This window comes from Ranitomeya variabilis, chromosome 8 (genome assembly GCF_051348905.1).
Source record: "Ranitomeya variabilis isolate aRanVar5 chromosome 8, aRanVar5.hap1, whole genome shotgun sequence".
In the NCBI taxonomy this organism is placed as follows: Eukaryota; Metazoa; Chordata; class Amphibia; order Anura; family Dendrobatidae; genus Ranitomeya; species Ranitomeya variabilis.
The window spans coordinates 176,542,444-176,603,391 of record NC_135239.1 but is presented as its reverse complement, the minus strand read 5'-3'; the positions used below and the strand labels follow the sequence as shown (position 1 = coordinate 176,603,391).

The 60,948-nt window shown below is 45.5% G+C and overlaps 2 protein-coding genes across 2 annotated transcripts; one reads left to right on the top strand and one right to left on the bottom strand.

Annotated features, from left to right (window-relative positions):
* Positions 1-2,069: 2,069 nt before the first annotated feature.
* LOC143787325 (haloacid dehalogenase-like hydrolase domain-containing 5) lies at positions 2,070-18,212 on the top strand. Its single transcript, XM_077275954.1, has 8 exons — positions 2,070-2,371; positions 9,639-9,848; positions 10,091-10,203; positions 12,260-12,353; positions 12,671-12,704; positions 14,804-14,978; positions 15,990-16,178; positions 16,816-18,212. Exons 1-8 carry the CDS (start codon positions 2,261-2,263, stop codon positions 17,216-17,218), a joined length of 1,329 nt encoding a protein of 442 aa, XP_077132069.1. The 5' UTR covers positions 2,070-2,260; the 3' UTR covers positions 17,219-18,212.
* A 12,737-nt stretch (positions 18,213-30,949) lies between these two features.
* Positions 30,950-40,143, bottom strand: RAB43 (RAB43, member RAS oncogene family). Its single transcript, XM_077275941.1, has 3 exons — positions 39,864-40,143; positions 34,996-35,179; positions 30,950-32,031 (listed from the first exon to the last, which is right to left on the bottom strand). Exons 1-3 carry the CDS (start codon positions 40,053-40,055, stop codon positions 31,778-31,780), a joined length of 630 nt encoding a protein of 209 aa, XP_077132056.1. The 5' UTR covers positions 40,056-40,143; the 3' UTR covers positions 30,950-31,777.
* Between the last annotated feature and the right edge of the window lie 20,805 nt (positions 40,144-60,948).

The following is a 60,948-nucleotide window of genomic DNA, read 5'->3' as shown; positions in this document are numbered from 1 at the left end:
AACATCTGGATGTGGAGTCTTTACAGTGAACCTTTCTTTTGGATTATATCATGGTAATTTCACTGGTTGGGGAATTACATCTCTGTCCTACAATGTAGAGTTTAGATCTGAAGGATCGCTTTCCAAAAACACGTACTAAAGTGATGATCAGATCACTCTTAAAGGTACAGGCTTGCCCTGCTGTAAAAGTAACCAGCCGACAACTTACTTTGAAAGCTGTTGTTGGAAGGCTCAATAAAGAGCTTGTAAGGCTTCTTTCACACTTCAGTTTTTTGGCGTCAGTCACTTCCGACATAATGACGGATCCGTCACAATAGTTGAAAAAACGGATGTAACGGATCCGTTTTTTTGACGGATCCGTTACTCGGGGGTTGTATATACTTTTTGGAGCATGCGCAATTGAAAAAAATTGAAAAAACGGATTGGGGCGACAGATCCGCCGAAATGACGGTCGCGACGGATCCGTCGCCCATAGGTGGCCATTCTATGAAATGACGGACGCGACGGATCTGTCGCGGACCGTTAATTAGGCGGCGACAAAAAACGTTACAAAGTCCGTCGATGTCTAGACAACATCCGCCAAATTTCGACGGATCCGTCGCATGACGGATAGAACGGATGGCCATCCGTCACATTCCGTCGCTAATGCAAGTCTATGGGGAAAAAAAAGGATCCGTTGAAAAAAAGGATCCGTTTTTTTTGAGGAAAATGGCGGTTTTAGACTGACGCCAAACAACTGAAGTGTGAAAGAGGCCTAAGAAGTTGACGTTTGTCTTAACAGGACACGGGCAGGATTAGGAAGGGTTCTATCATATCGGCCTCTCGGTAGACCTGGTGTGTGGGAAGTGCGTCCCCTAATCTGTATAGGAGGCTCAGATCTTCCACCTCTGAGCTGAAACTTGGGCTTTGTTCCCATGAGCAGCTTTTGGTGACTTTTTGAGGCTTCAGAATTTCTGCACCTATTATTTAAAGGGAACCTGTCACATGAAAAAACGCTATTAACTAGTGATGAGCGAGTGTACTCGTTGCTCGGATGACCTCCGAGTATTTGTGAGTGCTCAGAGATTTAGTTTTCATCACCGCAGCTGAATGATTTACAGCTACTAGCCAGGCTGAATACATGTGGGGGTTGCCTGGTTGCTAGGGAATCCCCACATGTAACCAAGCTGGCTAGTAGCTGTAAATCATTCAGCTGCGGTGATGAAAACTAAATCTCCGAGCACTAAAAAATACTCGGAGGTCATCCGAGCAACGAGTGCACTCACTCATCACTACTATTAACCCGTATATAGATATAAGGTTAATCTGCAGGTTTGCGCCAGCACTTGGAGCCCCACTGCCAGGGGGAAATCTCATTCCTCCCTGCAGCATTCAGTGATGGAGGTGGCACCGGTTCAGTCACCGCTCTGTGTATAGACAGCCCCGACCCTGACTGACAGCAGCTGAGCTTTAGGGCCGGCTGTCAGTCAGTGCCGGGGACGGTCACTGAAAGGTGACAAAACCTGACCCCGCACCACTGCCATGGGGAATAAAGTTATTTTCTCCCATTAGTGGGGTCTAAGTGCGGACGCCGCTCAGATTCAGAACACTATTAACCTGCTCATAACCCCATATCTGTAGGTCAATAGTGGTTTTTTCACGCGACGGGTTCCCTTTAAAAAAAAAAAAAAAAATTCCCTTGGGTGTCTGTGCGTTTTTTTGTCTGTTTGGTGTGTAATAAAGCTGCTGTGATTTTGCAACTTCCTTGTTTTGGTATGTCATGCGCTTTTGATGCGTTAACGCACTGAAAATGCATTTGTATATAATGTATTGGATTGTGTGAGGGTACATACATGTAGTGTGTATATATATATTGATATTTGTTGCATTTCGCCTCCATTGTCCTCCCGTGGAGGTGCACAGAGCCGTGACTCCGGGGCCGCTGCTGCCCGTCACCTCCTCCCGCCGCCGCTGTTATTGTCTCTGGCGGAAGTGTCCCCTGTCAGGGGCTGGTTCTGGGCGGGACCCGTGTGCGTTCTCTGATTGGTTGGTTGTAATCGTGCAGTTGTCGCTGATTGGCTGGTGTCGGCGCACAGCTGAGCTATATCCCGGGAGTCGCTACACATCAGCCCCAGTCCAGAGACCCCGATCACACCGGGACCCCGCTCCCTCCCTGGTGACGGCGGGCACCGCAGAGCGGCGCTGATAACGGAGGCTCCCGGGGTCACCTGCTCAGACACGGAGCGATACAGAGCCCGGAGGTGAAGGCTTCCCGCACAGGATGAAGGGGCTGTGGCCGTTCTGTCGGGGGCTGCGGCTTCTCAGTACACGTGGAGCCATTAGGGGGCAGCCCCGGGCCGGGATCTGTCTGGCCACCGACGAGCCGCCGCAGGTAACGCCGACGGGTATAGCTCCATTCACCGTCCTTATAGCTCAGATGTACGAGGTGTGGGGGGTCGGGGGCTTCCGGCTATCGCGATAGTGAGATCGGGGCAAGATTGTTACTGATCTGCAGGAAATGAGGAGTCCACATTGCTGTGAATGGTTGTAGTATGGGGGCTATAGAGCAGTGTGATGTCAGTGCACAGTTAGAGCTGGTCCTGTATGGACAGAGCTCATTATCCATAGAAGTGACCCAGGTAATGGGGTATAGGCAGCAGGAGAGGGGCAACGTGCCGTGCCTGGGACCACCACAATACCCCCTGATCAGTGGTGCCGTGCCTGGGACCACCATAATACCCCCGATCAGTGGTGCTGTGCCCGGGACCACCATAATACCCCCTGATCAGTGGTGCCGTGCGTGGGACCACCGCAATACTCCCGTCCAGTGGTACCGTACCTGGGACCACCGCAATACCATCGTCCAGTGGTACCGTACCTGGGACCACCGCAATACCACCGTCCAGTGGTACCGTACCTGGGACCACCGCAATACCACCGTCCAGTGGTACCGTACCTGGGACCACCGCAATACTCCCGTCCAGTGGTACCGTACCTGGGGCCACCACAATACCACTGTCCAGTGGTGCCGTGCTCGGGACCACCACAATACCCCCGGCCAGTGGTGCTGTGCTTGTGACCACTGCAGTGCCGCCGTCCAGTGGTACCGGGACCACCACATTATCTCCTGCTAGTCATGTCGTGCCTGGGACAACCACAGTTCTTCTGTCATACTGGGACCACCATGGTACCCCTGGCCTGTTATGATGCTTCCTCTACTGCCCATAGAAAGGTGGTCTGTCTTGGTGCCCTTATACACATTACAGGGATCATTAGGGATCAGCCAATAAGTCCTTGTGACCCCCATCCTTCCCCCGTCTCTGATGCCCCCAGTCCGCCTGCTGATATCTCGTCCACACTGCACTGGCTGCAGTCAGTAAACCCGGAGCGGCTGGGAACTTCTGAAACCAATTTGTGACCGACGCGGTGTTATCCGGCCAGAGGTGATGTGTGGGTTTGGTGGATGCTGGACCCCTATGATGTGACCTGTAGGATGACCTACCCTGAGGATAAATCATCAGTATTGTGAGGCTGAGACAACGCCTCTAAGCCCCCAATAACTTTCACAATGTAAGGGGGGAGTCTGCTGATAATCTAATGCTCATGGGGGCGGACATACCATTGGTGCAACCTGTGCAGCAGCTCTGGGGCCCAAGAGGTAAAGGGGCCCCTACCCCCCTCAAAGCAGCGGGAATTGCACAATATGATGAGTTGTTGGACTGCAAAGGCCCCGTATACTGTTCTTGCACAGGAGCCCTCTCTGTCCGTGGCCGCTCCTGGGCCATCACAGTTGTCAGATGTGTCAGCGGGTCTTCCTGCTGCAGCTGAGCCGGTCCTGCCTTGTTAAAGGGGTTGGGGCAAGAGAGCCACTGATGGGTGATCAGCTAGTGGCCATATCTGCGTTACTGATCGTAGTAAATGCCCTTTGTAATGGCGCAGTCAGACGGCCATGTAAATCTGACCGTGATGGGAGCGCAGTGCTCGGACTGGCCGGCGGCTCTACCTACCCGAGCTTCATAGATTTCTGTACAGCTGTCTATCAGGCCGGGAGAGCCGCCGGGCATTGCGGTCTGATTTATATGGCCGTCTGACTGCTTCCTAAACGGTTAGTAATGAAATGATTGACGGTTGTTTTGTAGGTTGTGACTTTCCATTTCATGTACACGGTGTAGGCGGCTTTTATGTTTCTGTGATGTTTCCGGCTCTGACATCTCTTCCTCCGTCTCCCTCCGGACAGTAATTATGTAATCAGTGACTGTGACATCAGCAGGTTGTAAGGACGCCGAGCATCTCCCGCTCTGACAGCCCTCGCCTCCCATCAGCGTCATAGTCTGCACATTACAGAATTGTTTAGTGAACAAACGAGCGTCATCCAGATCTTCACTTCTATCCAAAGAACACACATTTATCCAAAATAGATCTTTCCCCCCCCCCCTCAGATCATTCATGGGACTGTTTTCTCGCTGAGACTGAAATAAAAAATATATTCAGCACATCTCATTCTCAGTCCTCTGTTCACTTTTTGTGCACTGAGGACCCCCCACCACCAGTAAGTGATTCACAGCTGCCTCTATATATGTGCCCTCAACAGTTCCATACCCTACATGAAGTATGATGCCCGTCAACTCCCCACATACAGTAAGATGTTCCTACAATTGTACAATATTTGTGGTATGTCCTGATGAAGGGGTCACCTGAACCCTGAAACGCGTAGAATAAACCACGTTGAAACCTCTACAATTTTTGGAATTCTTCTTGTGGCAGCGCGGGGATAATCCTTTTTTCTCCTACCTAAGTGTGTGTGTGTGTGTACACACACACACACACACACACACACACACACACACACACACACACACACACACTCTCACACTCCCAGAAGGATCCTAGCTCCACCTTTCTATTCAACTGTATCCTAAGGACATAAATGCATTTGAAGAGGGTACATGTGCCCTTCACAATGACCTTTGCACACGCTCATTAGATGCTTCAATGTAAAACATTTAACGATACTTTGAAACCATTTCCTTTCTGTGTATGTCATGATGATTTCCTCCTGTCCATTCCTTATCTGGGGCTTATACTTTATAGCCGTCTGATCTTCTCATGTAATTGGATTACCGTAATCTGTTTCATTGCCTTTATGATCTTTCCTGCAGTGATCAAGAGATTACTAAAGACGGGATTATTGTAACAATCTCAAAGCAAACACCCCCCTGTAATGAGACACAAGTGTGTGTCAAATTTTAGAAATCTTGCAAGTTTTAGATTGGGACTTTTTAGATTGATTCTTGTGTCAGGAAACAACACATGTACATGACAAGGAAGAGACTCTTGCCCTGTCTTTTGCATTGAAGTATCTAATGAACTTATGCAAATGCCATTGTGAAGGGAGGAGCTGTGATGTCCTGTGTTATCAGTCATTGTAATCCTGCCTCTGCTGATAATGAGCCTGTTGAAAACTCTTCCTGAAATAGCAGAGGAAATTTGCCAAAGTTTATGAAAAATACACGTAACACAAAAACCTGCTTTAACCTTCTGATCTCTTCCTTTAATGGTCATTTATACTGGATGACCCCTGCCATTAAACAGCTGACTATCTCCTATAGATGGACAGAACATTCCTTAGTATGATCATTATCGCCTGCTTACATGGGACATAATGCTGGCGATAACCATTTTAATATTGGCGTGAATGATCCAATCGCCGAGCGTTTTGTTCCTTCATTGGGTGACTGCTGACATGTTTTATCCAAGCGTTCCTGATTATTGGCTCTTCTAATTAGGCCTTTAATTTATTCCATCACTAAATTATTATTTTTTTTATCTTTATGTAATTTGAGGCTTTTATTTTCCCAAGAAGCAGACCATCTTTTGTAAAGGCTGTTTCCGTTCTCAAATATTCATATTTCTTCTAGAAATATCCGTGTCTATATACCGGGCTGGCCACAGGTGGTGAGAGATGATGGACACGGCTTGGTGCGTTGCGCTGTGCTGCTTCCGTCTCCCAGTCCACTTGTGGCCGGCATACAGACACTGATATTCCTTTTCAGCCATGAATCACATTTTTACAGTGGAAACCACAAGGCATTGCCAGATCCATGTACGATGGGTCCAGATAATTTCTGAAATAATAAGTATATATGCTTTGTGATCCTCCACTGGACTCGGATCCTTACATGAGTGCAGAACCAGAACAACTGTCAGTACAAGAATGCAGCGCCAGAAACACCTTTAGTACATGTCTCATAGAAAACCTAGCGATGGATTGAAGTCACACATCCCATCTATTTATATCCTCCGCCCCTATATATACACTCTCCAGGACTGTGACCTCCTCACATTACGGGACCTTTGCTCCAGGGCTGGTTTATGACCTGGGGGCTGCTGCCATAAAGGATTTATGTAACTTTGAGGCCACAAGCTTGTTTATAGCACCCAAGGTAATGGTTCACAGGTGGAAATGCTGGGAGGATGCAGCCTACAAATTGTGTGATCAGTTCAGTGCACTAGTTTCCTAACACGTTTCCTTTCCATAGAACAAAAGAACATTGTATGCCGGGTCCGGAGCTCTGTGTATATACATACATATAGTGAAAGCCCTTCAATCCAGAAAGTCTGGTAGTTATCGATTACTTCCTTTTTAAAGGAAGTCAGAAAATATCTGCTTTTTTTTTGTTTTCCACCCTTTTTTTGAAACAGCGCCACTCTCTTTCATGGGCTGAGTCTGGTATTGCATTTCCATTTTATTTACTTAAATTGGGGCTGAACAGTGATGCCAGGCACAGCCTGTGTAGAAGAGTAGAGCTGCTTCTGAAAAAGGGCATATTTGTTCTTGAAATCCTGTACTATCCCTTTTAAAGGGATTTCTACGTTTTTGTGTTTTGTTTTTTTTTTTATTTAGCAAACCTCATCAAATGGGTTTACAAAAAAACAAATGCACACTTAATGTTCCAGCAACTGCTCGTCTCTGCTTCCTATCATGTGCCTTGCATCAGATGACTGTTGAGGCAGTGATTAGCTGCAGCGGTCACATGGCTGATGTATGGAAACTGATGGCTCTCTTTGTATTTGTTTTTACTTTAAACCCATTTTCTGATCTTGACTACACTTTTCCAAATCCTAGAAAACCCCTTTTAGGGTCATGACCTAATACATTAGCAGACCCATGCCAGTGTTTAACCGTAAGGTCAGCACGGCTCAGTGGTTAAAACTGTATGGTGGCTTGGTGCTTTTTTTTTAAAAAATTTTTGTTGACAAACATCAAGTTTATAATGTATAAATATTTCCAATATTGGCCCTTATTTTTCAAGACTTCTGCCCTTCGCCCTGATACCTGGATATCATCGTCTGGGCAAAATCCTGACTGATGACCGACCGCCCATTCTTACCTAATCAGTGCTTGGAGTTTGACATAATGTTGGCACAAGGTAATGTATCCATACCAGGAACACTATGTATCCCTCCCTAAACTATCATAACATATAATATAATTTACACCAATTAGTACAAGTCAAACGGTTCAAATAATGCAATGCTTGGCTTTACAGGTTTCCTTATAATTACATAGTAAAACCACTTTACCCTGGAGTCTCGTACATGATCGTTGCCAAATTAGGATTTATCAAGGCCAAGTGCACTCGAATCACCCCAGAAGACACGATCATGTAGAGTCATGACCAAAAGGTTAGAGACTGAGTTTGCTGCTTCTGTGATTTTTTTTTTTTTTTTTTAAACCTTCTAGTCGGATGTTTCTTTGGTAATTGAAGTACAATTATCAGAATTTCATAAGATTTTACACATTTTATTTACAAATCCATCAAGTTTTATGTAAAGACTGAATAATTACTGGGTTGACCCTCATTTTTCACGACTTTTGCCCTTCGCCCTGACAGTGGGATTATCCTCTTCTGGGTTAAATCCTGACACGGAGTTTATCACCATTTCAGTATTTTTGTTTGTCCGTGGTCATTCTTCCAGATGTCCCAAACAGTCTGAAGGGGGCTTCCTCAGAGAAAATAACTACTTTATTCCAACCTCTGTACTTCTGAAAAGTTATTGTCTCTCCTATAGTCCCCTTCAGACTGTTTGGGACATCTAGAGGAATGATTGTTCGGAGAAGAAAAGAAGGGCGCTACCATGAGTCCTGTGTCATTCTAACAGTGAAGCCCCCTGAGAACATTCATGTGTAGGGGCTTTTCTTCCATGGAAGGGGGTTCACTCACAATTTTGCCAAAGATCACTGCCGTGAATAAAGAATGGGATCTAAGCCTCCTCCAAGAGCAACTTCTCCCAATGATCCAGGAGCAATTTGGTGATGAACGATGCTTTTTCCAGCACGATGGAGACCACGTCACAAGGCAAAGGTCATAACGGAGTGGCTCGGTAAACAAAACATTGACATTTTAATTCAAACCAGAAAGGTCCCATTGAGAACCCGTAGTCAATTCTCAAAAAGTGGGTGGACAAACTAAAACACCGAAATTGTGGTAAACTCCAAGCAATGATGAGACAAGAAAGAACGGTCATCAGTCAGGATTTGGCCCAGAAGATGATATCCAACTTCCAGGGCGAAGGGCACAAGACTTGAAAAATAAGGGGAAAGACTGTAAATATTGGGGCTTTGCATTGTTAAAGGTTTAAATGCTTATGAAATGCTGATAATTGTACTTCAGTAACCGTAAAAACATCGGAGTAAAAGATCTAAGAGCATCGAAGAAGCAAACTTTGAAAACCAAAACTTTGTCCGTCTCTCCTTTTGGCCATGACTGTACATGATCGTGTCTTCTGGGTGATTCGAGTGCACTTGGCTTAGGAGCCTTGAGAAATCCTAATTTGGCAGCAATTGTGTACCAGGCTCCTGCGTAAAGTGGTTTAGTCTGGTTTACTATGTAATTATAAGGAAAACCAATCATTATATATTGCATTATTTGAGCCCTTTGTCTTGTACAGATTGGCGTAAATTACGTAATTCTGTACGGATACATGGTGTTCCTAGGATGTGAACATTAGATCACATAAGAGTCCAAAAAACGTATCCTTAGGGATGAATAGACTTTTTCTTGTTAATGAAGGATGTAGGCAGGTCAGTACTGCAGGTAATAAGGCGCACAGGGCTATTGATCAGAAATGTGAAAAATGGCATCAAACATTGCCTCCCTGATGACCCATTATGGCATATGTATGTCAGAGACCCTCCCCTGTCTTGTAGGCTAGCCATACACCTAAGATTAATGTTGGCTAAGCCCATTAATTTTGCCTTGACCAGCCACACATTGAAGTGTACAAGGGCTTCCTAACTGTACCGTAATGGCCGATATTGGGGGAGAAGACAATTCACCTGTTGCGGTTCAACCTGCTCCCCCTCTCTTAGGAGAGGTAGGCCGTCTTTTTACATACATACACTTTTGGCCACTATGGGCAAGAGGGAGATATGGTTGCCAGCTGAAGTAGCCAACAGGTATCTAATGTGCATGGTTGGACTTTAAGGTGAAGAACCCCAAACAAAGAGATGATCTGAAATCTGGTGACTCCCACCTGTCCATAGACCTATGTAATGCTGGATTTTAATGGCTGGCATGTAATTCTACATTGTAGAAGGACCAACCGTAGTTTTCCCCGGCTACGACCGTTGACCCAAGGCATTTGTTTATTTTCAGTCAAGTTTCCAGCCAACGTTTGGACTGTTATTTGACATTGATGGAGTACTGGTCCGAGGAAAGACCCCGATTCCTGCCGCAAAAAAAGCCTTTCAGAAGTTGGTGAACAGCCAAGGACAATTCTTGGTGCCGGTCGTCTTTGTCACTAATGCTGGAAACTGCCTTCGTCAAACCAAAGCCGATCAGCTGTCGGACATACTTGGTGTGCCGGTGAGTCGATCTTCTCGCCTTCATTGTGTAGAAGAGGAGATATGTAATATGAGTTGCTTTGTTCATAGGCCCACAGCCTAAAAATACAGGTGACTTTTTCTTTTTTTTTTTCAATGTGCCCAACTACATGGCCTATACAGTATTTTTTTTTTTTTAAGTTTTACATTAGTTTGCACTATTTATAAATGGTTGTGTGATATCGCTGCTTATTATTGTTTCTTTTACCACCTCCATTTTTCCAGATTTCCCAGGATCAGGTGATGATGTCTCACAGTCCTCTGCGCATCTTCAGACAGTATCACGATAAATGTGTACTGGTGTCGGGACAAGGACCCGTTCTGGATATTGCAAAGTAGTATCCTTTCTACTGTGGGATCACATGAGAAAATTAGATTTAGTTGGTTTTACTGGTTGGCCACCATACCTTGTAAATGGGGGGGTAGTTTCCTGCTAGTTCCGGAGACAGATATTCATTTGGAGAATTTGTCATCCCTACGGACAAATACAGTATTCTGTGACTTTAAGATCTACTATGTGCATGCACAAGACGTCCTGTTCTGTTACAAGGTTGTTTTCAAGATCCATGAATCTTCAGGAGCAAACCGCTCCCCTGCCTCCTGGCTCCCTGCTGGCCTGGGGGAAATGTGCTTCTGAAGAATGACTGGCTAATAACATGGCTGAGCTGCTGGCCTGTATTGTGTCCTCTCCAGTGCTGCTAGTAGGGCAGTCATCGGAGACCAGATCCAGCCAGTTTCAGAGCTGCTCTTGCATGCTGTATAGCAAGTGCTGTGCTCGTTGCCGGCCACCTCTGATGGGCTGCACAGGAGGCCAGTAACCTGTGTAACAAGTAGTAAATAGTGATGAGCGTGCTCAGATGAAGTGTTATCCAAGCATGCCCAAGTGCTCTATCCCTTTTTAATATTACCCCCCCCCCACATTCAGCAGAAAGCTAGACATATCCGAGAATCTGACTTCTGTTCCCCATACTTCCGCAGCGTTGCCGTCATGGTCGGCCTTCTAAAAGAGAATTTGCATATAGTTTCTCACATCACTTATGGCAATTAAACTCTGTAGTCATTGTTTGACCCTGACCTTGGGGGACTACTTAGGGACATTTGGGGTCCGTAATGCTTTAAAACCTTTGGCGCCCACAGGTTATGCCAAGATTCTCCCATTGGGACCTGCATTTTATCTGGAGAGCAGGGCCTTATCGCGCACCACCAGGATTGGAGAGTAGGTGGCCACCAATTTGCGTGTGTCTGTCTTCATTCACTTGTATGGGAATTTTGAAAATCATCCAGCAAGTGCGCTCAGAAATTTTCTGATTAATGGAGAGAGCTGCGCATGTGTGGACACCTCTTCACTGACAACTGAGCATGATGGGGCCCTAGTCTTCAAAAGACGTAGGACCTTCAAGTTTTGTTTGGATTCAGGCCACCACCACTTCTGCACACTGGTTATAGACCACCTTGCCTACTTTATTAAGAAGTGTTCTTTATACCCAAACTGATTTTTGGCCTGTAGATGTTTTAAGATTGACCTAAAATGATCCTAACCTCCAATAATAGAAGCAGTGTGTTTGGGAGATGACCTGTAGACCCATGAGTGATGTCCTCTTCCAATCTCACATTACTCCTCCTATGGATCTCCAGACATGGCGATGTAGACTACTGAGCAGGTATTGACATGGAGACCATCACTGGTCAGTCGCTGATCTAGATTTCCCGGGTAATAATCTCTCTAAGTCCTAAACAAATGAGGATAATCTTTTTTTCTAGTGAACATTTACAAGAAGTGGTAAATTCCAGCTGTAATGGTCCTTGTGTCTCCAAACTTTAAAGTTCAAGCAGCTGGGAGAGGACAAGGTTCAAGATTTTCTAAGCTAATTCTTGGTGGACTGTACCACGCTTGTGGTCGAGCTGTAGGTGGCCACTAGGCAATCGTTGCATGGGTGGCAGCTGACGAACAGCTGCGGGGACTCGAACAAATTATTCGAGCCTGGAGCAGACCCTCGGTTAGCACCCGAGCATGCTCAGATCTCACCTTATCCCAGCACGTTCGCTCATCAGTAGTCGCCACTAATTGCCACATTCCACCTTCCCTTGTTTTCCTACAGAAACAAGTGATGAAACTCTGGTAAAAAGTGACTCTCTGATCAAAAAACACTGACACTCAACTTATTCTTAATTTTTTTTTTTTTTTTGCATGCGAGAAAAATCATTGACATGAATGAGTCAATAATCATCACTGCCATCATCTGTACTCCACAAGAGTATGTTCTGATGTCAATGTAGCTAAAGGAAGGCAAATAGACTGGGGAAAGTCAGGGTTTGGAGGCCACTTGCATCTGTGTATGTTTTTTTTTTTTTTTTTTTTTTGCCTGCATTCATTTTCCTTAATCTATCATTCAGTTTAGGATTTTCGAATCCTATCACAATAGACTCTGTGCGGGAGTCTTACCCCTTCCTGGACATGGTGGACCATAGAAGACGACCTAAGATTCTGGTGAATGTTGAGCATTTCTATTTTTCACCTTTTGGATGACGAATCGTTCATACCGTGCCCCACATGTGTGTTTGTGTCTACCTTCTTACACTGCCGTTTCTAGTTTTCCGTGTCGCTGTGACCTGGTGCCAGCCGGATTCTCAGCCTTGGACATAATTTCCGTTACCCTCAGGCTGTGACCTTTACTTTAGCCATAAAACCTGTTCTGTTTTGTGTGTTTAAAAAAAAAAAAAAAAACAGAAAAAAAAACCCAAACTTTTTGAACATGTTATGAGAAGTAACTTGCCATGATGTCTCTTGTGTTTTGTCTTTGAAAGCCATCTACAGCGGTGGAACTTCCCAAAATAGAAGGTATGCTATTGCGTTTTTCTTGTGTTTTTTTTTTTTTTTTGTGTTAGTTTATTAAAAATAATTAAAAAAAAAACAATTGTTCTTAATCCATAAATTTTATTCATTTTTTGTTTGTGCTGTTGCATTTTGTGTCGAAATGAGCGCACAATGTTGGATGCAGTGGTACAAGTTCAAACGTTTTTTTTTTTTGTTGTTTTTTTTTTCTTCTAATAGGTTTTTTTAAAGCTTAAAAAGTTGCACAATCCTTCAATAATTTCATAAAATAGGGGGAAAAAAGTAGATCACTAGGGAACCGGAATAGAATTATGCACAAATTTAGCTGCATTTTGAAATGTTGCACATGATGAAAAACCTCAGGGTAAGCAAAACCCAGGCACTGCAGAACAAGCAACAAAAGTAAAAAACAACAACTTTGTTTTGTTTGTTTAACTTAAAAAAAAAAAAAAAAAAAAAAAAAAAAGTGAATTAAGAAAAATAAAGCACAAAGTCAATATTGGAACAAATTTTACTCCACAAAATAAAGTTGGAAATGCAATGAAGAATGGGCCCCGTGGTACTAAAGTGTGTTGTCCACCTACGGGGACTCCTTTTTGTTTTTCTGGGGGGGGGGGGGGTAATTTTTTTGCAATTGGGTGTTGTTAACTTTTGCACTGTTTGGCTTTTCTAGGCTCGTTGTTTCGCTTTGCTGTGGTTATAAATGAGCTGAGAGAACATCTGGAAAAGACAGATATAAAAGGGTGTTTCTCTCATTGGAAAGTCAGAAAGTGCTTACTGAGGGATTCTCCGTTAATTCATTCTGCAGCCAGCAATAGACAATGCAGCACAGAGGCCATAAAAGGCAAACGGGGCAAAATTTGCACCTGAACCCAATTACAAAAAACTTAATTTTAGCCCAAAACTTATCCACAAGCTCCTGATATCAGGCACATATTAACCATAGGGATGATGACAATCTTGCTAATATCTGGTGGGAATGACAGAGCTACACAAGGTGCTGTGTTATTTTAGGCTTTTAAAACCTTATTATTCTGAGTTTGGTCTATTACCAGTATCATTACTTCTGTTGTCCTCAGCAAGACGGAAAATATGTGGAATTATGTAAATCATAGGATGGATAGATATGGTAATGATGGGCAATTGAAACCACGGAAACAAAATAATAAAAAAAAAAAAATGTATGGAGTATGAGAGTAACGTGTAGAAATCCCCGCACTTACAGCCTTGGCTGCTATCAGTGAGGATATTAATGGAAGGTTCTGCCACACTGAATCATCAAGATCTGCTGCTGGCAGCTCCTTTTGCAATTACTGACCAAGGATGTCCCAGATGTGTTTGATAGGAGACAAGTCCCGGAGACTCTGAAGACCATGGTAGCATGATCAGTGGACACAGGATGCTCATAGCAGCACCAGCAACATGCAGCCTGTGGCGGTAATGTTGAACAATGGCTCCTTGGACACTTTCATGTTACCTCGTGGAGGCCTGTTTATGGCCTTGCTCACGTGGTCTGCTATCATCACATCCAAGACAACAGTAGGACAACTTGTTGGAGTACAGACCTGCCACTTCAGCCTCCATTGCTGTCTGGCTCTCCACCATGATGGCATCTGAGATCGGTGGTGGGAAGTCAATGGAGAACCTGTAGTTGGACGTCTGGCTCGTAGCCTAATGTCATGTAAACTGCTTCTGATGGTTTGTGTGAACACTGTTTGATACCCCATGATTGGTATGTGACATCCAATTTCAATTGCAGTTCAGAATGGATAAGTCGTAAACCAGTAGTACTTCCTCTTCTCCAAAGTGTCCCAGGAGCCTTTTTTATTTCCTTATTTTTTTTCAACACGACAACTTCTTGTCGCATATCGTTGGTGCTACTGTGAGCAACCTGCATGGCTTAAACATGCTACCATCCCCTGCAGCGATTCCAGACTTGTCTCCCATTCGTCTGCAATTGCAAAGGCAGCTGCCAGCAGTGGATCTTGACTATTCAGTTCCTTGTGTTACAGTTTTCAATTTTTAGGCATATATAATTTATTTATTTTTTTTACCATACAATCGTGCCTAGTTATTAATTCTGGTGATCTGTTTTCTTCTTTCAGCGGTGATTCTTTTTGGAGAGCCTATTAGATGGGAAACTAACCTTCAGATAATCATTGATGCTTTACTGACTGGTGGTCACCCCGCCAACCCCCATCAACCTGATACTAATCCACACATCCCTCTACTGGCTTGTAATATGGATCTGATGTGGATGGCTGAGGCCCGATCACCCAGGCAAGAGTTTTACCAATTATAGTTAGTTACTTTCTGTGACTATTTTATCAAACTCTTCTTTTTAAAAGGGGTTGTCTCGCTATACTCAAGCAGTGAAAACCTCCTGGGCCGTCCATCACAAGGAGTCTGTTTTACAACTCGTGTTTCTCACCCCAGGCACTGCTGTAGGACATCCCATGATTTCTAAGTCCCCCAATGAGGTTTCCAGGAAAAGAATTTTTCCTGTCACCCATGACAGCACCAATGAATATAAGGGTGCTGTCATGGGTTCCGTAAAAACACATTACCGGTAAGTAATATGCGTGTTTTCCTGTCTCCCATGACAGCACCCTTATATTCGTTGGTGCTGTCATGGGTTCCGAAAAAACACATTACCGGTAAGTAATATGCGTGATTTCCTGTCACCCATGACAGCAACCTTATTTGTTGGTGCTGTCATGGGTTCCGTAAAAACACATTACCGGTAAGTAATATGCATGTTTTGGTACTCTCCCATAAAAATCTTCCTTGTAGCATTCATTGGGGGACAAAGCACTCTCCTTTGTTTGCCCTTTTTTTTTTTTTCGCGTGCATTTTTCTCCTCTGGGTGGTTGTCTTCTTCTTTCGTTCTCTTGCTTCTTCTACTACTTTCTTTCTAATGTAGTAGCCAGTAGGCCAGATGTAGCTGGGCAGGAGCTGACTTTTTTTTTTTTTTTTTTTATTTTTTTTTTATGTATGTGCTTAGTGTTAGCCTTTTGGTGGTAGCAACCCTTACCCATGGCTCTTGTAGGCCCCAAAGAATGCCATGAAACAACATTTATAGCGAGTACCAAAAATGCTCTTTCTCTTATGGCTATGCAGACAGGAAAAAAAAATATCTCTTGGAAGAAGGGAGGTGGGGATGAATGGGCAAAAATTAAAATTGGTTGCAGTGGAAAGGGGTTAAAATATTTTAAGTTTCCAATATACTTCGCATCAAATCATAGCGAACAACATATGAAGAAAGTCTCAAACTGCTAATTTTGCTTGCAGGTTTGGCCATGGGATCTTCATGGTTTGTTTAGAGAACATCTATAAGAAGATAACAGGGAAGGAGCTGAAATATGAGGCCTTAATGGGAAAACCCAGCGAGGTGACTTATCAGTATGCAGAATACCTCATCCGGACCAAAGCCGCGGAGATGCAGTGGGATAAGCCTGTCCAGACCCTTTATGCTATAGGGTAATTAGCTATGTAAATGCTAATCTGCTTCACAATGTCACTATTCCATCTAGATCCGTAGGGGTCATTTATCATTTACTGGCCCAAGACAAAGCAATGGCCTTGTCATGAGGCTTTTTAATTTCTTGAAGTGAATGGAACTGCTACTGAAAGAAACCAAATAGCGCCTGGCTGCCTGGTGACACCATTTAGTAGTGCTTCGGACACTTTGTGGTTGGCTGGCTTGCAGGTTTTGGTTGCCCCCCCTTCCTATCTGTGGTTGTCAGGCATGCAGCTTTATATTGCCCCTTTCCCCCTGTGGTTGTCAGGCATGCAGCTTTTTGTTGCCCCTTTTCCCTAGTGGTTGTCAGGCATGCAGCCTTTTATTGCCCATTTCCTCTAGTGGTTGGCTGGCTTGCAGTTTTTTGCTGCCCCTTTCCCCCAGTGGTTGGCTGGCTTGCAGCTTTTGGTTGCCCCTTTCCCCCAGTGGTTGTCAGGCATGCAGCTTTTTGTTGCCCCTTTCCCCCAGTGGCGGTTACAAGATGGGGAGACCCTTTGCCCGCCAGCATGCTTTTTTGGTAGCCCATGTTGTGCGCATATTGTTACGGGGGTATGAATGTTAGATTATAAACTTTCTTTCCTTGTTTCTATCCTGCAGGGACAATCTAATGACTGATATCTATGGTGCTAACCTCTACAACCGCTACCTTCAGAGCAGGAACTCTAGACAAGGCTCCAAGACGTTGGTACAAGCCGGTTCCGGAGGCCGAGTAGCCACAGTGCCTCAGGAGACGGAGGCAGCTTGGGAGAGTGAGCTGGATTTTCCCAGTGCTACTCGATGTAAGTCTGTCCTTGTCTGCACCGGGATCTACAATCCTCATGCCGAAGTGCCTGCAGATCCGTCACAATCCGTTACTGAAACAGTATTTCACGGTCATCGGGATTTCAGGATTGATCCAGCCTTGGTGGAGCCGGATCACCTCGTCCCTGATGTCAATGCTGCCGTCGACCTGATCTTCGAGTTAGAAATCTTTGTGCCAACCAGTAATAAGAGGACATGATAGAGATTTCTTTATACTTCTATATACCAGGATATAACCCAGTAAACCTCAGTTTTGTTTTTATTATTTTTCCGCACTTTACCAGCTCCCAACTCCTATCTTTTTTTTTTTTTTTTCTTTGCCTTTTTGAAATCCTTTTTTTTTTCTACTCCTTTTAATAACCATTTTTGGGCAAGTTTTTAAGACTTTTTTTTAAAAATTTTTTATTTTTATTTATATCGTTACATGCAATAGGAAGACTGTACAATATAAGTTACCAGAACACTGCACACAAGGGTGAGGGTCTATGCATAGGACTATATACTTTATTCCGTTAGTATATAGATGATATACTGAGGGCGGCTTACAGGATACGTCATCCACTTGGACTATTGACTGTGTAGTCTCCGCACCTGTATTCGCCACACACTGATTTTTATTTTTTTTTAATTTGCTAGTAGTCGGGATCAAATATTGGGCAATTGCATTATTTTTTTATTGATTCCCTACTCTTGCCATATTGGAAACATCCTAGATTAGTGCCTCTAACCTGTTAACAAGCTAAAGGAAGACAATAATGAATTGATTTCCTCGCATCTTTCCTGCTGTAGCTGTAAATCGCACTCTTTGAGAAGGTATTGGGGCATTTCAGAAGAACTCTTAAATATTTTATAGACATATAAAGGTTGTTTTTTTTCTTTCTTTTGCTCCAATACATTAACAGGAATCTGTCAGCAGATTTTTGGTGTCTTATCTGAGAGCTGCATGATGTAGGGGCAAAGTCCCTAATTCGAGCGGTGTCACTTGGCTGCTTGGTGCAGTTTTGATACAGTCAGTTTTCTCTGCTGCAGAGCTCGGAATACTATGCTGTGTATAACCCCGCCCATACCACTGATTGGCTGCATCCTGTGTACATTTTCAGTCAGCTGCCAATCGCAGATGGGGGCGTGGTTACACAATTGCCTGGACTGTCTGGCACGTGACACCTAGTCCTGCAGTGACAATCTCCGGCTATGCTATAAAACACTGATTGTATTGAAATTACAGCAAGCAGCATAATAAGTGACACATCCCTGGAATCGGGCTCTCAGCCCCTATATCATACTGCTCTCAAATAGGAAAAACTGCTGATGGATTCCCTTTAAAATCCTCTACTTTGTGTACCGAAGTCTCCCGGGCTATAGACTGTAAGCTTTGTATAGTCTCATCCTGAAAAGTTTTACTCCCTTCTATCTGTCCTATGATGGTCGAAAAGGGGCAGATGGAAGGAAATAACATTACTGCATGGTGGACTACATCAATCTCGTGCAAATGAGACACACAGGAAAACATGGAGAGTCTGTGGCCAGAGGCCTGCGAACTCTGTCCTACCTGTAGGCATCTCCTATAGCTCTTCTGATAATTAGGATTGGTGCAATAACACGTGGCATGGTGCCACCATGATGACCAAGATGCTGATGCCAGCAGGTAGGAGGAGGTTGGCGGAGCCTTGGGCCAATAAGGCCACTTGATCAGGGCCCAGTATATCTTAATTACAAATATCCTAGAACGTTTGTTTGCTGCAGAGTTGGGCATAAAGATTCTTCTAGTTACTGTATCTTTTTAGGTGCATTTGGACCCTAGCAGACATGTTCACAATGATGACCTTGCCCAATGATGGGTGCAATAGTGGATGTGCCAAACGCTGGGTATGGATACGACGTAGCTATACTGCATGGCCAATCTTCCAGGTAGACAGTCGGCCAATGTAACCGAGCCCTAAGGTTATTTTATGCACAATCGCGCTGGCGGCCTATGGAAACTCTAGTCCATAGTCGCCGGTGTACAATATTCCAAGATGGTGCTGGATCTCTTTACTGTGTAGAAATCGAGCTGCTTCTGCTCCACAGCAGGATTTATGACGACGTCGTAAGATACGGAGACAAATGTTTCAGTGCAATATTTCACATATGCAACATTTTTCACTATTTTTAAAGGGCATTTTAAATGATACTGAAATATTGTCTTTTTTTTTTTACTGTATTTCTGGGCATGATAATGGGCAACACATGCCCGGGTTGTGACTTGAATTATTTGTGTTGCCTGCCTTTTTTTTGGTGCATGTTTATATTAACAAGCAAAATCCATGATGTGTATTATTCTTTTTCAGTCTGTTACAGAATATTCTCTCCATACGGTTGTAATACAGTAAATGTGTCTTCTACAAACACTGCGATTTTTAGTTTTTTCTTCTTTTCCACCACCTTCTGTCTCAACTCTTCGGAAATGATGCCTCTAAACGCCATCATACACATTAGACCAGTGTTCCCCAACTCCGGTCCTCAAGACCCACCAACAGGTCATGTTTTCAGCATTTCCTTAGTATTGCCCAAGTGATAATTGCATCACCTACACAGGCAGGAATTCCATCACCTGTGAAATTCTAAGGAAATCCTGAAAACATGACCTGTTGGTGGCTCTTGAGGACCGGAGTTGGGGAACACTGCATTAGACTAAAGTTGGATTATCTAATGTGCATGGATGGGCCTCCCCGCTCTCCCCTGACAGAAGATCTTGTGTAGAGAAGGATCGTGCTCCTTGAATTCAATCCATTTTCTCCAAGAGGAGATTAGTGTGGTCAGAAATGTGTAAAGAGAGCCTGTCCTCCTGTCCTTTTTGACTGAGCTGATTGTCCATGTGTATTGGGTGGGGGGAGATCGGAAGGGATTGTTGTTGGCAGTATGCCTATTCATCCGACGGTCAAGATAAATGATTTTCTTGGAATGAATTGTTACAAATGTCATATGATAAATTAAACCACAATGTTACAATTTATCATCACCTGTATTACACCTCTACTGAACAGGACGTGCATCAGTACATGATTCCACGTTGGCCAAAGTCCAGTTTTGTTGGGAGTGAAGGATGTCTGGTTGTTCTGGCTGCAAGAAAGATCATCAACTTATTTCCTATAAGGCATCATTCATACGTAATTTTTTTTTTTCACTATTGTATTCATCAGTGTACAATCTGCTAAGTATTGGGGTGCCAGTTAATAATAATTAACAAAAGTTATTAGATCTTTAAAGGGGATTTATTACAAATAAGGTATTTACAATGACATACATAAGGGAAGGTACAAGGAAGAGGGAAATGTAATAGGAGAGGGTGGTGGATGTTGGGAAGTGCCTAACTTTATATCACATATGCAAATTGTCTCCAGCCATAGAGGACTTGGTGCCACCGATTGGATGTGGCAATGTTAAAAGTCACTATTGAGCCTTGTCATGTGACTAAGGATAAAAGCCAAACTAAAATCTCAATTTGAAGATGGGTGTTTCAGGCTATTGCCCCTCGTCAGGAAAGGAGTCTGATTTGGCTCAATGAGGGGCCTCTGAGAAGCCTCCTTACCCTGGCTTGTCACTCTACTTTTAGAAGAAACATTACCTTTGTATTAGCCACACATGGTCCATCCCTGTAAGACATTTCCCTATAAAAAGTACCCAAAGCCAGTCTGACCAAGCCATCAACCTACATGGCCTGACAAAAGGTGAAATCCAGAAGATGATATCTGAGCATCTGGAGGAACGACATAAACAAATCCAAGAAACTGACGATATACCAGAACCTACAGAGGGAGTACAAACTGGCCCCATATCTAGAGAAACTAGAAAACCCCAAAGATCAACAGATCCTGAGAGTGCCCACAGCCTACTCATCGAATCCGGGTGGCACCGACAGAACTACAAGCCCCGAGAGAGCAGACTCTGCCAGCAGTGCCCCCAGGAGGCCGTGGAGGATGAGGCCCACTTCCTGCTGAGGTGCCCCAAATACTCCGCAGTAAGGGACACTCATTTCAAGAGACTGTCTGATCTCCTCCCAGACTTCACCTCCATGGAGGAGGAAGAGAAACTGCCGATAATACTGGGGGAAGAGGAAAGTGCAGCGGCCATAGCAGCGGAATGTCAGTGCCTGCCACAGACTAAGAGGAGCCTGATATGTCATGGACCCCTGTACCCCAACAATGGACATATCCCTATCCCCCGACTAAAGAGCCTGATATGTCATGGACTCCTATACCCCACCCTGGAAACATCCCCTATCCTCTAAAAGGAGTCTGATATATCCTGGACCTCTATATGCCTCCCTCCCCCACCCCCGTATTTTTACCATATTCTTTGGCAATGCTAACGTGTACTTAGTCCTGCCAATAAAGCTAATTTGAATTGAATTGTGTGGGCACAACTGCCCACGAGAGTTGATGTGCAAGGCCGGATTAGAGATGTGATGAATGAGATTGGAGAACCCATAGACAGTGTCCAGCAAGAGATTCCGCATTAAATGAAATGCAGGCAGGGTTTATATGCAACCCTGAACAGAAAGGGCTTTATGCCACAAAAGCAACCATTGTTTTTTGGAATTTCGAGAGATGCGTCTAGGTGTCTGGCTTGATTCAGTTTCTCAGGCACCTGGAATGTGTGGAGGTGCTACGTGATAGATTTAGACCATAAAATGGGGACTGAGAAGACAAAATTGATCCCGATTTCTGACAGCAGTATCATACGGTCAGCTCAGAGTCTTTCAAGTTCTCCAGGAACATGCACAAGGATGAAGGTGGTGGTCTTAAGGTACCTTCACACTAAGCGACTTTGCAGCGAGAACGTCCACGATCCGTGACGTTGCAGCGTCCTGGTTAGGCTACTTTCACACTAGCGTCGGGAAAGACCCGTCGCTGTGCGTCGGGCCGACGTTCCCGACGCTAGCGTGGTCTCCGCTGCACAACGGGGGCAGCGGATGTATTTTTCCAACGCATCCGCTGCCCCATTGTGAGGTGCGGGGAAGTGCGGGGAGGTGGGGGCGGAGTTCCGGCCGCGCATGCGCGGTCGGAAAAAGCGGACCGTCGGGAGCAAAAAACGTTACATGTAAGGTTTTTTTCTCCCGACGGTCCGCTAACACACGCCCAAGCGTCGCAAAACGGACGCGACGTTTGGCAATGCGTCGCAAATGCGTCGCTAATGTTAGTCTATGACGAAAAAACGTATCCAGCAAGAACTTTTGCTGGATGCGTATTTTCGGCAAAACGACGCATTTGCGACGTATTGCAGTTAACGCTAGTGTGAAAGTAGCCTTAGCGATCTCGTTGTGTTTGACACGCAGCAGCGATCTGGATCCCGCTGTGATATCGCTGGTCGGAGCTAGAAGTCCAGAACTTTATTTCGTCGCTTGATCACCCGCTGTCATCGCTGGATCGGCGTGTGTGACGCCGATCCAGCGATGTGTTCACTTGTAACCAGGGTAAACATCGGGTTACTAAGTGCAGGGCCGCGCTTAGTAACCCGATATTTACCCTGGTTACCATTGTAAAAGTAAAAAAAAACGTACATACTCACCTTCTGATGTCTGTCACGTCCCCCGGCGTCCACAGGGTTACGCGCTGCTGCTGAGAACTTCCTGCACTGAATGTGTCAGCGCCGGCAGTAAAGCAGAGCACAGCGGTGACGTCACCGCTGTGCTCTGCTTTACTGCCGGCGCTGACACATTCAGTGCAGGAAGCTCTGAGCAGCAGCGCATAACCCTGTGGACGCCGGGGGACGTGACAGACATCAGAAGGTGAGTATGTACGGTTTTTTTTACTTTTACAATGGTAACCAGGGTAAATATCGGGTTACTAAGCGCGGCCCTGCACTTAGTAACCCGATGTTTACCCTGGTTACCCGGGTGCTGCAGGGGGACTTCGGCATCGTTGAAGGCAGTTTCAACAATGCCGAAGTCGTTCCCCTGATCGTTGGTCGCTGGAGAGAGCTGTCTGTGTGACAGCTCCCCAGTGACCTAAACAGCGACGCTGCAGCGATCGGCTCGTTGTCTATATCGCTGCAGCGTCGCTGAGTGTGACAGTACCTTTAGGTTTCGAATGGGTTCCAGGGTTCTTACAAAAGTGGTTGCAGTGGTCTTCACATTACTATGGATGGAGTCCTTACATTGAGGCCATGTGCACACGTTCAGTATTTTTCGCGTTTTTTCGCTATAAAAACGTGATAAAAACGCGAAAAAAACGCTTACATATGCCTCCTATTATTTACAGTGTATTCTGCATTTTTTGTGCAAATGTTGCATTTTTTTCCGCAAAAAAAAATCGCATCGCGGGAAAAAAAAGCAACATGTTCATTAAATTTGCGGAATTGCGGGGTTCCGCACACCTAGGAATGCATAGATCTGCTTACTTCCCGCACGGGGCTGTGCACACCATGCGGGAAGTAAGCAGATTATGTGCGGTTGGTACCCAGGGTGGAGGAGAGGAGACTCTCCTCCACGGACTGGGCACCATATAATTGGTTAAAAAAAAAGAATTAAAATAAAAAATAGTGATATACTCACCTTCGATGGCCTCCGGAGTCTTCCCGCCTCTCCGGTGCATGCTGCCGCTTCGGTTCCTATAGCTGGTGTGCGGTGAAGGACCTGCGATGACATTGCGGTCTTGTGATTGGTCGCGAGACCGGTCATGTGACCGCTCACGTGACCGCGACGTCATGGAAGGTCCTGCGCACACACACCATCTATAGGAACGGACACCGCTGAGGAGATCGGTTGTCTGCAGGTGAGTATAAGCATTTTTTTTATTATTTTTAACATTCTATCTTTTACTATTGATGCTGCATAGGCTGCATCTATAGTATAAAGTTGGTCACACTTGTCAAACACTATGTTTGACAAGTGTGACCAACCTGTCAGTCAGTTTTCCAAGCAATGCTACAGATCGCTTGGAAAACTTTAGCATTCTGCAAGCTAATTTCGCTTGCAAAATGCTAAAAAAAAGCGAAAAAAATGGGGAAAAAACGCAAAAAAAAATAAATGCGGATTTCTTGCAGAAAATTTCCGGTTTTCTTCAGGAAATTTCTGCAAGAAATCCTGGTTAAACTTCTTTGTACCTGTCCCCAGGCCTTTTCATACAAACTCCATTTGGCCAGGAGATGTTCATCTCATGAACAATGGTTTATATTCCAAAGCCACAGGGTTTGTGTACCATACAGGAGGCCAGAGACAAGATGTATATCTCAGGTGGAATTGCACTCTTTATCATCAGAACAAAAGGCAATAAACCACAGGGCACCAATTATCTTTCTGCCTCACAGGTTTTACAACCCCCATGGCCTATCTCATGGATGTAGGCCTTTTGATGACCTTTAACGATCTCCAGATTTCGTGGATCTAAGGCCGGCCTCACACTAGCGAGTTTTACGGACGTATGAGCGCATAAACTACGTCCGTAAAATACGCATAACACACGGCCCAATGATTCCCTATGTCCCAGCTCCTATCAGCCGTATTTGACTGATCCGTATTATACGGTCTTCTACAGCCGTACAAAATCGCAGCATGCTGCGTTTGTCACCGTATTGCGCAAAAAAAAAATCGCCAATGAAAGTCTATGGGGGCGAGAAAAATACGGATTATACACGGACCAGCAGTGTGACCTGCGAGAAATACGCACCGGTGTTAGAGAGAAAAGCCGGTAATTCAATTGCCGGCTTTTCATTTCTCCTTCCCAAACCCGACAGGATATGAGACATGGTTTACATACAGTAAACCATCTCATATCCCCTTTTTTTTTTGCATATTCCACACTACTAATGTTAGTTGTGTGTATGTGCAAAATTTGGGCGCTGTAGCTGCTAAAATAAAGGGTTAAATGGCGGAAAAAATTGGCGTGGGCTCCCGCGCAATTTTCTCCGCCAGAGTGGTAAAGCCAGTGACCGAGGGCAGATATTAATAGCCAGGAGAGGGTCCATGGTTATTGCCCCCCCCCCCCTGGCTACAAACATCTGCCCCCAGCCACCCCAGAAAAGGCACATCTGGAAGATGCGCCTATTCTGGCACTTGGCCACTCTCTTCCCATGCCCATGTAGCGGTGGGATATGGGGTAATGAAGGGTTAATGTCACCTTGCTATTGTAAGGTGACATTAAGCCAGATTAATAATGGAGAGGCGTCAATTATGACACCTATCCATTATTAATCCAATTGTATGAAAGGGTTAAAAAAACACACACACATTATTAAAAAGTATTTGAATGAAATAAACACACAGGTTGTTTTAATATTTTATTGCTCTCTCAATCCACCTGAAGACCCTCGCTCTGAAAAATAATAAACCAACAATATACATACCTTCTGATGATCTGTCACGTCCCACGAAGTAAATCCATCTGAAGGGGTTAAATCATGAACTGGAGCCTTGGAAAAGTTCCCACGCTCGAGTTCATATGAGGACATCCAGCAGAGGGTGCATCACCGCAACTCAAGGTAAGTACAGATCACCCAGCTTTCCTTTCAGTACCCGGGGGTTTACAGGCACGAGCGAGTGCATTAGCACAGCTCCTGGCTGTAAAATGATTTAACCCCTTCAGATGGATTTACTTCGTGGGACGTGACAGATCATCAGAAGGTATGTATATTGTTGGTTTATTATTTTTCAGAGCGAGGGTCTTCAGGTGGATTGAGAGAGCAATAAAATATTAAAACAACCTGTGTATTTCATTTAAATACTTTTTAATAATGTGTTTTTTAACCCTTTCATACAATTGGATTAATAATGGATAAGTGCCATAATTGACGCCTCTCCATTATTAATCTGGCTTAATGTCACCTTACAATAGCAAGGTGACATTAACCCTTCATTACCCCATATCCCACCGCTACACGGGAGTGGGAAGAGAGTGGCCAAGTGCCAGAATAGGCGCATCTTCCAGATGTGCCTTTTCTGGGGTGGCTGGGGGCAGATGTTTGTAGCCAGGGGGGGGCAATAGCCATGGACCCTCTCCTGGCTATTAATATAGCACAGTGACACCATCTGCAGCAAGTTGATGCTGCAGCTCTCTGGAGGTGGCCTGAGGATTGTCCTTGACTGGTCTCACCATTCTTCTTCTCTGCCTTTCTGATGTTTTTCTTGGCCTGCCACTTCTGGCCTTAACAAGAACTGTACCTGTGTTCTTCCATTTCCTTACTATGTTCCTCACAATGGAAATTGACAGGTTAAACCTCTGAGACAGCTTTTTGTATCCTTCCCCTGAACAACTATGTTGAATAATCTTTGTTTTCAGATCATTTGACAGTTGTTTTGAGGAGCCCATGATGCCACTCTTCGGAGGAGATTCAAACAGGAGAACAACTTGCAAGTGGCCACTTTAAGTTTCTTTTCTTATGATTGCATACACCTGGCTATGAAGTTCAAAGCTCAATGAGGTTACAAAACCAAAAAAAGTGCTTTAGTAAGTCAGTAAAAAGTAGGTAGGAGTATTTAAAACAAGAAAATGATAAGGGTGCCCATACTTATGCACCTGTCAAATTTTGTTTGAATGCAGATTGCACATTTTCTGTTAGTACAATAAACCTCATTTCAAGGCAGAAACATTACTGTGTCCAACAGTTATTAGATATATGAAACTGAAATAGCTGTTGCAAAAAAAAACTTTTTATAAAACATTAAGCTTAATAGGGGTGCCCAAACTTTTTCATATGACTGTGTGTGTATATACACTCACTGGCCACTTTATTAGGTACACCTGTCCAACTTCTTGTTAACACTTAATTTCTAATCAGCCAATCACATGGCGGCAACTCAGTGCATTTAGGCATGTAGACATGGTCAAGACAATCTCCTGCAGTTCAAACCGAGCATCAGTATGGGGAAGAAAGGTGATTTGAGTGCCTTTGAACGTGGCATGGTTGTTGGTGCCAGAAGGGCTGGTCTGAGTATTTCAGAAACTGCTGATCTACTGGGATTTTCACGCACAACCATCTCTAGGGTTTACAGAGAATGGTCCGAAAAAGAAAAAAAATCCAGTGAGCGGCAGTTCTGTGGGCGGAAATGCCTTGTTGATGCCAGAGGTCAGAGGAGAATGGGCAGACTGGTTCGAGCTGATAGAAAGGCAACAGTGACTCAAATCGCCACCCGTTACAACCAAGGTAGGCCTAAGAGCATCTCTGAACGCACAGTGCGTCGAACTTTGAGGCAGATGGGCTACAGCAGCAGAAGACCACACCGGGTACCACTCCTTTCAGCTAAGAACAGGAAACTGAGGCTACAATTTGTACAAGCTCATCGAAATTGGACAGTAGAAGATTGGAAAAACGTTGCTTGGTCTGATGAGTCTCGATTTCTGCTGCGACATTCGGATGGTAGGGTCAGAATTTGGCGTAAACAACATGAAAGCATGGATCCATCCTGCCTTGTATGGAGCATCTTTGGGATGTGCAGCCGACAAATCTGCGGCAACTGTGTGATGCCATCATGTCAATATGGACCAAAATCTCTGAGGAATGCTTCCAGCACCTTGTTGAATCTATGCCACGAAGAATTGAGGCAGTTCTGAAGGCAAAAGGGGTCCAACCCGTTACTAGCATGGTGTACCTAATAAAGTGGCCGGTGAGTGTATATATATATGTGTGTGTGTCTCAATGACATTATATATATATACTGTATATATGTTCTAACGAACATTTGGGCACATAAATCCATTAGATGTCGGTTTTGCAAGCCTGCGAGAAAATCTTGCAGTACGGATGCCATACAGATTACATACGGAGGATGCCATGCGCAAAATACGCTGCCACACCCTGGCTACGGATGACATACGGATCACTATTTTGGGGACTCTTCTGCGTATTACAGCCGTAAAATACGGACCGTATTTTGATACGCCGAGTGTGAGGCCGGCCTTATTGTGAGTTCATTACACATATTGTCCATGATGGCTTCCAACAATCAGTGTGTTGGAAAAGATTTTCATTAGTGTTTGGACTTTATTTGCAAGGCTTCTATGCACTACCATTAAAAAAAAAAAAAAAAAAAAAAAAAAAAAGAGGACAGTTCACACTGGTGATCCATGACTTTCACGGACCCATAGACTTGTATGTTTTTTCTTTATTTGTCTGATTCCTATCAATAAGACATCTCTGATTTATTTTTGTGGACACATAACACGGACGTGTGAACAGCTCCATAGGCTTTACTGGGTACGTGTTCTGTCCAGGAAAACCACAGAACCCGTATGGACTTTCTGGATGTCTAAGACCATATGACTTCAGACATCCATGAATCCTGTAGCCATTGAAGTCTTTGAGGCTGTTCACATGTCCTGGACAAAAGTGTAGCTTATTAAGTTTTTTGTTGCAGTTTCAATAAAATCAGTGTTTTATCAGCAGGAGGTTCATTACGAGACAAGGTGTCTTGTGCCTCCTAGTCAACTGATCTGTATAACCCTACCTCTACCATTGATTGTATACTTGCCAAAGTTTTCAATTTGTAGAGCACCTGAGGTGCCAAAACAGCGGACCCCCCCATTATTTTTATTTTTAAATCCATTTTACCAACTACACCCCTCAATTAATTTATGTAGCAGAGCGGTAAGAATTTTGAACACAGAATTTTAGACCATTTGGACTATGAAAATAACTTTCATTTTTCCACTACAGTTTTACTTGAGCACACTTTTTCAATTTCACAAGGCTTAACGTAAGGGAAAAGATCAATTTATAAAAATTTCTCCCCACTAACCATCTGTTATTGGAAATTACTATTCAGCAAACACTGGAGAGCTCAGAAGCCAAGTAGCGCCATTCAGGAGTGTAGGTTTTGCTGAAATTAGCAGAGCCCCAGAGGTGCCAGAATAGCAGGAAAACCCTCCACCCCATGTGGTCCTCTGAAGCAACCTGTAATGCAAATGCTAGGGTTTTCTAAGCAGGTGAATTTAATGTTATTATTTTTTCCATTCTGCACGATTTCCTGCCTTGCAGTTTGGGGGGCACACAACAGGAAATGTTATGGTACTATACAGGCAACTTCAGTTCCAATATTCAAAGACCGAATCAATGTGGAACACATGTCTCCTCCACTCAAGAGCCTTGGGCTAGTTGAGCAAAAGATAATTCTGCTATAAAATGTAAAAGTAGAAAAGGAAAAAAAAAAATGGTAAAAAATAAAATGACAAAGAACTGGTTAAAAAAAAAAAATTCTATAAAAATGTAAGTGATGTCCCTTACTCTAGTAAAAGCTAGTTATTTAAAAAAAAAACAAAAACGAAACACCACAAGCATCATTAGTCACTACCACTGAGATCTGCAAACTTTACACACCAATTATAGAGCTACTAGACACTTTGGGTTTTACTTACAGCTGTTGCTAAGACCACATCTGCTGCCCTAATAAAAAAAAAATGCACTTTTTTTTTAATATTACAGGAACAATTGCATCAATAAATTAGCAGCAGGATGCACTCAAAAGTAACAAATACTGCATTTTCCTTTTAAACAATACCTGATCAATGATTGTTTTAATTTTTACATTTGCACCACTGTGTGCATCCTGTGATTGATACTCCTACATAGCTAGGGTGTTTGGATTGCAGGTATTGCACCATTAGCAATTTTTTCTTAAGCTTTACAGGTAGGGTACTAGGGTAGCAGACATCACTTTCAATGTTTGCACTTTTGTTTTTTTGCTCTTGCACAATCTGGGTGCGCACGCATGCGTGTCCTGCGGCCGCTGTGCTTAGCAGCATTGCACGTTGCTAATCGGTCAGCACTAAACTGATAGATGGGCAAAGCTGATGTGAGCGTGATAGGGACAGGAACACAGAAGAGGTTAAATAGCCCCTCACCACTACACACTCCAGTGATTTTTCAAGTACACCAGCATGGATGCAACAACGTTTTTATTGAATTTCCTTTCTACATATATTTGTCAGGAAATCCAAGGGAGGGTACATAAGGGGTGCTGCCATGATCGGCTACTGGAAACACCATTACCGGTAGGACTAATTTCTATTTTCCCGACATCACCAGGAGAAATACCAAATAACTTTTAGGGCAGGTTTACTACTTGTTGGACTTTCCTCACAAAAGTAATCTGTTGGTTTGATAGAACGTCCAATTTATAATATCTGCAAAAAATATTTAAACTTGACCAGATATGATCCAGTAACACCTGCTCTCAATGAGTGAGCTCTGATATTCTCCTTTGGAGATATTCCTACTGTGACGTACGCCGAGCTGAATGTTGACTTTATCCACCAATTCCGATGATTGGGTTCGGTCCCGCTGGTATGTCTCCCATTTGTAATGCGGGCGCTCCACACTGGAGACGCCGGTATCCAGCCCAGATATCCAAGGGTGCGTGCCGGTCACGTGACATCCTGCCTGGGTACACACTCCCAAGCGTCACATCACAGGAGGACGCACAAATGACTTGTACAGGTGTGCGCGCTCTGACCGGAAGTACGTCTGTGAGCTTGCACCGCCTCGTGCTTCCTGTACAGGTGCACATCACAAACATGGCAGCAGGAGCCCTCCAGAGAGGGATGCGGCCATTTCCAGGAGCACAAAGCTCAACGGGAAAGCTGAGGGACCCTTTCAGAGAGCATCAGCCTGGCTCTTGGAGCAAAGGTACAGAACCTGCAGACTGTTATCTTAGTAAGAAATCCTCCACAACTCTCATGTGTATGTCCTTGTTGGGACAGGAAAAAACACTGGAGGAGGGTGGTGGTGAGGGGCTGTTGCGCCTGTGTTCCTGTCCCTATCAAGGACTAACACTTGGTGGTGCTGTCAGGAGGGACATCCTAGAAATACCCATTTATGAACATGGGACCAATGCTTCAACATGAAGAGCTTGGGTTAACCATTCGGGTCATTTTCTGATAGCTTTTACTTTACAAACAGTGGAATTTTTTTTATTTAAATAATTTTGTAATTAAAATGCATGAATAGTAATAAAACAGACTTGAAATGTATCATTTTTTTATTTCAAATTTCTTTGCCGATAAATATATTTATATCTATTTAAGAAAAGAAATACAAATTCCTAAGAAAATCGGTAACAAAATTTTTTTTTTTTTTTTTCTGAAATGTTAAATTGCATCTTTACAGGATTGAAACATTGCACATTATTCCCAGTCTTGAAATGTTCTGTGGTTTTAATCAAAGTTCATAAAAATTAAAGGAATGACTTCATGTGATAACAGGCAAGAGAGGTCTGTCCGACGAGAATAAAATAGACTTTTCCTCTTCAAGTTTTAAAACACTTTAGAAAAAACAATTTGCAAAAAACTGCAAGCGGTCTTACGTGCAATATTTTGTGGCCGTTTGCCACGATGTAGAATTACTTAATAGTATTAAAAGAAAGAACAAAAAACAAAGTAGTATCACGTTAGAGGAACATCTGGGGTTCTGAACCTTCAGAACGGCCCATAGGCTACAAGGCATTTGGTGTGGTTAATACACAAACTTACAGTGCACACGTCTCTTACACCCAATCTACATCACTGACTCGTGTGGAAACCAGTTCCACAACTTTTTCAGCCATTGCCCCCCGCCCCACCCACCTCATGGTCATCAGCTCAAAGAATTTTTTTTTTTTTTTATAGAAAAATTGAAAACACATGACAGAGCTCTGCCGATGTGACGCAACAAGAGGTGTAGCTCCTTAACCGGCATGTCCGCGTTATGCTCATGTAATCTATGATCAGATTAATTGCAGGTAATTTCACCAAACTAGCTACCTAACAGACATTAGAAGAAAAACAAACAAACAAACAAAAAAAAACAGTTATCAACAAGCACAATTCCAGGAGTCTCCAGTCGCCATGTCTTTGCTGTCAAGTTTTATGCCGTCTGTGGCTTTTTCACTGAAGACTGGACCGCCGTGCCTCATCATCAGCTCAGTTGCCATCTTCACAAAGGCTTCTTCCACGTTACTGGAATCCTTGGCAGAGGTTTCAAATGTGGTGAGGTCATAATGTTTGGCCAGGTTTTCAGCTTCTCCAAGCTGGACTTCTCGAAATTCATGCATGTCCGACTTGTTTCCTGTTGAGACAGCAGTTAGTGAGATAGATAGATATTATATATTCCATGCCCAGTAATGTATGAATTGGCTACTGAAATTCACATAATCACATTAGGATAGGTCCCGAGCAAAGAAGGTCACCTTGTCGTGGCTGTTAGGCATGCACGAATTGTCCAACTTATTTGCCCAGTATCCTTGTCACCCCCCCACCCAAATTATGTTTTTGAAATCAGTAAAACAATTCCAATTTCAGGTTTCCATGCTATAGCGCTACTCTTAGTTTGCGCCTGTACACACCAGTTTTCTGTTTGGAAGTGACGTCCAGTCTTGATATTTGCCACACTAAGGTATGTTTCAACTTGTGTTTTACTACTCTATTTAGCGATTTAATTGATTGTGACCATAAAACTGAAGACAAACCATTATTAAAACAGGATTATGGTGTAAAAGGTTTTCGCAGTGAATTATTCTGACTAAAAAAAAAAAAAATTGTAATCTTGAAATTTTCACATTGGGGTAATTTTTGACTCCTACTTGTCCTTTCAGAAGGCTTTTCAGCAGACTCCTTTTCCAAGGCAGAATTATAGTAGTGACCGTTAAACGACCCACCAATCACAATAAATGTCCAAGCTGCTCCCCCTCCCTTCACAATGACCTTTTCACACACTCACTAGATGCTTCGAGACAAGTCAGGGTTGGGATTCATTGTAGGCAATGTACATGTGTTCTTTCCTGAAACAGGACGTTTACAGTTTAAAGGGATCCTGTCAGTAGGATCAACCCTCCTAAGCCATCTATATGGGTATGTAGGTTGTGGAAAGTTAAATAAGAGGATACCTTGATGCCTGCAATCCACTGTCTTATTTTAAAAAAAATTAGTGTTTTTCTTAATATGCAAATTAATTTTTCAGATCTAAGGGCCAGACAAATCTCACTGAGAAGCTGCCTTCAAGGCTTATTTTAAAGGAGGCGTTACCAGTGTGACATGTAATGAGAGCAGACTGTCAGACAATAAAATATGTTACTTTCGGAAAATTAGGACTTTTTTATATAAAAAGGCAACTTAACCAATTCTTTGAGATCCACAACTTTGTGGGACAAGTTGTAGTTTTGATTGACACTATTCACTGTATCACATAACGTACTGAGAAAAATAAAGTTTAAAGTGAAAATGAGGTGAAGGAAAACAAATAAGGGAAGGAATAAAAAAAAAAAAAGTCCTGGTCCTTAAGGGACTAAAATTGAAATGGTTAAAGAGGGGGAAAAACAAACAACCCTTTAATAATTTTTGGGCGATTTAATGGTGTGTTGTTCTTGCGTCTCCGACCTTTGTGCCTCACAAGCAAATAAAGTCTGGGCCTCAATTCATAAACTGTTGGTCAAGTGAAGCGCCTTTGTTGCCCATAGCAACCTACCAGACCCCAGCAATCATTTCTGGTAAAGTGAAAGCTGCACGGTGATTGGTTGCTACGGGGAGGAAAGACTTGATAAAACCCTTGTAGCCGTGCAGGTGATCGATTAAAAGACTACATTGGGAGACGTCGTAGAGAATGGCTGCTTCTTGTCTTCCAGAAACGCCAAGTCGTGGGCCATCCATGTTCTAGATCTGGTATTGCATCTCTGCTCCTCTGAAGTGAATAGGGCCTAGTTGCAATACCCGACACTTCCATGGACAAGAGTGGCGCTGTTTGAAGAGGGTGGGGGGAAAAACAACCAAAAAATACAAAATAAAAACAAGTATTTGGCTGATTACCTTTACCCTAGACCCTTCTTTTAATACAGCAGATATTTGGCCATATCCTGGTGTCCTTTAATGTCAGTCAGCAGAAATGGGACGTAGAATCCATAAGGGACCCGGCCTCTGCAGGCAACCTGTAATTACTTCAGCTTAACACCCCCATCCTTGCCATCACAACCCCCATCATCATTTCCATCACAACCCCCATCATTTCCATCACAACAGGCCACAAAGACCAGAAGCTGACACTACAAGACTGGGGGCCCGATACCAATTATCCTCATGTTAACCATTTGTTGGCCAGTTTATACACAATATCCTCCCACTTTGGAGCTGAAGACGTCCCGGAGCTAAAGGCCAAGATATTCTGTCCCCGTCCGGTCCCCCATTCTGTCCTCCATTCTCAGTGAGTGCCGGGGGAACCCAATGATGTCTGCAGGAATCCCATATGGGAGGGAAAGGGGGATGGAAAGCTTTAAGAGGGAGGGGGTAGGAACGATTTCAGCTCTGAGTATTACAATTAAAGTCCTAAATGGGTAAAAATGCTAAGTACTGGTAAAAACAAGAAAAAAAAAAACTCAGAGGGATTTTTTTGTTTTTTGTTTTAAATGCTATTGTGTACTCCTCATTGCCTAGGTTACAGACCATCACTGCAGTGTATCAGAGGTGGCCTGTTCCTTAGGTATGGTCACTTAACGCACAAGTGCAAGTCAGAGCATGTTCACTTATCACTAGACTTAGAAAAAAAGTGGACCCAAAAGTTTCAAAAAGTATAAAGTCACAAAGCACTCACCTTCCTTCCCCAAGTCCAGCACCACCTCTCGGCTGTAGCTCTGGTCGTTGAGCTTTGATGCAGTGGTGATATTTCAGCAGCTCACATCACCGCTGCAGCCAATCACTATATATATATATATATATATATATATATATATATATATATATATATATATATATATATATATATATATATATATATATATATATATATATATATATATATATATATATATATATATATAGCACTAGGAGCTGAGCTCCTTGATTAGCTGCAGCGGTGATGAGAGCAGCTCACTCGTCATCACCACTGCAGTAGCAGAAAGGTGTTGCTGGACCTGGTGAGGGCGAATACGATTTTTTAATTATTTTTTTTATTTTACATTTTGCAGTCCACTTTCTAACGAATCCATCTGGCGCGGTACTGTTCCCTATATACCGGGACTGCTCTTAGTAAAGATGAAGAACGCACCGATCAGCAGCTGCACGATGTTGGAGCCGGCGTACTTCCGGACATCCTCTATCCAGCGAGGAACAGATTCGAATGACTTCTTCTTGGAGATGTCGTAAGCGATGATGGCTCCATTGGCGCTTCTATAATAACTCTGCGTTATGGTCCGAAAGCGTTCCTGTCCAGCGGTGTCCCAAATCTGCAGCTAGAGGAGAAGAAGAAATCATGTTAAAAGTGAGTTCGGTGCACGGATTTCCATCAACTACAGGTAAGGAACCAGGGGTCCAGATGGTCTAAAAAAAATAAATAAATAAATAAATAAATAAATCATCCAGAAATACAAATGTCTGCGACAATATGGGAAAAAGTAACGAGGAAAATTGCAGTTAATTCCCTTTTTTGAAAGCTCCATTCACTTGAATTGGATAATCCATAAACAGATTTAAGAAAAAAAAAAAAACAACCCCCCCCCAAAAAAACAAAAAACCTAATTGTGGGAATGTAGCTCTAGAGACTGAAGGTACCCCTAAAAAGTGATGTTACACAAGTCCCATAGCACAAAGGATCCCGCTAAATCAAGCCCTAACAGGGTGAGACAGCAAACAATGGCCTAATTCTGCATGGTATCACAAAAGGTCAAAGGTCCAGGGTCATTTGTTTTTTTTGTTTTTTTTACACACACACTTGCATAGTTTATGCAAATCCATCAAAGTGGCCAAAAATCCATGTGTTTTCTTGGCAATTTGGTGACATTTTAGAACTTAAACCTTGGGGTGGGGGATCGGGGGTAAACAAAAAAAAATAAAATAAAAAACAAATCTTTTAATACACAATAAAAAATATAAATAAAAATTACATGATGGGGCAGTGGAGAACATTTGCACAAAGTGTGATATTTAAAAAACTAAAATAAATAAAGTGTAAAGCACTGACGTAAGTGCTGATAACAGATGTCCTTCTCGATTTCTCAATCTAAAAATAATGGAGTTTTGCTTCAAACCGTGATGTGGAGATGTAATTCCAGACACAGGATTACACAGCAGGAAATGGTGGTGAGGACCATGCAAACGTTACACAAGAGGCATGCAACTTCCAGCCCCTGTAACTGTTCAGCAAGACGCCAAGATGTGTCAGCGCGTGTATGTGAGGTCTGTCCAAAGAGGGAAAAAGGAGCGACAAGTCCGTCTATAAAGACCGCAAATATTTAGAGAGTTACCAGCAACCCATAGCAAAAACCTAAACAATATCAGGAATCCAGAAGTAAAAAAAAATAAAAATGAGAAATCTCAAACCACAACACTGACAAGTGATTTAAATCGTTACGGGTGCAAATGACTGATGTGTTACACGTATATCAGTGCGAGGGGGGAAAGCAGGAACTTTCAACACATTGCTAAAAGTCCCACCTAAACAGTGATGACAAACATTAATCCCCCCAATCGAAACAGAGAAATTAGGACAGAATTTAAAAAAAAAAAAAAAAAAAAAAGACCCATACCCTAATGTGTGTTTCGCCAATCTTTATCAGGAGGTGTCTGAAGATTGACGAAACGTTCAGCAATTTCATTTTCTAAGTGCTCTATGCCCCATTTAAAGAGGAACCAAGTGAACAGTGATCAGTTTTTGCTTCTTTTATTCCAGCTGCATATTTGAGGTTTTAGTTGTTTTTTTTAATATTTTATCTGATAGAGCTTCAGAGATCTGGGCCTTTTCATTTCATGAGTTGTTAGGGTCTTTACTAGTGATGAGCGAATATACTCGTTACTCGAGATTTCTCGAGCACGCTCAGGTGTCCTCAGAGTATTTTTTAGTCCTCGGAGTATTTTTTTTTTTTTTTTATTGCCGCAGCTGAATGATTTAGATCTGTTAGCCAGCATAAGTACATGTGGGGGTTGCCTGGTTGCTAGGGAATCCCCACATGTACTTATGCTGGCTAACAGATGTAAATCATTCAGCTGCGGCAAGAAAAAAAACAAAACTCCGAGCACTAAAAAATACTCGGAGGACCCCCGAAAGTGCTCAAGAAATCTTGAGTAACGAGTATATTCGCTCATCACTAGTCTTTACCAGGAAGACATTGCTCACAGGGTAATTCTATAGAGCAGTTTTAAGTGGGAGAATTCTAAAATCCTCCATGTGTAATACCTGTACGGACGGTTATTTGGGGACCCTCGCTTGTGAAAAGATAGTTTTTCATTGAGGTGTTTACCCGTAGGTAAATCTTTACATGTGACCTGTGCAATGAACGCCTTCCCTTTGTATCAGTCACTTCAGCCAATAAACTAGAAAAAAAAAAAAAAAATATTATATATATATATAATCCGCAGCTTCGACTTCATTGCAGATGACAAACACAGATCCGCAGAAGCCTAAAAGTGGAGTGCGGGCGCGGGCCGAGTGTGCGTTATAGACCCTTGTACCCACTTCTGAAGTGTCTGCTTAGTAAGATGCTAAGAGCTGTAAGGTGTACCAACGTTATTAACTCCATTCCTTTATTTGACAAAAACAACGGTGTAAAGCACAGACGGCGGTGTAAGGAAACTTTACGATGCCTAGTAAGTTGCTCAATATTTTGTAATTCCGTGTCCATTATTATGATACGTTTGTGGAATTTATTGAAGCAATATATATAGAATCTATTGTTAGTATTGTCATGTCAATAAGAACTCAAGCGTTCAGCCTCATTCACACGTCGTGAGAAAAAAAAAAAACGAACCACCGAGTCTCCATTGATTTTCGTTCAAGTTGTATCAGTTTTTCCCTTGTACATTTATTAAAAAAAAAAAATGTTTGGCCACTTCTATCTAAGTCCATGAAAATCAGGCCACACTTGGATGGCATCTGAGTGCAGTTTGATTTTTTTTTTTATCAGACCCACAGACTTGCATTGAAGATTTTGATCAGACAACGCGATTTTGTGTGGTCCGCTAAACATCACGGCCCTACCGTATGTGCATTGAACATACCCTATACGTCTGATGAAGGGTCTTCACCCAAAATGTAAACCTAATACTATACTCCCCCTTATGATAGATGATTAAATGTATCACCTGTCCCCAGGACAAGAGACAAGCGGATAATTGGGGGGTTTGAAAGTAGGACCTCCACCAATCACAACTGGTCCCCAGTCCTCTGTAAATGGGGTGCTAATTAATGTGACGGTCCCATCATTTGGAACTCCAGCAATCAGACGTCTATCCTATGGGGCAAAATTGGAAAATCCCTTTAAATGGAACCAATTTTAAATGTAGCGGGAAATCTCTTTAAATGTAACTAATAAGAGATCATGTGATCTTTTCTTTGCCAAGTAAAACAATAAGAATGCCGAGCCGCTAACCCTATAACACCTGTCCTGAAGGCCCAGTCCTGGGGAAATGTGCAGTGTCACAGCAGGAAGTGTGCTGCGGATTACACGCTGCCGAGCAGAAACAAAGCAGAAGCTGCAGGGCACATGGAGAGGCACACATACACCTAGAAGGGAGGATCTGCGCTTCACAAGGGGCATCTACCCCTAAAAACCTGACCAAGTAGTCAAGAGCCTTCAGAGAAACAAAGTTCTGGTAGAACTCCAGAGTCCATATTGGGTTTACATCAGAATGCAGGATTGGCTCCAGAAGTTCGGACTGAACCCATCACTAAGGATTAAAGGGCCTCATACACCTTAGTGAAGGGCCAGCCGTACTCCGATCTAATGTGTATGGGGGTCTCCCGACTGTGTCCAGCACAATGTTAAACCCAACAAGCCAGATCCTAGTCTCCCCCCAATGGTTAATCATTTTAATTGGCGCAGAAAAAAAAAAATCCACTGCCACAGGAGTCTGGCAGCGACTTGTAGAATGGGAGAATCGGGGGCAACCATCTAATGTTTATGGGGGCGCTAAACTTTGGTATGAGACTTTCCCACCAATCACATTCATCATGTATCCACAGGATAGATCATAAATGGGTCATCATGGGGGTCCGACTGCCAAGGTCTTCACCTGATCACCACATGAATGGAGCGAGCCTGTCAATGGAAGGAGATACAGCCACACCACAATCAAGGGGGGTCCCAGCAAATAGACCCCCACTGGTCTCATCTGTGGAGAAGGGATAAATGTAAATCTATGGGATCTCTAGCAGCTTCCCTAGATAAAGGCAAGCAATCCCCCCATCCTCCAGGCAGGTGGTAAATGCAGGATCGGAGGAGGGGGGTCCGACCACTGCTGTTTGCGCCATTAATATGTAGATTGTGCCTTCCCATTGTATTAGTAGTGACCACAGATTCAGATGACCTCCCCCACAGCGAATTCCCACCTATTGTCTACAGCCATAGCCTGAGGGTCAGCCATACTGTAATGAAGGGGAACTCCAGCTGATTGCAGCACTGACACCTTGGAGGGGGTGGGGGAGGTGTCAGGGGATCTGCTGCTTATCCCCAAAGTAAAGGGACACAGATCCTATAGGAGGTGCAGGGGCTGCAATCCTATCTGGGCCCTGGAGCCTAAGGGGCCCCAAAAGGCCCCTATGGACAATACAGAAAACCATACTATTTGGGGGCCCTGACTGACATCGTGCATTGGGACCCACAGGCTTCACGGTCAGCCATTGCCCTTTAATACGGATTTCCACAGGTGGAGACCCCACCAGCAGCCCCCAATACAGACCAACATCAATCAGGATCAATAGAAGATCTCAAATCCCCCAAAAGTCACAATTCATCAATAAGATACTGGGCGAGTAATCAGGACATGCTTCGCTCAATCTGATCGGCCGATAACTGACTGCAGAGGAAACAGTTACACACAGCCGATTGCATGGGAACAATGAGCAAAGTAAACAACTGGGACTTGTAGTTCTACCGCAGCGCACACCCACGTCAGCCCCCACACCGGCGACATCGGCTTTACCTTCACCCGTTTCCCTTGAATGTCCAGAGTCTTCATAGTGAAGTCCACGCCGATCGTGTTCCCCTGCCGCTCCACGAACACCCCGCTCTTGAACCGCTGCACCACGCACGTCTTCCCCACCCCGGCATCTCCGATCAGTACGATCTTGAACAGGAAATCATAGGCATCGTCCGAGTCTATTGGAGCGGACATGCCGGGGTCCCGGGAACCGAGTCCTGCGTGTGCAGCCCGTGACGTGGTGCGAACAAGCCGAGAATCTGACAACGCGGAACTGCAACAGCTTTCTAAAGAATCCGAAGGACCCCGGGGCTGCCCATTGGTTGCGCCATAGTGTCGGTACACTGCAAGTAATACACCACTTGCACATAGCTGCCCGCAGTGATGCCTGTCCGGATTATCATGGGATAGATACACCACTTGCACATAGCTGCCCGCAGTAGTGCCTGTCCGGATTATCATGTGATAGATACACCACTTGCACATAGCTGCCCGCAGTAGTGCCTGTCCGGATTATCATGTGATAGATACACCACTTGCACATAGCTGCCCGCTGTGGCTGCCCGCTGTGATGCCTGTTCGGATTATCATGTGATAGATACACCACTTGCACATAGCTGTCTGAATTGAAGCCTGACTGAAGTATAACGTAGCTCATACACCACTTGCACATTGCTGCCTGTAATAATGCCTGTCCCAAACATTACAGCGCTTCCTCATAGCCGTCCGCACTAAGGCCTGTCTGAGACATTATGATTCTTTTTTCCTTTTATTGTGAAGCATCAGTTATGTACGAAAGTGTACATAATATACCACGTAGCCTGTGATGTTTATTTTACTGCTTTAAAGTGAAAGTGGACATAGATTTGAAAGTGTATTGAATCTTTTGAAACAAATGAATATGTGTTAACAGGAAAATGTGCTGATTTCCTATTTGGAAGAAATGTGAAGAGAAGAATTATGTGGGTAGAAAGGCAAAATGAGCAATTGTAAATACACAGTGCTATATAATATGATGGCTGCAATATATTGAGAGGATACAAATTTTGATGAAAGGAGGAGTAGGAGGAGGAAGAGAAAGAGGAGGAGGAGGAAGAGGAGGAGGAAGAGGAGGAGGAAGCGGAGGAGGAAGAGGAGGGGGAAGAGGAGGTGGAGGAGGAAGAGGAGGATGAATAGGAGGAGGAGGGGGAGGAAGAGGAGGAGGTGGAAGCGGAGGAGGGGGAGGAATAGGAAGAGGAGGAAAAGGAAGAGGAGGAGGAAGAGGAGGAGGGAGAGGAAGAGGAGGAGAAAGAGGAGGAGGAGTGCTTCTTTAACTTTACCTGGGTATCTTTACCCCTCCACGCTGTTTTACATTGCAAATGAATCCTATTTCTCTCCTATTCCAGCCCTGCACCATTAAATAGATATATCATTATCTTCAATCCACTTCTATGGAGGCTCCTTTGCAGCTCTCACATGGCTCTTAAGCTATGATCCTTCTCCAAAGGGCTCGTTCACACAAGCGCGTACATGGGACGACTGCTATCTGCTGTTTCATTGGATAGTACTGGGACCAATGTTACTCTATGTAAGAAGGAAGGAGAGAGTTAGCTCACCCGCTGTTAGGAGAATCACAATGGAGACATCGCACGGAGCCGCCCAGGAGACCAGGAGTGTAAGGCTTCTTGGCTGAAACGCGTGGATTTAGCGTGTGATATGAGGTCGCCGTAGTATTTTTAACGTACTACTAAATGTGAAGTTTTAATACTTACCTTGCTCCATTGCTGGAGGATTTTCCTTTCTAATGTTACTCTATAGGGCAGTGCAGATCTGAGTTGTTTTTCTCATACCGATGAGAACATATCACAGCATGCTGTGATTTGCAGTGCAGATAACATGGCACGCACTCATTCAAGTCTATGGGTGTGTAGAAGTCATCAGACTGCACTCGGATGACATCTGAGTGCAGTCCGACTTCGGCCTTCTCACAAAATGGAGAAATCTTGTTCTCCATCTTCTCCACCTCTGCTACGATCCTCTCATCCAAGAAACTTCTCCATCTGTTATATTTACCGAATAAACAGTTAAAACATCAATTGCACATAACTCAAGTGGTTTCGCCTTATCAGGCTTCCTCAAGGGTCTGTGTCACGAACTTCCACATGTGGTATTTTAACATACCCGGGTTAAGGTTCTTACGATAAATAAATAAAAAAAAGAAAGCCTTGACCTGGATATAACTTTATTTTTTTGCAGGGTGAGTTGTATTTTTGAATAACGCAATTCACTTTACCATACAATGTACTAAAATAATGGGAAAACAATCCCAAGTGGGGGGAAGTGGTGAATAAAATGCAATTCAACCACTGGTTTTTTTTCCCCCAGCGTTCACTTTACGGGTAAAAATAAGCTTAGAACATGATACTCGAGAACATTACATTCACATTGATCCCAAAGTTACAAATAAAATGTTATTTTTTTTGTAAAATAATAATAATAATTTGATTTGCATCAGTATTTTCAGAAACACAATTTTTTAAAAATTTTTCCTCAGATGAAGCTTTTGGTTTACAGTATTTTGATTGTGGGGGGACACCCATGCCCCACTCATCAATGTACAGGGAGAGACTCAGAGACCCATAAAGAGAGTTCTGACCCAGTATTCCCAGTTGTAAAGATACATTGTCTATGGAAACCCGCTAAGAGCCCAAACCTTCTACTCAGTCACATTAAAATACCACATTATAAGACCCCAATTACTTATATTGAAGTCCGTTTCCATTGATTTGCCAACAAGAATAATGCTGCATGCTGTGCTACACCTGCTGACAAAAATGGTGGCCTCTGATGGAGTCTCTGAACTGAACCCTGAAAGGTAAAGTGCCATCCCAGCCGCAGCAGGACAATTTTATTACAAGAATGTATTGTATTTATAGTCATTATTCACACTTTAAATTTACTGAGCACAACTAGCGTAACTAGCGTTCAATGGGCCCCGCTGCAAAATTTGGACCTGGGCCCCCATCTATATCTAGGTCAGATGTATTAGCCCTTGTTCTAAATCCTATAAAGACATACGCGTTGCCCCCCATCCATCACATAATGTAATAATGTCCCCCATCCTGTGCTAATGTCACCCATCTTGTACCCCTTCCTGCTATCCCATAATGAGCCCCTTTTCAGTAATAATGACAATATTCTGGCCCCTTCCTGGCATAATGTCCCATATCCTGGGCTATTTCCAGTAATAATGTGCCCATCCTGTGCCTCTTCCTTGAATAATTTCCTCCATTGTGGGCCCTTTCTAGTAATAATGTCCTCCATCCTGGTGTAATGTCCCCCATCCTAGGCCCCTTCCTGGTATAATGTCCCCCATCCTGGGCTCCTTCCAGTAATGATGTCCCCTATCCTGTGCCTCTTCCTTGTATAATGTCATCCATCGTAGGCCCTTTCCAGTAATAATGGTCCTCCATCCTGGTGCAATGTCTCCCATCCTAGGCCCCTTCCTGCTGTAATGTTCCCCATCCTAGGCCCCTTCCAGTAATATATGTCCCCATCCTAGGCCCCTTCCTGGTATAATGTCCCCCATCCTAGGCCCCATCCAGTAATATATGTCCCCCATCCTATGCCCCTTCCTGTAATATATGTACCCCATCCTAGGCCCCTTCCTGGTATAATGTCCCCCATCCTAGGCCCCTTCCTGGTTTAATATCCCCCATCCTAGGCGCCTTCTTGGTATAATATCCCCCATCCTAGGCCCCTTCCAGTAATATATGTCCCCCATCCTAGGCCCCTTCCTGGTATAATGTCCCCATCCTAGGCCCATTCCTGGTATAATATCATCCCCCATCCTAGGGCCCTTCCTGGTATAATGTCCCCCATCCTAGGCCCCTTCCTGGTATAATATTCCCCATCCTAGGGCCTTCCTGGTATAATATCTTCCATCCTAGGCCCCTTCCAGTAATATATGTCCCCCATCCTAGGCCCCTTCCTGGTATAATATTCCCCATCCTAGGCCCCTTCCTGGTATAATATCCCCCATCCTAGGCCCCTTCCAGTAATATATGTTCCCCATCCTAGGCCCCTTCCTGGTATAATATCCCCCATCCTAGGCCCCTTCCAGTAATATATGTTCCCCATCCTAGGCCCCTTCCTGGTATAATGTTCCATCTCCTGGGCCCATCCTGTAATAATGCTCCTGTTCTCACTGTTCTCTAGCACATTTAAAAAAAACCCCAACAATCTTCTCACTTTCCCCCCCGCTCCCACGACAGAGACACTTTTTAAACAGGAACTGTCACTTGCCACAAATATGTAATTCTTTTTTTATCTGATGTAAATGTCGTTGTTCTCCTGAGTCTGATGTTGTTTTCCATTTGTTCTTGTGTCTCTATGTTCCTGAGATATGACATCCAATTCCCTGTATATGTATATATACAATTTACCAAGTGGGTGTGGTCCTCTTCTCTGTGGGAGTCACCTTGAGGACCACACCCAGTTGGAAGATTTATATACATTGAAGAGGCATTCATATCACAGGACTGGAGAGGTGCAGGAACAAAAAGAAACAGCCCCGGATTCAGGAGCACAACAGCATTTACACCAGGTGCAAAAAATACATATTTGAGTAAAATACCCCTCAGTGCTAATGATCATGTCATAATTTCAAGATATTCGGAAAGTATTGTGTACAGACCCTAATAGACCAGGGGCGTCTCTCTGCACCTGATGTCAGGTTGGGGCGGGGCACAGCTGGATTTACATTTTAAATTAATTTTAAATGTATTTTTAATGTCAATTTGACACACCGCCTATAGAATTCTATGGGCCCCAAAACATATCTCTGTTTCGCATCAGTGATATCACATCCAGAGTTTTTCCTAAGTGCCCGAGGGGTTAAGCTCATTTGTTATAATGGGATGGATTTTAGGCAGACATCCATAGAGCAGGTGGGAGGATGTCCACCTTATCTCCACTCCAGCGTGTGGTCTGGGGCATTATGAGGACCTGTCACCGGCCATAAATATGTTATCTTTTTATCTGGTGTGAATGTTGCTGTTCTCCTGAATGCAGCATTGTTTTTCTTTTGTTGCTGCACCTCTCCATTCCCAAGATATTGCCCTCTGTTCCCTGTATATCAATATAGTCTAGTTAGCCAAGTGGGTGGGGTGATCAATTTCTCTTTATGAGAGCACTTGTAGACCACACCCACTTGGCTGACAACTGTTAGATGTATGTACGAGGAACAGGAGGCCATATCTCAGAAACGGAGAGGTTCAGGAACAAACGAAAAACAACGTCGGATTCAGGAGAACAGCGGCTTTTACACCAATTGCGCTGTGCGTACACGATGTGAGGAGTACATGCTAAAATTGGATATCGGACGGACAGCAAAAAGACCGATGTTAGTCAATCGAGCTGGCTAGAATATTGTTTTTTTCACACAGACCCAGTATCCTTGTGCAAAAAAATTGCAAGATACACTGGAGTCTTCCATGTTTCAGGTGAGACTCATCTATTATTGACGTCTATGGGAGCCCCCCAAAAATCAATATTGCCTCCAAATTTTATGGCTACATTGTAATTATTAACATTGGAAACTGCACCTGGTCTTGTAGTTTTTATTTACAGCTGATGCATAAAAACGGATGTCATACAGATGGGAAAAACGGACATAGCGATGGAATACAGGTGACAAAAAGTATGGAAATCGTCCGCTTTTTTCTGCATGAAAATCGTATGATTTTCCATAAGCTCATCAGTACCCCACCTTATGGCAAGCGACACATCCTCTTTAAAGCAAATTGATCCATTCCTAATCCAATTTATCCCTCATTACACAATAGTTAAATGCACTTCTCATAAATGACCACTAGATGGCAATAGCGTTACACTGCAAAGTTCCATAAATAAGAGAAAATTGCTCTTTTTTTCCCCCAGAATGTTTCACCACCCCTGTATAATTATGTCAGTATATTTTCAGCAGAGACTTATTTCATTCCCTTATTTAACAAACTGTCAAGTTTGTAAAAAATTAAATTTACCAATTACGTGAACTGAATTCCTCTAGATGTTTAGGTGAAACGTTTTTGTGTTTTTAATAGACAAAATGTAAATGATGTGTTTGTTGCTGATTCACAGAGACTGCAAAGCAAAGCACAAATGTTTGGGTTTTTTTAACTTTATTTGATGCTGATCAACCGAAATATCATATTCCTATCACTGCAATGATTACAGTTGTTATAAAACAATTTCATGCAAAATAATTTAACCATTTCAAATCAACGTAAAAGAGGTTGTCTTGAAGATTTCGGCTGAGCCTCACTTTGCAGCCACCCAGCCATTTCTCCTGGAAATGTAAAAAAAAAGTAATTAAAATGGACAATGTGTCTAGTGTGGTGGCTGTGGGTGGAGGGTCCTAAGTTGGGACCCCTCCTCTATCATGTATGTGTCCTTATACCACGCATACCTCCCAACATTGAAAGATAATTAAGGAGGACACTTACCCATATGTGTGCTGTGTCTTTTATATGCCATCACACAGAAATATTGCTCCCAGTGAAATATGGTACCATTTCCTTTGCCCCTAAAGTGCCCCTCATACAGTGTTATGCCCCACAGTGCCCACTGTACACAGTATGAACCCCCAGAGTGCCCCCAAACACATTGTGATACCCTGTCAGTTCCTCCCAAACATAGTACGATGCCCTCATAATGCCCCAAGCATAGTATCATGCCCCTGTGTTTCTGATCCCACAGTTGATTCCCCCTACAGACTAATGACCCTCAATGTACATTATCCAAGACACAGTATGATGCCTCCAACAGTACATCCCCTCACTGTCCCTCCACACAGTATCATGCCCCCACTTTGCACACCACACAGTATGATGCCCCCAGTATGCACACCACACGGTATAAGGCCCCTAGTATGCACACCACACAGTATGATGCCCCCAGTATGCACACTACACAGTATGATGCCCCCAGTATGAACACTACACAGTATGATGCCCCCAGTATGAACACCACACAGTATGATACCTCCGGAATGCACACCACACGGTACCACGGTATAAGGCCCCCAGTATGCACACCACACAGTATGATATCCCTAGTATGCATGCCACACAGTATAATGCCGCCATTTTGCACACCACACAGTATAATGCCCCCAGTATGCACACCACACAGTATAATGCCCCCAGTATGCACACCACACAGTATAATGCCCCCAGTATGCACACCACACAGTATAATGCCCCCAGTATGCACACCACACAGAATGATGACCCCAGTATGCACACCACACAGAATGATGCCCCCAGTATGCACATCACACAGTATAATGCCCCCAGTATGCACACCACACAGTATAATGCCCCCAGTATGCACACCACACAGTATAATGCCCCCAGTATGCACACCACACAGTATAATGCCCCCAGTATGCACACCACACAGTATAATGCCCACAGTATGCACACCACACAGAATGATGACCCCAGTATGCACATCACACAGTATGATGCCCCCAGTATGCACATCACACAGTATGATGCCCCCAGTATGCACACCATACAGTATGATGCCCTCATTTTGCACACCATACAGTATGATGCCCCAGTATGCACACCACACAGTATAATGCCCCCAGTATGCACATCACACAGTATAATGCCCCCATTTTGCACACCACACAGTATGATGCCCCAGTATGCACACCACACAGTATAATGCCCCCAGTATGCACACCACACAGTATGATGCCCCAGTATGCACACCACACAGTATGATGCCCCCAGTATGCACACCATACAGTATGATGCCCTCATTTTGCACACCATACAGTATGATGCCCCAGTATGCACACCACACAGTATGATGCCCCCAGTATGCACACCACACAGTATAATGCCCCCATTTTGCATGCCACACAGTATGATGCCCCAGTATGAACACTACACAGTATGATGCCCCCAGTATGAACACCACACAGTATGATACCTCCGGAATGCACACCACACGGTACCACGGTATAAGGCCCCCAGTATGCACACCACACAGTATGATATCCCTAGTATGCATGCCACACAGTATAATGCCGCCATTTTGCACACCACACAGTATAATGCCCCCAGTATGCACACCACACAGTATAATGCCCCCAGTATGCACACCACACAGTATAATGCCCCCAGTATGCACACCACACAGTATAATGCCCCCAGTATGCACACCACACAGAATGATGACCCCAGTATGCACACCACACAGAATGATGCCCCCAGTATGCACATCACACAGTATAATGCCCCCAGTATGCACACCACACAGTATAATGCCCCCAGTATGCACACCACACAGTATAATGCCCCCAGTATGCACACCACACAGTATAATGCCCCCAGTATGCACACCACACAGTATAATGCCCACAGTATGCACACCACACAGAATGATGACCCCAGTATGCACATCACACAGTATGATGCCCCCAGTATGCACATCACACAGTATGATGCCCCCAGTATGCACACCATACAGTATGATGCCCTCATTTTGCACACCATACAGTATGATGCCCCAGTATGCACACCACACAGTATAATGCCCCCAGTATGCACATCACACAGTATAATGCCCCCATTTTGCACACCACACAGTATGATGCCCCAGTATGCACACCACACAGTATAATGCCCCCAGTATGCACACCACACAGTATGATGCCCCAGTATGCACACCACACAGTATGATGCCCCCAGTATGCACACCATACAGTATGATGCCCTCATTTTGCACACCATACAGTATGATGCCCCAGTATGCACACCACACAGTATGATGCCCCCAGTATGCACACCACACAGTATAATGCCCCCATTTTGCATGCCACACAGTATGATGCCCCAGTATGCACACCACACAGTATAATGCCCCCAGTATGCACACCACACAGTATAATGCCCCCATTTTGCACGCCACACAGTATGATGCCCCAGTATGCACACCACACAGTATGATGCCCACAGTATGCATGTGATGCCCCATTGTCCTGGTCGTCACAGTGACTTTGCTTTCCTCACGGGGAGAGTGATGTTACGCTTGGAAACGATGAAGGATATCTCGTGTCAGAAGGTCTGAAGGGGCTCTGTAGTCTGAAGTACTACAGCCCCTGGAGAAAGAGACATACAGAAAGAAAGAACATCGTTCAATGAGCATGCAGGAGAGCGAAGCACAGGAGAGTGACATCAGGGGAGGACAGCTGTGAATGAACTATCTCCCTCTGAAGCACAAATCACCGGTATCCGGAACACCAAGGTTGTAAGGGATGCTAAGACTTACAGCAGAGACCGGCAGGACAGCTGAACTGCAAGTTACCTGTCTGTCCTAATACCCAGCAGGCACAGTGACACATAGAGCCCGGGTCATGATAGAGACCCTATAAAAAGGCCCGAGTCACCTGTCATACGGGTTTGTGTCCTATCCTATATGGGGGACAGAGAAGAACCGTGAGGACCTTATCAGAAGCCATAGGCAGTAAGGGACTACAACACCACCGCACTAGAGGAAGGCTTTCATCTCCACCTGGTAAAGGGGAACTCTGGATTTGCTTCCAAGCCGGCCGGACCCTGCCTGTACCTGTGATCTGGTACCCTGGACTGTGGCTGCCTGAAGTCTTCAGTAAACCAGGTAAAGAGACTGCAAACCTGTGCCCTCGTTCTTTACTGCACTATTCACCATCTTCCATCTACACACCGGGAGCCCTGGAGATATACTTCACCTGTGGGAAGGTATACCATCTAGCTGCCATTACATCACCCCAGAGGACCCCTTAAAGCAGCGTCGGTCCCCACTGACCAAATACCACAAGTGGCGTCACGAACATAAACTTTATTCAAAACCCCTTTTTACATGGGCGCCCAGGGCCACGGACCGGGTCGCCACCATGACATCCCCCTGCGAACACCGGACCCGATACCGGGTACCCCATGGCCCTGGCGGGCGACTCATCTTGGCATCACGAACAGGATCGAATGACCCAGCAAAACGGGTCATGTGCGCCTTAGAGACTGTGTTGTGCTGAGAGACTGTGCATTGTGGATTGCCGCCAAAACTGTCGCCATTATAGCGCCATGAGGAGCGCGAGGGAAGTAGGGACATACCTTCGTGGGCGGAGTCAGCCGAAAAGAGCGCGAAGAAGGAAATGGGTGCCGTGCTGCCAGAGGAACGCCGGAAGTGAAGGCGCCGTACAGCAGAGCCAGAAGTGAGGATGCTGCAAAGTGCTGGACAGAGGACCGGGAACCGCTGCAGACTGCGCACCGGAGGAACCGCTACAGACTCCGGAGGAGAGATGCCGGCTACTACCAGGTTAGCGAGGGGGAAAAGCCATGTCACGGCCCCTGTGATACCCCAAGACGCTGTGGGGGACGCAGCCGCTGACCTCATGGCTCCCCCGGGCCCCGCCGCAGACGCACCTGCAGGTCCCATATTGCCACCAGGCCCCGCAGTTTCTACCCACAGGCCAGACCCCGCTGCAGCTACAGCGTCCATCATGCCGCTGTCCATGCCCTATATTCCTGGAGCGGCCTGTCTTCCACAATATTCCGGGGAGTCCCATACATTAAGTGACTTTAAGGAAAGACTCTGCAGCCTATTTGAGGTATATCCCCTGACCGAGCATCAAAAGGTCAGCATCTTAATTGGACAGTTGGTAAGTGCAGCCCGAAGAGAAGTGAAATCCTGGCCAATATGGAAAAAGGAATTGAACAGCAGATATTTGCTAAACTAAGGCCGGTTTCACATTTGCGTTTGTTGGAGCTGCGGAGGGCTGTGGACTTCCTCCGTGAAGCCCCACCCTCGGCCGCACCTCCGCCGCTAGCTCCGCCTACTTCTGCATGCGGCCCGCGTACTTATCTTTAACATTAGGTACGCAGGTTGTGCCGCTGTATGTGGATGCTTCCGCATGCGTTGTTTTGACGATGCGACGACCATCGTAGAATGCAGCTTGTAGCAATTTCTTTTTTTTTCCGCATTGTCAAAACGACGCATGCGGAAACATTCGCATACAGACGCACGACCTGCGTACATAATGTTAAAGATAGGTATGCAGGCCGCATGCAGAAGTAGGCGGAGCTAGCGGCGGAGGTGCGGCCGAGGGCGGGGCTTCATGGAGGAAGTCCGCAGCCCTCCGCAGCTCCTACAAACGCTAGTGTGAAACTAGCCTTAAAACCACCTTTGACACCCGCACCACTGCAGAAATCAAAATGAAGTTTTTTGGGTGCAAACAGAGAGCACAGGATAGCATACGGGACTATGCCCTTAATCTCCAGGAGGCACTGCGGGCCGTCAGACAGGTTGACCCTAACAGTGTGCAGGATGGAGATGGAGCGCCCCCACACCGCCGCAGGGCCGGGGGCACCCGGAGCCGGGCCTCTGAGAGTCTCTGTCCAGTTCTGGGGTTGTCACGGTGGCTAGACCCGGTCCGTGGCCCTGTCCGTCAGTGGGGGACGTCCAGTACAATAAGTGGTGTTGTAACGGTGCAGTTGTGGGGTGCAGGTCGCGGTAAATAACGAGGACACCAGGTTGCAGTCTCTTTACCTCTTTACTGAAGATCTCTGAGTCCTCAGTCCAGAATACGGTTCACCAGGCTGCGCAAGTCCGGCCGGTCCAATGACACTTCCAGAGTTCTCTTCACAGGAGGAAATCTGTGCCTTCCCCCTAGCGCTATGTGTTGTAGTCCTTCCCTGCTGCGCTTACGGAAAGTACCCCACAACTGTTGTGTCTGTTTCTGAAGTTCCCTCACAACTCGACTAGATGATGTTCTGCTAATCCTCCGTCCCTCCCTGAGGTTCGGGTAGGAACGGCACCCGTTTGACGGGTAGGCCTGGAGTTCTTCCGGGACCCTAGAGACGCCCCTCTCCCACAATTGCCTCCCAAGACTTCATAGGTGATTTGAGTTAGACAGCCCGCCTGAGACTGACTGTCCTGCCGCTGTTTGGAGTATTGCTTGAAGCTGAATGTTATTCTACTCCCTCGGCGTTCCGGCCACCGGTAGTGCGCCTCAGTAGGATGTTGCTTCGGTCTTACAGCACGACTCCTACTGGTATTTCTCCTTTGTGTGATCCCGTTTCTCACTCAGCACAATCTATCTCTCTTCTAATCCTTTCTTGGGCACCGCCGCTACCCGGAGCAGGCACGGTCCCGTTACGTTCGTTCTCGTTGCCAAGCCTCTGTCAGGATCCCACCCCTGACAGAGACCCTACTGTATCTTCCCCTACAACACCCTCTGCCACAAGGTGTTGCCTGGTTCCAACCCAGTCAGCTTTCTGATCTAACTTCCTGCCTGACCCCCAGTTTACCCACTATGGTGGGGAGTGGCCTAATGAATAGCACCCTTAGCACCCCCCGGAGGCCCGGCTGTGAAATGTATTGTTGTCTGTGATACCTGATCAGATGAACTCCTTCAGTGCCATCGGACGCACCATAGCTCCCCATAGTGGCGGAGCCACAGTACTGCAATGACCAGGACTCTGGGGCGCTGCAGAGACAAGCTCTTAAAGGAAGGTTCATTGAGGGTCTTCTGGCCAGCACCCACAGGACACAGCTGCGCATCCTGGCCCTGCAAAACCCTGACCTGGACTTTGCGCAATTTAAGGGCAGGACCATCCGGGTGCTGCACGAATCTCAGCCCAACCGCACAGTGCCCCCTAGGCGTCCAGCCCTCATGTACCACCAGGAGGTGGAACCCTGCCATCAGGTCCCAGTTGAGGCCGACGCAAAGATCCTGGATGATGATCCCTCAGCAGGACTACGCCTCCAGGTTCAGGAACTGACTAAAAGCGTAGCTGCACTAGCTAAGACCGTGCAGTCCCTGCAGGAATTGCCGAAAGAGAAGATCAAGCTGGCTTCCAGATTGGAGGACATTCCCTGGCGATGACAGAAGAGGATCCCGCCGACCAGAGGGAGAGACGACGCTCGCTATCATCAGGACGGATGACCCATCTGCCACCGCTGCGACCAGGCAGGATACATTGCAAGGTACTGTCATTTAAACGAGTGACCCCTGGGGCAGAGTGACAACACCCAGGAATAGGATGACAAGGCTCACAAAACTGGCGAGCCAAGTACGTCGAAGGACGACCTGTCCTCCCAATTGTGATCGACGGCATCCCGATGAACGCTTTATTGGACACTGGTTCTCAGGTGACAACTATGCCTAACATTCTATATAAACGGTACTGGGCTGACACAGACATTACTCGAGACCAAGATGATTATTTGACAATAGTAGCCAGTAACGGTCAGCCGTTGCCACAGGTGGGGTACAAAGAAGTCACCATTAAGGTGGGGCGGGTAGAATTGAAGGCCCAAAGAATGGTGATTGTTGATATTGACCAATGTGAACGTAACCCCATGGTGACCATTGGTACTAATGTCCTAGAAAATTGTCTTGCAGAGGTTATTGTCTTATTATAACAGGTGGCCGAAACTGCTGGTTCCAGTGAACAACGTGTCCTCCAGAAGGAAATCAGAGCTGTGGTGCAGAGACAGCAGGTAGAACTATCTGCTCCTGAAGAAATTGGCAGTACCACAGTGAGTGATTCGATCCCCATCGCAATACCCCCCAGGAGTGAAATGTTAATATGGTGTCGGGCAGCAATAGGCCTCAGAGGTAAAGACTACCAGGCCCTGGTAGAACCTGTGTATTCAGATAGTAGGCCCACAATCCTGATAGCCAGAGGGGTGGTTGAAGTCCGCAAGGGGAGAGTACCAGTACGTGTCCTTAACTGTGGAGAGAAAGAAGTCCACCTAACCAGATATGCCAAACTTGCCAAACTGTTTACTGTTGATAATAATGTAATACAGGCAACATAACCCTTGGTCCCGTCCAACCAGGTGAAGGACAATGGCTCTGCAGGACAAATGGAGGATTGGTGTCAGAAATTACACGTGGGCACTGACTCTACCCCATCACACCAAAAACAAGGGGCTTACCGGGTGGTCCATGAGTATGAGCCGGTATTCAACAAACACCCACTAGATTTTGGGCAGGTAAAAGGGATTCAACATCATATCCCCACGGGAGATCATCCACCCATTAAGGAGAGATACCAGCCTGTACCTCCAGCTCATTATCAGTGTGCGAAAGACATGTTACGAGAGATGAAGGAGGCTGGGGTAATCAGAGATAGTTGTAGCCCTTGGGCAGCTCCATTAGTCCTCGTCAGGAAAAAGGATGGCACAATGAGAATGTGTGTTGATTATAGGCAGATAAACCACATTACACACAAAGATGCATACCCATTGCCCAGAATAGAAGAGTCATTAGCTGCTTTAAAATCTGCTAACTACTTCTCTACCTTAGATCTCACCAGTGGATACTGGCAGGTTCCCGTGGCAGAGGCGAATAAGGAAAAGCCAGCCTTCACCACACCGATGGGTCTCTGTGAATTCAACTACATGTTGTTTGGACTGTGCAACGCCCCAGGAACGTTCCAGAGGATGATGGAGTGCTGTCTCGGGCACAAGAACTTCAAAGCCGTCTTGTACCTGGATGATGTCATCGTCTTCTCCAAGACTTATGAGGACCACCTGAAGCACCTGGTCAAGGTGTTCAAAGCTCTGTCCAACTTTGGCCTAAAGGTAAAACCATCCAAATGCCATCTGTTAAAGCCCAAAGTGCAGTACCTGGGCCATGTGGTGAGCACCGAAGGAGTGGCACCAGACCCTGACAAGGTCACCGTGGTCAGAGACTGGCCGAAGCCCAGCAACCTCCATGAAGTCCGGCAGTTCCTCGGGTTGGTAGGCTATTACAGAAGATTTCTCAAAGACTTCACTAAGATAGCCACACCACTACAAGACCTGTTAGTGGGCCAATCCAAGTAAACCAAGGGTAAGAATACCCCATTTGACTGGGACGACGGGCTGGAGAGATTCTTCACTCGATTGAAGTTGGCTCTCACTGGAGATGAGGTACTGGCTTACCCTGAATATGACCAACTGTTTATGCTGTACACGGACACCAGCAACATGGGACTGGGAGCCATGTTGTCCCAGGTACAGAAGTGCAAAGAAAGGGTAATTGCCTACGCCAGCAGGAAACTTCACCCCACCGAAAGGAACCCCGAGAACTACAGTTCATTTAAGCTGGAGTTCCTTGCTATCATCTGGGCAGTGACAGAGAGATTAAAGCACTACCTGGCCTCGGCAAGATTCACCGTCCTCATGGATGGTAATCCACTGACACATCTGGAGACAGCAAAACTAGGTGCTTTGGAGCAGCGATGGATGGCCCAGTTGTCCAATTATGAGTTCACCATCAAGTACCGTGCAGGGCACAAGAATGCGAATGCTGATGCATTATCCAGGATGCCCAACTTGCCAGAGATGGGAGAAGATTTAGAAATACTCGAAGAAATAGAGTTGCCAGCTTTCCATCGCCCCAGGGCAACTCAGTATTCCCATTATATGAGGAACAGGAGCAGGAACAAGCAAGAAGCCACACTGAACCCATTGCCCCACCATGGGTGGGCAGAGACACAGGACAGTGACCCCGCGGTCCATCTGGTTAAGGAGCTGCTGACGCAAACCAATTCGCACCCTGGTCCAGATGCTCCACAAGAGACTCAACAGCTGTGGAAAGAGAAAGGCAAACTGTTTATGATCAATGGTAAGCTGTGTCAGAGGAGTATTGACCCACGCACTCATGAGCTGGTCTGGCAGATAGTGGTCCCAAGACAAGATGCGCCAATGGTTCTGGAAACGTACCACGATGGAGCAGGACACTTCGGATGGAAGAAGTTAGAGATCCTGCTTCGTGGAAGGTTCTACTGGATTGGCCTGAGAAAAGCCATCGAAAAGTGGTGCTGAGAGTGTGGCCCATGTAGCCTGTGCAGAAAGGACCGTGACAGCTAGAAGGCTCCCCTACAGCCCATAGTCACCAGCCACTTGAATTGGTCGCGCTAAATCATGTGAAGCTAACTCCAAGCCGGCCAGGCTATGTCTACGGTTTGACTTTTGTGGACCATTACTCTAGATTCCTGGTAGTAGTACCTGTGTAGGACCAGACAGCAAAGACAGCAGCCAAAGCCTTCCAGCAACACTTCTGCCAACCACACAGATACCCAGAGAAGGCACTCTCTGATCAAGGCCCAGCCTTTGAAGCGTAAGTGTTTCAAGAATTCTGCAACCTGTACGGATGCAAGAAAATCAGAACAACACCGTACCACCCACAAACCAACGGAATGTGTGAAAAGATGAACTAAGTAGTGATTGACTTACTGAAGACCTTGCCTTTACATGAATGGCCAGAAAAGTTACCAGACTTAGTAGATTTGTACAACCACATCCCAGTGAATTCCACCAACTGCACTCCAGCATACCTGATGAGAGGAAGATCTAGTAAACTACCAGTTGAATTAGACATGGGAGTCTTAACCCCAGAAAATACCTCACCTGATACAGATTGGAATACTGAAAGACAACAAAAGTACCGCCAAGTACAAGGGTGCATCAAAAGAAGTCTATCACAGGCAAGACAAAAACATGAGAGAGACTATAACCAACGTGCCCCTGCAATTCCCTTGTCACCAGGTGAACAAGTGCTAAAATGGAGAATGCACAAACTTGACGACCAGTGGGAAGCAGAACCGTATACTATCCTACCTTCAAACTTCGACAACACGAAAGTATGCCTTATAAATAAAGATGGAGGAGAAACTGCAACTGCAGTATCCAGAGATCATCTCAAAGTATGCCCTGACAAACTGAGGAACAAAGAAGAAAATCCAGGATCTTCTCAACCAATGGAAGAAGAAGAAAAGAAAATCCATACTGTTCTTGGAGATTTTCCCCAGTCTTGGACTCAAATACATCAGGCCATAGTGATACCTGTCTTGACTTTTCCCCAGCTGGAAATACCAGAACAAAATGTGATTCCAGACCATCCTGAACCAGAAGAGACTTTAAACCAGCAGGCTCAAGCAGCAAACGTCTCCCCAGCAGTGGAACCAGAGAATCCACCCTCTGCTACTGGTGAATCTGTCAGACCCAGGGCCGGACTGGGACTAAATTTCAGCCCTGGCATTTGAAGTTACACAGGCCCACTTGTCGCATGGTGAATATATATTTGTGCGCTGCCAATCACAGTATGCTGCCATTGTTCTCTCATGCCGATTCAGCATGAGAAAATAATCGCTGAACTGCTCTGCCCCATAGAATAACACTGGGCCAAGTGCTATACGATAAAATATCACATAGCACAACGCCCCAAACAAACTGCACTATATTCACACTCCGCAGATCCAGCGTCTACAGTTCTGATGTCACGTCAATAGTGCTGCAGCCAATCAGGAGCTCTGCAGCTAATCCTCTGTAGCACTACTGACGTGATGTCAGAGATGCAGACAATAATAGACGCCAGCGCAGCAGCAGTTTGTTTTTTTTCACAGTTCAGTGAACACATGCGGATTCACCTGCGCTCAGAAGCCGGCAGCGTTTTGGACACAGCGGACATGCACTGCGTCCAAAGCACTGCCTAATACTGAATGTTTACACATACCCTTAAAGTGAACCTGACCGTTGATATCTGCTGTGTGACCCATGGGCAGCATGTGTCCGGCGCTGGCTGTACGATCTAAGTCAGGTATGTTTGTCTCTGAAACGCTGCGGCATCACAGAGAAAAACATGTTTGACTTCTCCCCTCTGGCTGCCAATGACTGGTGTGTTTCTGTACTCGCATGCAGGAAGAAACTTGTCCCTCAATGGGAGCGGATGGGGAGAAGCCACCAGGGACCCGCCTGTCTGACTAGTCACCCGTGTGGCCTTGGTCCTTGGTGGCTTTTACAGTATGTTTTTCCCTGCAACGCATCAGCATTTCAGAGTCAAACATACCTTTCTGGAATCATACAGCCAATGTCTGACACGAGCGGCCTGTGGAACCAGCAGCATGCATCAGCCATCAGATTCCCTTTAAGATTCCATAGGTGCTATCGCATTGGGAGTGCGGTGAAATTAACATCTGTGTATGCTTAGTGGTGCTGACAGGAGCAGCGGACATGTCTCACACGTTTGCGCTTTCCAACACATCTGTTTTATATCATCTCTCTGCATTTTTGTGCAGGCGCAGTTCGTGGCCTTGCAGCCATGAACTGCACCTGCGCAAGTGCCCTACACGTCACCGCTATTCCCGAGCATGCGTAGTAACGACACAGTGGGAATAGCGGAGATGTGTATGTCACTTGCACAGGCGGCAGCATAGCACTGAGACAGTCTCTTCAGCACAGCATCCTCTCGTGGGATCTCGCTGGGCCCTCGTCCATCATATTTTGCCCTGCTAGTATTTTGGTTTTGTGTCCTGCCTGGAAGCAGAGTAGTCATAGACAGAACTGCAGCTAAAGGAGGGACTGTTATGTTCCGGGACCTGTGACATCAGAGGCGCTTGGTTCCGCTGGCGGAGCGCGGGACATTCTGGACTGATTTTGAGGCCGGGACTTTGCAGTGTGGCTGATGGGGGAGGGGGAGGAGTGGCGGTGAGATTGCCGGGTCGGGGCAGAAGAGTCGATGCTTGTCCCCCTCCTTGGACCGAGTTGGCTTAACTAGGAGGCCGACGAGAGGTGTCGCAGCTCCGTATCCGAGCTGGTGGCGGAGGAGAAGGCTGTGAGGTGAGTGGGGACTGCAGTGTAGGGTGTTGGGTCCAGGCCAGAGTGACATTGCCGCGCTGCCTTATGAGATTTGGGGACAGCGGCCGGAAGTCCTAACTGGCGATTATTATATTAGATGTTTGACTATTATCCTTATCCCTTTGAGGAGAACTATAACTCCCAGCGTGTACAGAAGCTCCTATGGCATGCTGGGAGTTATAGTTGACCACAGGAGTGGTGATTTTGTTTTGAGTTTGGGTACATTTCTACGGTCAGTAAACTCTGTGGATTGGACGCTGTGCCGCCGCAAGCTAAAACAGGGCCCTATGTGTGGGGTGCGATGATGCCGGATGTGTGCAATGTACACATCCGGCATCATCGCATCCTAGAAGGGGGCGGGGCTTTGGGCAGAGCGGGTTTGCAGCTCCGTCCAAACCGCCGGCCATCCTGAAGGTGGACACGTACCCTTAGGGTATGTGTCCACGATCAGGATGGCCGGCGGTATCGTCGGAGCGGCAAACTCGCTCCGCCCTAAGCCCCGCCCCCTTCTGGGACGCAATGATGCCGGATGTGTACATTGCACACATCTGGCATCATCGCACCCCACACATAGGGCCCTGTGTTTTAGCTTGCGGCGGCACAGCGTCACCGCAAGGTAAACGGACATGCTGCGATCTAAAAAGACGGGCAGCATGTCTGGAATCGCAGGGGCGCCGGGTGCGTGTTACCATGCATAGTAGAGACGGGATTTCATAAAAGCCCCTCCACTGTGCTGTAACATCTGGACGCTGCATGCTTGACGCTGCGGCCCCACGCAGGGTCAAACACGCAGCGTTTCCTCAACGTGGACACATACCCTAAGGGTGCGTGTCCACGGTCAGGATGACCGGCGGTATCGCCGGAGCGGCGAAGCCGCTCGGCGCTAGGCCCCGCCCCCTTTCTGGGACGCGATGATGCCGGATGTGTTAACTGTACACATCCGGGATCATCGCACCCTCGCATAGGGCCCTGTGTTATTACTTGCGGCGACGCAGCGTCGCCGCAGGTAGCACGGACATGCTGCGATCTGAAAAGACGCGCAGCATGTCCGGAGTCGCAGGGAAGTCGGATGCGTGTTTCCACGCATAGTGGACACGGGATTTCATAAAATCCCCTCCACTATGCTGGAACATCTGGACGCTGCGTGTTTGACGCTGCAGCTCTGCGCAGCGTCAAACAAGCAGCGTTTACTGACCGTGGACACATACCCTAATGCTTGCCTTTCAACAGCTTCTTTTCTCCTAGGTAAAACTCCGGGGCTTTCTGTTCTTCTGCTCAGGACACTGGTTTATCAGCAGCTCCTAAATCTTTTCTGTCCCTGCCACCGCGCTGGACAGGAGGAAGTGGGCGGTCTGATGTCCTGATAACAAACAGCAGTAAGTGTAAGTGGCAGAGTCGGAGCAGCACAGAAGAGAAGAGCGCGCCCCCCTCCCCCTGCCTGACGTGCCTGCGTTACCTCACTGTAGCTGGTGATCAGGACATCAGAGGGCAGCCTCAAACTTCATCCAGTGTGGCGGCAGTGATTTTAATAGAGCAGGGCAGCTCGATCGCTTCTGACTGCAGGAGCTGACAGCATGAAGGTGGGCAAAAGATCGAGCGGCCCACTACAGGGACCGGCCGTTCGGGCATTTGCCAGAACTGCCCGATGGCCAGTCCGGCCCTGGTCAGACCTATGGTGAATCTAAGAAGTCGCAGACGCTTGCCCAGTTTGCCAATACAATGCAGGCCTACAAGTAGTACACACACTAGTGGGTCCACTACAGTAACAGCAGACATGTTAGATCAGGAACTATGCAGGTCAACCCGTAGTACCAAAGGTTAAATCCCAGCCAGGTACAGGGACTAAAAATGTCAAGAATTGCTGTTACCTGTTTGAATTGCTTGCTTACATTTGTTACAGGTTTAAAATGGACAATAGGGTAATGGACACTGAATTACCCAAAAACTGTCTTTGTACATAGTTGGCACCCTTAACCCCTTTCTGACCTCGGACGGGATAGTACGTCCGAGGTCAGAAGCCCCTCTTTGATGCGGGCTCCGGCGGTGAGCCCGCATCAAAGCCGGGACATGTCAGCTGTTTTGAACAGCTGACATGTGCCCGCAATAGGCGCGGGCAGAATCGCGATCTGCCCGCGCCTATTAACTAGTTAAATGCCGCTGTCAAACTCAGACAGCGGCATTTAACTACCGCATCCGGCCGGGCGGCCGGAAATGACGGCATCGCCGACCCCCGTCACATGATCGGAGGTCGGCAATGCTTCAGTATTGTAACCATAGAGGTCCTTGAGACCTCTATGGTTACAGATCCCCGGCAGCTGTGAGCGCCACCCTGTGGTCGGCGCTCACAGCACACCTGATTTTCTGCTACATATCAGCGAACAGCAGATCGCTGCTATGTAGTAGAGCCGATCGTGCTGTGCCT

Bases quoted from the DNA above. Each gene is read 5' to 3' on its own strand.
- RAB43 (XM_077275941.1), bottom strand. From the start codon at position 40,055: ATGTCCGCTCCAATAGACTCGGACGATGCCTATGATTTCCTGTTCAAG. The intron at 35,180-39,863 runs GTAAAGCCGATG...CTTCTCCTCTAG, and splicing joins TTCAAGGGAAACGGGTGAAG to CTGCAGATTTGGGACACCGC. The intron at 32,032-34,995 runs GTGCGTTCTTCA...CTGTCTCAACAG, and splicing joins CATCGTGCAGCTGCTGATCG to GAAACAAGTCGGACATGCAT.
- LOC143787325 (XM_077275954.1), top strand. From the start codon at position 2,261: ATGAAGGGGCTGTGGCCGTTCTGTCGGGGGCTGCGGCTTCTCAGTACA. The intron at 2,372-9,638 runs GTAACGCCGACG...GTTTATTTTCAG, and splicing joins CCACCGACGAGCCGCCGCAG to TCAAGTTTCCAGCCAACGTT. The intron at 12,354-12,670 runs GTGAATGTTGAG...TGTCTTTGAAAG, and splicing joins GAAGACGACCTAAGATTCTG to CCATCTACAGCGGTGGAACT.